Here is a 60948-nt window from a genome sequence, read left to right as displayed (position 1 = left end):
TATGGAAGCCCATCATGGTAGCCTTGCAGCTAAAGTCCTCACCTTGAACGTGCCAGGATCTCATATGGGCGTTGGTTCTAATCCCAGCAGCTCCACTTCCCATCCAGCTCCCTGCCTGTGGCCTGGGAAAGCAGTCGAGGATGGCCCAAAACCTTGAGACCCTGCATCCGTGTGGGAGACCTGGAGGAAGTTCCTGGCTCCTGGCTTTGAATTGACACGGCACCGGCCGTTGCGGTTACTTGAGGAGTAAATCATCGGACAGAAGATCTTCCTCTCTGTCTCTCCTCCTTTCTGTATATCTGACTTTGCAATAAAAATAAATAAATCTTAAAAAAAAAAAAAAGATTTATTTATGGGCCCAGTGCAACGGCTCAACTGGCTAATCCTACTCTGGCTCAACTGTCTAATTCCTGAAGTGGCGCTGGCTCCTGACTCCTGGCTTTGAATTGGCTTAGTTCTGGCTATTGTGGCCTCTTGGATAGTAAAACAGCAGATAGAAGATCTCTCTCCATCTCTCCCTCTCTATAAACCTGCCTTTCCAATAAAAATTAAAAAAAAAAGATTTATTCTTCCACAGGAGGCCTACACACCGCCACCTTCACCACCGCCATGTCTCTAGTGAGCCCTGAGAAGTTTCAGCACATCTTACAAGTTCTCAACACAAATATCGATGGGCGGCACCAAATAGCCTTTGCCCTCATGGCCATTAAGGGTGTGGGGCGAAGGTACGCCCACGTGGTGCTGAGAAAAGCAGACACTGAGCTCGCCAAAAGGGCAGGAGAACTCACTGAGGATGAGGTGGAGCGGGTGATCACCATCACGCAGAATCCCAGACAGTACAAGATCCCCGACTGGTTCCTGTACAGACAGCAGGATGTGAAGGATGGCAAACACAGTCAGGTTCTGGCCAACGGCCTGGATAACAAGCTCCGCGAGGACCTGGAGCGGCTGAAGAAGATCCGGGCACATAGAGGGCTGTGCCACTTCTGGGGCCTCCGTGTCCGAGGCCAGCACACCAAGACCACTGGCCGCCGGGGCCGCACTGTGGGTGTGTCCAGGAAGAAATGAGACGGCAGGCCTTTTCTGCTAATAAATAGTTTATATACTGTGGGGAAAAAAAAAAAAAACATTTATTTATTGAGGCTGGTGCCATGGCTCAACAGGCTAATCTTCCACTTTCAAGCGCCAGTATCCCATTTGTGTTCCAGCTATTCTACTTTCCATCCCACTCCCTGCTTATCACCTGGGAAAGCAGCAGAGAATGACCCAAAGCCTTTGGATCCTGTACCCACGTGGGAGACCCCGAGGAATCTCCTGGCTCCTGACTTCAGTTTGACTCAGCTTTCAAACTATTTGAAAGGCAGAGTTACAGAGAGGAAAAAACCAAGATCTTCCATTTGCTTCTTTACTTCCCCAAATGGGTGCGATGACCAGGGCTATGCCAAGGGAGCCAGGAGCCAGGAACCTCTGGGTCTCCCACTTGGGTTCAGGGGCTCAGACACTTGGCCATCTTTCACCACTTTTCCAGGCACATCAGCAGGAAACTGGATTGGAAATGGAGCAGCCAGGCCTCCAGCTGGTGCCCATATGGGATGTTGATATCACAGACTTGACCCATTACACCACATCACTGGCTTCCTAGCTCCTCTTCTGCTTCAGTGTTCCTGCTCATGTGTACCTTGGAAGGCAGAAGGTAACAGAATTGGTTACCAATCCAAGCAGTTGGATTCCTGGCTTGAGGAAGGTGGGAGACCTGGATTGAGTTCTGGGCTCCCTGCTTGGACTTGCCCGGTCCCAGCTGCTGAGCGTATTTGGGCAATATCTGGGTCTCTCTTGTACCATATCACTACTTTTCAAATGAATGCAAATAAATAAATGAACAAAACCTATTAAAGAAAGAGGACTTTCCTTGTTTATGCTGATGATAAACAGATGATAGTTTACTTCTTAGGGCAGGAAGAGAATTTGGAAGCAACACATTGGAAACTCTAGAAAGGGTGCAGGAACTTTCATTTCTGGCCTGGATGACAGTTAAGTAGATATTCACTTTATTCCAGCACATTCCATACACTGTTTATAGTATCTTTATATGTCCTGTACAGAAGAATGAATAAGACTACTACTTCTTAGGCCCGGTGCGGTAGCGTTGTGGTTAAAGTCCTCGTCTTGCATGCCGGGATCCCATATGGACACCGGTTCTAGTCCCTGGCAGCCCTGCTTCACATCCAGTTCTCTGCTTGTAGCCTGGGAAAGCAGTCGAGGACAGCCCAAAGCCTTGGGACCCTGCACCCGTGTGAGAGACCTAGAAGAAATTCCTGGCTCCTGGCTTCAGATTGGCGCAGCACCGGCCATTGCAGCCACTTGGGGAGTGAATCTTCAGATGGAAGATCTTCCTCTCTGTTTCTCCTCCTCTCTGTATATGTGACTTTCCAATAAAAAATATACATAAATCTTTAAAAAAAAAAAAAAGTATGGCTTCTTTCTCTGCTCCTGGCCACCTGTTCAGGTCCCCATGCTAATGTCAACAGCCCCACCTTTCCGAGCAGACCTCAGGGCCAGTGGCCTTCTCTTTAGTTCTGGCAACCCCGAGTTCCCCTGCACGTCACAGAGACTGCTCTGTTGCCGTCTTCTGAGTTGGCTCGAGCTGAACTGCCCAGGCTTCTCAGCCCATGGAGAGGCGGGCAGCTACAGGAAGGGAGGATATCTGTGCTCTGTGGAAGAAAAATTCAGAACCACCAAAACCTGGATTCCCATTTGAAACTCTACCGCTTCCTAGCTGTGTGACAATGGGCAAGTCCCTTCACCTTTCTGGTTCTCCACTACCCCCTCTGTAAAAGGGAGAATAGAATTGCTAGCTCTCTGGACTCCCCCTGGCTGTGGCTTCAGTGAGATAAGGTATATGCCTAGCATGACACCTGGTGCATAGTAGGTGCTCAATCTACAATGGCTTCCCAACAGCCCCCCTAGCCCTAGCTCCTTATTTCCATCGCCACCAAAGGAGTCTTCCAGAAGGGGCAGGCAGACATCAAAGACAGCCTCAAAGGGTCAGCCTTCTCGTTGGGGCCCCTTAGGGCTGAGGCAGGAGGTGTAGTTTGGCCAAGAGCTGGCAGACAGGAAGACCCAACTGCAACTAAACAGAACCTAGGCAGTTGTGAGAGTTGGCAGTGGAGGCAGGATACCCAGGTTCTGGGAGTTTCCATCTGGGGGAAGTCCCAGGTGTGGGCGTTGGGGCTGCCAGGCTGGCCCAACCCAATACCCCGGCCCCAGGGGGATGTGGGCACCAGGAGGAAAAGTGGGTCAGAGAAGGGCTGGAACGTAAACCCATTGGTCCCATGACCTCTTTTGCAGCTCCAGGGGAGGTGAGGCTGCAGAGGCCTGCTTCTTCTCCAAGGGAGCCTCAATTCCTTGTCTTCTTCAGAAAGGAAGCATCTTGGAACTTTGGTATCTGGGCAGGAGAAAGCTACCCCCTGGACAGGGAGAGACCTCCACCCATCTCCACCCCCTCCAAGCCAGATCCTGGAAGGAGGTTCATGCAAAACAGCCAGCTATGGCTCCACCCACTCATACCTTGGCTGACAGACACCTGGAGCACTCCCCAAGCCACACACTCCAGGCAAGTGCGGAGGTAGGCGTGCTCGCTCCAGGGAGTGGGACAGGTCAGGGCTGGATCCGGAGGGGAAGGGCAGCCACATGCACGCACACAGGGTAGAGAAGGCTCACAGTGGTGAGGCCCCGATTGGGCACATGCAGAAATCCCTCACCTCAGAGGATTTGTCGAGCCCGGCTTTGCTCTCTGTCAGTATGTTAATCACAGGCTGGAGCACCAGGACTCCCTCTTTCCTCCCTGGACCTCGCTGGGTTCCCTGTCTGGAGGAGGAAGTGAACACAATCATTCCAGGGCAATCACCAGGGGGTCCCATTAGGAAGTGCTCAGGCCCCTCCCTGTGGCACCCTAAAGTCCACCCTCAGGGGTGCAGGAATGGAAGGCTCCACTTCTTTCTGGAGGAGCAGGGCAGTTCAGAATCAGAACCTCGCCTACCCTCTCTTCCCCCGGCCTTTGCACATGCCCTCTTGGTGCCTTCTTTCTGCTCTCCCCTCAGTTTTTCCCGACCCACCAAACTGAGGGAAATTGCTATAGTGCCTCCCGCCTCTCTGCTTTTAATCCTTGTAATGTTGTGAGCTGTTGGGTGAACATCTGATCCCCTCTTTAGACAGTGAACCCCTGATGACACAGGTCATCCCTAGACAACGCCAGGGCTCAGCTGAATGCTGCTGGGCACATAGTGGGGTGCTTAATGAAAACACATGCCTATCCAAGGAACAGATTCCTTGAGCTAGCTGGGGCTAGTCCCACAATGCTGTGTGTCTCCAGACCAAGGCTTCCTCATGTGTGAGGACCTAGGCAGCCCCGGCACTGGCAAAGACCTTCCACACACAGGAGCTCACAACAGGAGCCAAGAGCCTGGCAAGCAGCAGAGGAGGAGGCCTGCTTCAAGAGGCAGAATTGAGCAAGCACCGGGGGCAGGGCTGGCACCAGCCTGGGCACAAGGCGAGTCGAGGGGGAGGAGGAGAGAGAAGGATGAGAAGAGGGGAAAGGAGATGACACACGTGCTGTACAAAACATGTTTTCATCAGTCTCTCCCTGGGTGCTCTGGTCTCCAAGCCCCGACAGCACTCCCATGCCCTAATGATGTCCTTGGGGGCTGTAAGGTAGCTTCCCCCACGCCCCAACAGACATCTGCCAGACAGCTCTGAGTGCGGCACCAACCTTGCAGTCCGACATCATGCATGGGGAAAAAATGATGATGAATTCTTTGGCCCATTGCCGCCAGTGGGGAGAGGGGCAACATGGCAGAATAAGGGCAGGTGGGCTGCTTGTCTGCAGCCTCTCCCTTGCCTCCCTCTCCTATTTGTTTGCCCTACTCTGTGAGGGGAGCGAAGGAAGCCAGCCTGGTAGGTCGTCTTAGGGCCCCCAAGATATCATTTCTCCAAGTTGCCAGGGTGACAGAGAGGAGCAGCCACAAACAGCAAAGCCTGTGAAACCAGGGGGACCCAAGGGAAAAAGAGGGCACCCTCCACCCAGTTTGCAGAGTTTGGAAGCCCTCTTCCCAAACACCTTCCTGGAATCCAGCCAGATAGCTGGCTGAACCACAAGAGGAGGCGTGGTCCTCCTCCCTGCCACCTCCCATCCTCTCCCTGTCCCATCTCCCATCTGCCATGAACAGAACTCACGGATTGATTGGGTCCTGAGGATGGGCAGTCTACAGTAGTTGGGGTGCAGGCAGAGGCATTCCTCTCCAAAAGTGGGATTTGTGTGGCCCCAATCTTCTTGGGCATTGGCCCCTGGCTGTGGTCCTTGGATGGAACTGAGGAAGCCCCCAGAAGGGAGGAGCTCCAATTGCCATGATGGATGGATGGATGGATAAATGCCCAGCAGAGACAGATGCAAACTGACCAGGACCGCCACGACAAAGCCAAGGGCAGGGACAGATGCAATTCTGCACACTTAGAGGCTGTTCCCAAGTGTCTTGTCCCCTAGCTTCCCAGCGCCCATCTGCATCTCCAGCTGCAGAGTTCTGGAGCCTCCAGCTCTCTCAGTCTCAGGGACCAGTCACTGAGCCCCTCTTGGGAGGAGAGGGAAGAATTGAGAGAGGTGAGTGTCACTGGGGTGGTGCCTGGGTCTGTGTCAGAACGCCCTGCCAAGGAGGGAGCCAGCTGTGCCCTCGCCTGGTTCACAAGGGAGGACAGGAGACTCATTCAGTGTAAACCAAGTACAGATGTGTCAGGAGGGGGGATGTGGGGGAGGGAAGAGGGATTAGGGCCACATACCCAAACCACAGCTGGGCCCACCCTCTTTCTACCAGCCGCCACCAGGGCTGGGCAAAAGGGGTTAACTTCACAGCCTTCTGGCCGGATCCCTTGCCACAATAACAGGGGACAGCCCACTCCAGCCTGGATGCCTGGGTCCAACTCCCTGACACGCACCCCTCCCACACCATTGACTGAGGACTGCTGAAGGCAGTGGGGAAGGGAATTGGGCAGTCAACAGTAGACAGGACACGTGCAGGCAGGGACCCACCTATGGGGTGAAGCAGGAGGTTTGTCTGCACCTCCTTTGCGCTCCCTCTCCTTCATCTCACTCTGGGTACTACCAAAAGTGCTGTTGCTTGTGAGGGAGGGAGGACACCTGTGCCCCCAGGGTGGCTGCAAGGACAGAGCAGAGTAATTTCAGTGTGGAAAATGTGACGCCACCCAGGAGCCCTTGCTCCTGGTGCTGGCCACCCTGGGAGTGTTGCTGGGGAAGGTCCTTGGGGTGTGTGTGGCTGTGTTCCCCCAGGGCTAGCAGCCTAGACTGGCCCCGTGATGTTCCACTCCTTTTCCTCCTCACGCCCAACCCTGAGGGTGTGGTTGGGGGCGGGTCCGTGCACAGAGCTGGCATTTCAAACCCTACTTTTTTTTTTGCTCTGGGAAGTGGGGGTTCACACTGTGGACTTGACAGTATCGACCGACAGGGATGTTGAAATCAGACGAAGTCCCCGGCAGAAAACAGACCCCAGCTTTGGGAGAATATATATATATATACACACATATATATGCATACATATATATACATATACATATATATACTCGTGCACGCGCGCGCACGCGCATACACACACACACTCTCTCTCTCATAGTGCATCTACCAGGCAGGCAGGCAGGCCAGTGCTGGCTAAGGCAGACACACACCCTCTGCCTGGGCTTTCTCCCTCACACTGGCAAGGCTCCTCCCACTCCCAGGCACAGTGCCTCGCAGCCCTTCTGCCCAGCCTCAGCCCCCTCCGCATCCAAGCTTCAAGGTGGGGACCGAAGCTGATCGCCAGGGACCCAGGTGTCCTGATTTAACTCTAGGCAGGGTGAAAGTGAGATAGTCTAGGAGCCCCAGGCCTCAGTACCCACCGCAAACCCCATGCTGGTCAACCAGGGTCTGAAGGGGAACTGTGTGGGGTTGATCAGGGGAAGGGCCATACTTCTCTGACCTCAGGATAAGGCTAGGCTGAGGGTTAGGACAGTGGTATCTACCCTGGCGCACCGCTGCCCCATCACCCCACCCAGGGGAGGACCCTATCCACCCGCATGGCCTGCCCTAGGAGTGGGCTGAGGGGAGGTACCAGACATTGGCCTGGCACAACCACAGGCAGGCCAGAGACAACTTCACCACCACTCCCCACTCTCAAATGGTAGGAAGGGAAAGTGCCAGAGAGAGAGAGGAGAGAGGGCTGGCATCACAAGCCCCGGGACACTCAACTCCTCTGCCAGTCGTGCCCTGCCTCCCCGGGGGATGGAGCCACGGAAGCCCAGCAAATGGGAGGGGCAAGACCCAGGCGTCCTGGGCCAGCCCCGCCCAGTCCACCCCCCTTCACCCATTCTCCCGCCCCCCAGCCCCAGGGCACCGAAGAGGGAGCCGGGCAGGGGCAGGCGGCAGGGGAGGGAGGAGCGAGGGCGGAGGGGGAGGAGGGAGCTGGGCAGGGAGGGAGGGGGGGTGGGGAGGGAGAAAAAGAAAGAAAATATTTTCCGTGTCCCCGCCTGCAGAGTCAGTGTGCGGTTTGGGAGAAAATGTGTCGGATATTTTGGGGCGGTCACGTGGGCGGGCGGGCTCCGAGAGGCCCCGGGACAGTCCCAGCCTAGAGCCGTGCTCCCCCCGTCCAAGCTCAGAGCACCCCCCCCCCCATTAACCGCAAACTCCTGACACTGCGAAGCGCCATCCCCGAGAGCGCCCGACCAGGACGACGCTGCCACCGACGCCGGGACCCCGGGGCTCCGCGGCCTCCCTTGCCCTCCCTCCCACTTCCAGGTGAGTCAGTCGGGGAAGCAGGCTCTCGCTGCCCGCGGACGCCTGGGTCCTCCGGAGGCGGCCGGGCGAGGTGCACTGGCCAGGGCGCGCGCGCGCGCGAAGGGGCGTCCCCTCTGCCCACCTCCGGAGGCCGGGCGGGCCGCTGGGGGTCAGCCGGGATGTGGGAAGGGAATGGGGAAGATTCTAGACGGGCTTGGCACAGGCTGGGTTGCCTGTGCTTGAAGCAGGGAGCAGTGGGGAGAGCCTTGTTGAGAGGGTTGGGGAGGGTGGGCACTGGTATTGCTTCTTTTGTGCTGGGAGGGAGGGACAAGTGGGTTCCCTCCTGCTAGGAGACAAGCCACCCCTTGTCCGCCAACCCCCACTGGGGGGGTCTCCGAAGAGGGGGTAGATTCACAGCTGGTCCCAGTTCCATCACTCAAGTGGAATGGGCAAGGCAGAAGGGCAAGGAAAGGGTTGCCAGGCTAGGGCCCCTGGCTATCTGGGTCCAGGATGGTGGTGCGACAAGGGGACAGTGCTCTGCCAGTTCAGGGTCCCCTCTGACATGTCCCCTGCCACCGTGAGAGGGGGCTTGGTCTTGGCTTCCTCTCAGCCCAGGTAAGGGGGCTCCTGTGGAGTGTGCTTGAGGGGAGCCCTAACTGAACAAAGGAAAAGCAGCAACAGCCCCAGTTGGCACCCCTGAAGTCTTGGTGCCAAGAGAGCCCCCTTGATTTTGCCTTTCTGTCTTAAGCAGTCACAGCCCAGTCCCCTCAACCTGACCCAGTATGTAGGAGGGCGTCAACGCAGGTGGCCAAAGGTAAGGCTGTGCATCTGGTTGGTGGTAGTTGGGGGAGGAGGGTGTTGGTGGTGGAGAGAAAGTAGGGGAAGCCCGAGGAGGGGGTCTGTCGGACAAGAAGCTGCAGTGGCTGCACCCTTTTAAGGCAGCTGGGAGTTCAAGTCTCCAAGTCTGAGGTGCCTGCCTGGCCCTGAAGCTCACTTCTGGGATGCTGCCTTGAGGTTGAGGACCACAGCCAGTGTCCTGAACTCTTGAGGCAAGTGGAGGGGAAGACGGGGGAGGGAGGGGAGCACAGGCAGGGTGCCCAGCACGGCGCTCCAGAATCCTAAACACAGAATCACACCACCACATACAGACACACACTGTGGCTGAACACCATGGAGGTAGCTCAGGGCACGCCCCCCCAACCCGGCACACCCCCACCCCTGGCTCAGAAAGCCACCTAACTGGCACCTCCAGTTCCCCCTCTGCCCCACCCTGCCCGTGCCCTCCGATGCCCACACACATTCCACTGGCATTGCCTGCCTGCCTCCTGGGCACTGCCCCTCCCTGGGGCCAGTGGGGTGGAGGGCGGGGCACCTGGTGATGAGAGGTCTGCAACCCCCCTCCCCAACACTCAGTGGGGTTGGGGGAAGGGAAGCATGAAGCCAGGGAGACCAGCCCACTGCTGGTTTTCTTGAGAGAGAAGCAGGCTGGGGGCCCAGGCTGGAGAGAGCAGGGGATGCCTGGGTTCCCTGCCCAGGCTGGAGATGGGGTCATGGAAAAAGGTGGTCGTGTTTATACAGAGGGGGGTAGGCAGTGAGCTGCAAGTGACCCAACAAGGGCAGCTTTGTTCCAGGCTGTGGAGCAGGCAGGGCAGCAGGGAGCGCCCCCACATCCCCCTCCATCCGGCAGCCCCCTTCCTCTCCATCCCCTCTCCTCAACTGTGAGAGGCAGCTTTGTCAGAACCCCTTCCCCTCCTCAGGGGTTCCCCCACTTTCCCTACAGGTTCAACATCCCAGGGGTCCCCAGAGAACTGAGGCATCTGCGACAAGGTGGGGATGGGGGTGGAGGTGGCGGAGAGGCATGTTCTAGTTTGGGGGATCTCCTTTTATTCTGCTCAGTCTTTAGTCCCTGGTCGTTTCCCCTAGCCTGGATTTGAAGACCTTCCCGTTCCAATCCCAGCCAGAGTCAAGGTCAAGAAACCCTCGCTCTTGGACCCTTCACTCAGGCCAGGGAGAGCCTGGCTATCCTACTCCCACCACAGCGTCACTCCTGGGTGAGGACCTGGAGTCTGGGCATCCCTGCCTGGGGCCGCCTCTCCCTGGAAGCCCTCCTCCTGCTGCTGTCAGGTCTCTGTCTCCCACCTGCAGGTGAGAAGCAGAGATCAGGAAGGTGGCAGCCAGAGGGCTGGTTCCCATCCTTGGGGGTCCTCTATTAGCTTCTCCCTTTTGGCATTGGATGGGTTAATCCACCTGGAATGTGGCCAAGCCTGTTGAGCTATGGCCCAGGGGCCTCAGGGGCCCAGGACTCCTGGCTCCACCTGGGTTTAGCCAGGCAGAGGACGTCATGGATGAGGGGAAGGAAAAGGAGAGGGACCCTGGAGACTTTCAGAGCTTGGGGAGACATTACTGGGAGCTTGGACAATGCCTGGTGAAAGGCAGCGGCTGCTTTGTGCATCAGACCTGAGGGAAGGGTGGCGGTGGTGTTGGGGGTCTCAGTTGCTATACCCTCCATGACCACAGTCCTTGATCATTGACCCTGGTGTGGGGGTAGGGCTTGTAGGCCAAGGGGGATGGAAGATAGAGGGGAACAGCCACCACCATAACAGGCCAAGGTACACAGACAAAACCATGAGATCCTGGGGTGAGAAGCAAATACTGATATGAAGGGAAATGCCCATGACCTCCTCCTGGGCCTGTCTGCCCACCCCGCCCTCAGGGCCTCTGTGGCCCTGTGCCCTTACTCACATCAGTCCCTTCTACTTCTGACTGGTGGAGATACCCTGGCCATTCACTCCCTGCACAGGCGGGTGTATGTGGGGCTGCAGGAGAGAAGCCACCTGCCTACCCTGGACCCCTCCAGGCCTTCCTCCCCTGGGTTGGGGCAAGCCTACACTTCTACCAGCTAGGAGGCCCAGCGGTAAAGAGAGAGCAAAGCAGGCCTATGCTGGGGGTCCTATCTGTGTCCTTGGATTTGAAGGACAGGGGCTGCAAGTGATGCTGGGGTATGTGGAGAATCACTGGAGATAGGAAGAGAGAAGGTTGAGGAAGACAGGGAAGGACATGCTAATTAGGAGAGCAGGTGCAGAGTAATAGAAGATCTGGACCTGTGTCCTGAACACTGCACAGTGAAATTATTTAGTCCTTACAGCAACCATATAAGGTGGGCAGGAGAGATTAGGAAATACACCCCCAAGGCCCATAACCAGCAGGTGGCCGTGGGGAGGAGGGCGATATCAATTCAGGTAATCTGGCTGTAGGTCTGTGTTCCTAATCATTGCACATACTCCTCCCAGGCAGCGGGGTGTATGGCCCCACAAATTTTGTTGCTTTCTCCAGAGGGGTGGAGAGTTTGAATCTTTGCTCCACATCACGTATGGCCATGTGACCTTAAGCTAGCTACTTCACCTTAGTCTTCTCATCTGTAAAATGGGATTATAAGTTCTTCATAGGACTGAGGAGGAGTCAAGCAAATGTGAAGGCTGGTTGTGGTGTTTCATGACTGCTTTTCAGTCTAAAACACCTCTGCTCTTGAAGGAGGGAAATGAGAGATTCTCAGAGCGTCATTTGCCACAAGAACTCAGTTTCTTCCTCCTAGCCAATCCGGAGGCTTTTGGAGCCTGTATAAGTGTCTTCCTTGCTCTGTTGTCTACACCGCCAGTGGCTCCATGTTTGTGCCTGGGGAATGTAAGCCCTTTCAGCACAGAGGGTCATGGGCTTGGGACCTCCAGAGTGGTCATTCACTCAAATTTCCTTTTTTTTTTTTTTTCTCCCTAGGATCCTTGGAGCCCCAGTGGGCAGGCCAGGCAGGGCGGGCACGGAGCCTCCCAGGCCGGGGCAGTGGGCATGGGCAGGGGCTGCAGCTGAAGACCTCCCCCGCCCACTGCAGACCCCAGGGGACGCCTGCACTGCAGCTGCCATGGCCACCAATAAGGAGCGACTCTTTGCAGCTGGTGCCCTGGGGCCTGGATCTGGCTACCCAGGGGCGGGCTTCCCCTTCGCCTTCCCAGGGGCACTCAGGGGGTCTCCGTCATTCGAGATGCTGAGCCCTACCTTCCGGGGCCTGGGCCAGCCTGACCTTCCCAAGGAGATGGCCTCTCTGTGTGAGTCTCAGGGACCTTGGGGGATGAGGGCAGTCTGGGACCAGGAGGGTGTTTGGTGATAGTGGTGGGGTTGGGTGGGAGTGAATGATTCCCAGGATTGGCTCTGCAGGTAGCCAGGCCAGCTGCAAACTGTGGTGGGGATGGAGAGGGGTGGCAATGATGGGGAGGGGATTTGGATGTAGACTCACTGCAAGTATTTGCAAAGGAGCATTCTGTCCCAGCCAGATGGAGAAGTAGGGGGCCTAAAACTGGAAGCCCTGCACCTGACCCCTGAGCCAGGCTACCAGCAGTGGGGACCAGCTTTGGGTGCAACGCTAGCCAAGGGAGGGGTCTGGTGCAGTCCAGGTTGCTGCCTGCCTGAAGGTGGGGGCTGTGTGTGTGTGGGGGGTGGTATTCAGGCTGCACAGGAGAGGTACATGGAGGACCAGTCAGCAGCTGTGTGAGCAAGAGGTGAGATTTGTTCTGAATCAGGGGGAGGTCATAAAAGGCCCAAGGAACCTGGTGCTGTCTGCCTAGAGACTCATGGTGTCAGGACATTGTCCTGCTTGGTTTCAGGGAGGGTGGAAAAAGCCACAAAGATGGTGGCTCTTGGACCATAAGCCATCGGAGTGGGGGTGGGGTGCTGTGGGTATATATGTGTGTTTCCAGAAGCATCTTCTCCTGCAGCCACGTGTACTCTGGCCTCCTCCCCTCCCTCCAGGCCTGGCATCTTGCCCACGTGTTTTGCGGATCCCTACTTGTCCCCCAGGCCTGCACCTCTTTGGGTTAAGCCTCAGAGTGCTGACAGCAGGCAAAGGCTCAGTCCGTTCTTCTTCCCCCTGGGACACCCCCCTTCCCCTGCTTCCACCCAACAGTTTGTCTCTCGTGGCCAGGCCATGACTGGTGGGGGTGCTGCTAGGACGGTGGGGAGGGGTGACTAGGGCACTGGGCTCTGTGGGGTGTTTGCTGGTGAAGACAAGAACTCAACTGGAGAGAAGGGAAATTTTGGTTGAAGAAGAGAGAGGGAGGAAAGAGAGCATTGGGAAAAGGGGGACACTGCCATCGGGAGAGGGCACTCGAGGCTTGTGGTTGTGAAAGGGGTGACTTGACTGGGCTGGCAGCAGCAGTGGAAAGAGTGGGCTCATGTGGAGAAAGGGTGGGTGTGTGTGTGTGTGCGCGCGCCACTCTGCTGGGCTCAGGGTTCCAGTGTGTGCAACAACAAAGAGTCAGTGTGAGGCAGGCGTGAGGAGCTCCTGAAGGGGCTGCCGAAGGTGTGTCTGGCGAGGGCCGCGGTGGCGGTGCGTCTAGACTCCGAGCAGAGCTCTTTGCGCGGTATGCAGGTGGAGCACAGCACAAAGCCCCCTTTCTGGAAACTCCAGCTGGGCTTCCCTCCTCCCCTACCTCGTTTTCATCCTGTGAATTTGTCCCCAGGGCCCTGGCGGGGGGGGGGACATGGGAAGGAGCCACCCCCTGCATGAATGTCCTTGCAGAGAATTGTGCTGTCCGCACCCCCCCCACACACACACACCCGCCGGCTTCTGGGAGGGGCCGCCAAAGGAGCTAGAGGAGGGAGAGAACAGTAGTACAGTAGTGGGGTAGTGGGGAGAAAAGTCGCCGCTGCTGGGAGCCAGGAGCCAGGCCTCAGAGAGGGGGGTGTTCTCCTTGTGCCCCTGTGTGTCCTGGATACGCAGAGATCAAGGTCAGGGTTCAGTGAGAGGTCAAGGTAGGGAAAGGGTCAGGCTGAGCTCCAAACCCCTAAAGGCTATCCTGGAGGAGGACTGGAAGGAGAAATCTTGGAGGGAGGAGCCAGAACCAGACCTGGGAGCTGGGCAGGGTGTGGCTCAGGCTCCACCGAGGGGGACAGGCCTGGGCAGGGAGGTGGCAGGCAGGATGAGGCGGAGAGGAAGCGTGGGTCCAGACTGCTTGCATGGGGGGGGGGGCGTGAGGCATCTGGTGGTCACTGATGGGGACCCTGGAGTGAGGGACAGAGGAGAGTGGTTTCCTGGCTCTCTGGCCTGCTGTCCCTCTTTGTAATAAGTGAGGATGAGAGGCTTGGCTGGGTCTACAGAACCATGCTCACCTTGACTCTGTCTCTCCATCCCCCTCCTTAGAGACAGAGAGTGGTCCATGCAGGACCCTGTGGCTTCTCCCTGCCTCTGGGTCTCCCCACACCATGGGACCATCCTTATGGAGCAGAGCTCCCAGTGGTTGAAGCAGGCACCTCGGAACTTGGTGGAGGTGGAGGAGGAAGGGGGAGGGGAGCCTTTGCTGCAGAGAGGCAAGCTCAGGCCTGCGTGCCTGGAAATCAGAGGGGTGTGTACTGGGGGGGTGTGCGCGCATGCACTGTGCATGCATGTGCATGAACCCTCTGGCATCTGCGTCCCAGCGCATCTTCAGCGCAAACACTGGTGTGTTTGCTTATCAAGACTGCAGGGAACAGAGTGTGATGGCAGGGAAGAGACACGTTACCCTCCTCCTCCTATGCAGAAGAGATTGACCTAGCCCTGATGCCCAGTTCAGTGTGTCCTCTGAACCTGGAGACAGCTGCCATGGTCCTATGTAAGGCCCTGTGTTTTCCCATCACCACCCCGCCCCGGAGGGCAAGGAGCTCAGCTTCCACCACACTAAGTCACTTAAAAGACACCAAGGGCAGGCTGGCTTGGGGAGAGAGAGTCCTACTTGAAAGAAACTCAACAAAGAGACGCCCAGCAACCTAAACCAGCTGAGGGGCAGCTAGACAGGCTGAAAGGTGCAGACTGAGACATTGGGAGAAGCAAAGGGAGAGCAGGCAGACGGGCAGGGTGGCGGCCAGAGTGAGCCCTTCTCCAGAAAAAAAAAAAAAATCCAGTCTACTGCCTCCTCTCCCCTCCCCTCCCTGGTCTCTCCTTCTCCGGCTCAGGCTCCAACTCCAAGCCGACACAAACGGGGCTTTGATTGCAACAGGAAACCTCTCTGGCGGGGGGAGCCGGGCAAGCCGCCGCCGCTGGGGCCCAGCCTGCACCCCCCTCCTGGCCCCCTCCCTGGACCCAGCCCCCATCCTGCCCAGGGTTCCTCACATCCCCTGCTTCTGGGCTCCAGCCCTTGTTCACACCTCCTAACTCCAACCTCCCCCCCAACCCCACTCCACCCCCAGCTCTTTGGTCCTTCCCTCCTGCACCTAAGACCCCTCCTCTCACCCTTCAGGTGGGACCCAGATACCCTTCTGGGCGGGACCTGCCTTGCTTTGAAATGCCCCCTCCTTTGGTTTTTGGGGAGGGAGGGTTTTGGAAGAAAAGGAGAATTTAGCATGAGGAATTCAGAGCCAGTTCTCCCCAACCCCATCCAAGAAGGTGGCAGGAGGGGAACGGGAGGAGGGATGCATCGGGAGTCAGCTGCCTCCCCCACCCCCTCAGTGCTAGCCAAAGTCACCCTTGCCTGGGTGGTAGGGCCTCCAAGGGGTGAGCCCTCCTTACGGGGGAGGGGGCGCACTCCTTGGCCTGGGAGACCGGGCTGGCTATAGTGGGGCTCCAGCTGAGAGGGGGTATGCCCTGGTGGGGGGGATCACAGGGAGCAGCGTCACCCCCCTTCTACCAGGCTGTTGGGGAACATCTGGTTCCCATGAAATGCTAGAGGCTAATGGGTCTAATTGCTACAACAAGGGCTGAGGAGGGGACTTGGGGGGAAAGAGGGGGCATGAGATCCCCCCAACCTCCTACTTTCTCCCCAAACGCTGCTAAGTCTGTCCTGGCTTGTGGTTTCTTGGATGTGAAGGGTGGGTCTGACCCTCTAGTACCCAGTCCTAAAGCCCTCGCCCCTCCCTGCGGTGCCTGGGAGGTAGACATGGAAGGGTGCCTGGAAGAGTGGGGTGCATCTGGTAAAGAGAAGGGGGGCTCTGGAGGACTCCTGGCTTCCTGGAGCCCTCCCCCAACTCCTCCGGTGCCCTCCTCCCCACCCCCTCTCCGTGGCCTGGCCACTTCTGGTTCTAATTACCAACCAGGCAGTCCTGACTTAATTGGGACCTTTCAGATTTCGGAGGGGGAGGGGGAGGCCTGACAGCCTGAAGTTGACTAATCAGAGCTCTTCCCCCTCGTTTTGGGGGGCACTCCCCATTTCACACTTAGCTGTACCCTCCTCCCGGATTTCTATTCAGAAACACCCCCTTTTTAAGTTTTGAGGGATGGCTGGATTCAGAAATGGGTTTGCAGTTCAAGGGGGTTGCTTCCACGGGGGAAGGACAGGATCGTTTCCCTCGCCACCCCCTGCTTCAAGTCCACCCCGCCCCTGCACCACCCCTAGTCAACCCTGCTACCCAGAAAGCCCCCCATCTGCAGTTCAGGCCTCTGCTTCCCCGTCCCTGGCAGCCACCGGGCCCCCTCCCCTGCGCCCGCCACCGCTACCCCCCTTCCTGCTCTTGACTCTCCGGTGGGGCGCTCCACTCCTGCGGCACCCCAGTGCGCCCCCCGCCCGCGACAGCCGATTCTTAGAAAAGCGCGCCCCACCCTGGCTCCGCCGCAGCCGCCAGGCGGGGGAAGGGGTCGGGCCGGGCGCCGCTCCCGCTCCCCCGGCGCTCCCCGTGTGAGCGGCGCTGACAGAGCCGGCTGGGCCGGCCCGCCGGGCGGCCGGGCGGGGCGCGGGGGAGGGGGCGGTTTCCGGGAGTCGCCGCCGCTGGCGCTGTCCCGGGGCCAGGGTCCCCGATTCGGCCCGGGCCCGCCGGCGCAGGCAAACTCCTGACGTGGCCAAGCCCCCGCCCCCATCACCCCCCTCCGCCGCCGCCGGGCGAGGGCGCCTGGGCCCGGAAAGGGCAACTCAGGGAACGAATCCCCCAGTGCGGCGGCCCTTTTGGAGAGCTGGGGTACACCAAAAGTGTGGCACTGCGGGGGACGGGTCTTGTCTCTGGACGGGGGCATTTCGTGGTCCTGAGACAAGCTGATGATCAGACACGCAGTTTGGAGAGGGGGCACTTGGCACGACCCAGAGTCGGGGGGAGGGGAGTTGGCCCTCGGAAGGGGCAGCTCCGTCTGGGGCGCGGTGTGGCACTCCACGGAGGCTTGGGGGGGGCGGGTATAGTTTGGTGTTTCCGTGCGCGCAGCTAGGCCCGAGGAGGGGGACTCTGGGGAAAAGACGGGCGAAGCAGTAGGAGTGTCAGTGGCGGGACGGGGCTTCGGGGACCTGAGGGAGTCGACCGGGACGCGGTGGAGGAAGGACAGCCCGGGCTTAGGAGGGGCAGCCTCGGCGTTCTCGCTGGAGCGGGCGGGGGTGGTGGGGGGGACTCCGCCGCGGCGCTGGCGACGGCCTGGGCGGGGTGGGGCGGGGCCGGGTCAGGAGGAGGTGAGCGCGCCCGGCCACCCGCCCCGAGGGGGGTTCCCGGAGAGTTCACGGCGGGAGCGCGCTCCGGCCCGCGGACCGGGGGTGGGGAGAACGGGAAGGAAGGAGGAGGCCGCGCGCGCCGAGCCGCAGGAATGTACGGTTCGGGCCCCAGGCGCGGGCGCGCGCGTGCGCGCACAGGGGGAAGGCGGAGCTAGGCCTGGGAATGAGGGGGTGGAGGTAGCGCAGGTTCCCCGGCCTCTGGCCGCGCGCCGCGGAGGACCTCGGCCTTCCCCTACTCCGCTGGCAGCCTCCGATGCCCACCCCTCCACCGCCGACTTAGGTGGAAAAGCAATAATTGAAGGGGGAGGGGAAAACGGAAAGGAAATACATATGCTGCTGGGTTCCTCCATTCCTTCCCCTCCGACCCCCCTGCCCCCAGCCCGGGCCTGGGGAAGCTCCTAAGTGCAAATGCGTGTCGAGCCTCTCCGGGGCTGTGGAGAGGCAGAATGATTGCTCTGGCGTTCTCTCAATTAACCAGGTGTGTTTGCACTGACGCGTGTGCGCCCGTGAATTTATGTGCGTGCCGACATGCGTGTGCACGCTGTTGCATATTTGCAGTGCGTGGCGCCTGCCAAGAGAAATGCATGCACGGATATGTGTCTAAGCAAGCGCGCGCGCCGGCGAGGCGAGAGAGCGGGTGTGTGTATGTGTGCGCGCGCTGTGTGTACGCTCCACTCCTAGCTCTGCTCATCTCGGTGCCCGGCCCCCTTTGCGCTCTAAGCCCCACCCCCCACCCTAGGCTTTGCTTTTACAAAAGGTCTCCCCAGTGCCTAGCTGCCCAGGCGCCCAGAGAGAGCCGGACCGAGGAGGCTGGAGCGGCAACCCCGGCTCCGTGCCCCGCCCAGTCCCTTTCCCCTGCTGGGGATCCCCCTCTTCCTCGCCCACCCCCTTGCCCCCCATGCAGCTCTGCGCCCTATGCTAGCCCTCCCCCTCCCCCCCTCCAGGAGCGGGGCGCCGCTGGGGGAGGAGGGGGAATCGGCTGCGGGTCCTTGGTGTTCTAGCACCCTGCTTCCCTCCAAGCCGGGTCGTGATGTACGACTGCATGGAGACGTTTGCCCCGGGTCCGCGACGGCTGTACGGGGCGGCCGGGCCCGGGGCTGGCTTGCTACGCAGAGCCACCGGCAGCTCCTGTTTCGCCGGACTTGAGCCTTTTGCTTGGTCGCAACCCACCAGTTTGCAATGTAGGTACCCGAACCCGGGGGTTGGGGGTGGGGATGGGGCTGTAAGTGGGTTTGGGGGTGCAGTCTTTCTCCGTGTATGGACGCTGGAACTGGAGGGTGCGCTCAGAGATTCCGGCCCCCTAGTATGTGGGGCTGCTGGCCCTTTAAACGTGGGGGCCTCCGTGCCTGCTTTGCGTGTATGCAGTAGTGTTTGGAGCGCGTGTGGTTTTTATGGTGGGTGTTTAGCTAGAACGTGCAGTTGAGATCTCTGGGGAGAGGGAGGGACCGAGGTGCGCCCTAAGGTCCCCAGCCTTGAAAGGATAAGACACCCAAGGATCCTGGGTAGTGTTTGTGAAGTCCATGTGGGAAGCTGTGCGTGTGAAAGGAAAAAAAAAAAAAAAAACCCAAAACACAAACACATAGTATTTGCAGAGCGCATTGCCTAGGTTGTGGGGGACGCGAGGGGTCCGGGGGTTCTTGCAGGCATTTTGCCTTCAGACAGCCTTGGCAGGTCCTCCTGTTTGTGGCGTGAGGCCGGGAGGGCGTGTGCCCCTGCGTGGCCGCGGGGGCGGCTGGCTTTGGAAAGTGCCTGTCCTACAGAGCATCCTGTGTGTTCTGCGCGGGGCAGGGAGGGTGGGGAGGGGGTGCCAGGGACTGTGCTCCTGGAAGGGAGGCGGCTGAGCTCCGGCTCCTTTTTTCTTCCCTTACCCTGTTTAGAAAGAATATTTAGGAACGTGAATAGGGTTGTAATGGAAAGAAGACTTTCTCTAAGGCTCCAATACACGCGCAAGTTGAGCAGGAAGCAAAAAAAAGTTTAAAAGCAGAGTCCGTGTGTGTGTGTGTGTGTGTGTGTGTGTGTGTGTTTATGTGTGTGTGTGTGGTATGGCCTGGGGATGACAAGGTAAGGACTAGTCAGGTTACTGGGGTTCCAGAATGTCCGTCTTCCCAGTCTGTGAAATGGGAGATGCCAGGCCTGGGGCCCGGGAACCCCGTTCCAAAGCGGTAATAAAAAACTGGGGACTGCAAGGCAGTAAAAATGAAGTCCAGATGAGAGGCGGCTTTGAAGCCTAGGCCCACAGTGCCTGGCGGGGGTGGGAGTCTTCAGCACCCCTGAAAAAACCTCCCTCGGGGTGGGGGGGTTGGGACTGCTTGCCGCCGGGTGCGGAGGGCTGGAGCCTGGGGGGTCTCGGAGGCGTGTGTGTGTGTGTGTGTGTGTGTGTGTGTGTATGAGGGGGTTCGCTGGGAAGAAGGGGCGGGCTGGGCGGCTGGCGCTGGGGGAGTGCGCGCCGCGGGTCACCGGGCCCCCGCCAACGCGCCTCTTTCCTTGGCACTCGGCAGCGCTGTTTACAAGTTAGGATTTTTTTTTTTTTTCTCTCGGTCTTTTGGTTCCAGGGCAGAGCTTTGCTCAGATTTAACAACTGGGAAACTGGAAGGGGGTGGTGGCAAAACCTAGGAGACCGCACTTTGGGGTGGGGTGAGGCCAGAATTAAAGTGTGCCATTTAAAAGTCCGAGCAAACTGGGAGGGATTACTTTGAACCAAATTCCTGTGAATTCTTAACCTTCCTCTTATTGCCCAAGAGGTTACGGGGAACTGGGGTATGTTGGGAGGGGTGTGTGCTGAGGTGGAATCTTCCATAAAGAGTTCTTTTTTTGGGAGAGGGGGGTGTTGCTGGGCAGGGACCCTGTCCTTTCTTAGGCCCTCTGAAAGCCCCTTTGGGTCCAAGTGTTAGGATGTTTTGGAATTGCGGTTTAGCTTTCCCCTCCTCGGGAGGGGGTCCTTACTGAGTTACTCGGAGACCCCAAACCAGCCCAGTCGCGCGCGCTCTCCCCGTGCGTTTGATGGGGAGGTGAGCCAGTTGTGCGTGCTCGCGCCGGGGGCGTTCCTGGGGTCCCCCCTCTGCGCAGCTGACTCGGGCTGCGGGTGAACCTGTGGGCCGGTGCTGAGTGGCGTGTGACGGCTCTGTGGCTTGTTTGTCACCTCCGTGGTGCGTCTCGGTGCTTGGCCTCCCGCGAGCTGCTGACTTGTGAGAGTGTGTGGGTCTCCCAGGAGGTGTGTGCGGGGTTGTGAGTCCGGGGCTGCTGCGCTCTGGGCCTCGCAGCTGGGAGCGTTTACAGCCGGTTATAAAGAGTTTGTTTGAAGCTCCGCTCAGCTTGGCCAGGAATTTCCTCAATTTCAGCAATTTGGGCTTTAAAAGGAGGGGGGAAAAAAAACAGAGCCCACCTCCTCCTCCCCAACAGGGGCCCCCCTGTCTGGGCTCGGGAGAGCATCTTGGTGGCACGGTGTAGGCACCGAAGCTGCGGAGGGCACCGGAGACCGCGCGGGTTAGCTTTGCGCGGCGCCCTCTGCCCACCTGCGCAACTTGAGGGGGCGCGGGAGGGGGATTGCATTTTGGGGTTCAGGGAAAGAAGGAATGCCCAAGGGACGTTGAGAGTGGGTGACATTAAAAGCTGCCTCTTCCCTAACCCCATCCCCCTGGGCCCCGGGCTCTCTGTAGCCCCTTAGTCTTATAATTGGGCTGGCACCGGCCCATGCCAGTCTGACCGCACCCAGGCGCTTGCGCAAGAGAGGAAATGAGGCAGCGCTCTGCGGGCAGGGAGGGCGTCAGCGCGGGAGTGAGCGCCACCCCACGCACAGGCCCGCGGGCAGAACGTGCGGAGCACGCCGGGGCGGGCCTGAAAACCATTCCAGCCCCCTTCTACCCGGACCCCCAGTCTTGAATAGGCAGCAAGGCATCCTCCCACCTCTCTCTGGCCTCCCTTCCTCCCTTTGCTTTTCTTCAGCGAAGAATCCCGTGGCAACTGGATTCTTATGTTAATTGAGTATGGGGGGCCATGGGGGGGCGGTTAGGGCTGGGGAGGGCTTCGCTCCTCCTGCGGGTGGGTGGAGCCAGCCTGGATCCCCTAGCTTCCCGGGCTTTCCTTCCAGCTCCCTTCGGGGCCGTGTGGGGGCAGACTTGTGGTCCCACAGGCTGCCAGAGGGTAGAAGGAAGAAAGGCTGGCCTTCCACCCAGGTGGGTTTGTGGGCATCGGCTTAGGGAGGAGGGTCCGGGGACTCCCTGGGGCTTACTTCTTGTTTGGGGGCCCACCACTTAGGTTCCCCAAAAGGCAGGTGGGGTACCTGAAAGGTTTTACTTACCTCTGAAGACCAGCCATGCAGACAACAACCACTGGAGAGTCAGGTAGCCATATCTGAGTGCAAAATAGGTATTTTAGGAGGGAAGCAGACACACGTGCACACACAAAGGCTCGCCTCCCCCATTAGCCCTGTTTACCCACCTGACTTTTCCAGGTGGTTACACCCCTTTAATGGCTTGCAAACCCCACCTGCCTCCCCTTCTCTCATTGGTGCTGTAGATGGAATCAGAAAGACCCCAGGGCTGTGTTCTGCTATCAGCTGGCATTGTGGGCGCCGGGCACCTTCTCATTCCTGTGCCCTCCTTTGCTCCACTCTCCTGGGGCTTTCTGGAAGAGAGGACTCTGGTCCTCACTGGGGTGAAGGGGGTGGCACGATTGCAAAAAAAAAAAAAGTGTATATATACACTATATATATATATCAAGGCCTGAAAATAATCTGCCCTATGCTACTGGCGAGAAAGTGAGGTCCACCCCTCCCTCTGGACTGTCCCAGCAGGTCATCGGCCAGGTGCCAGCTCCAGGTGGGTGACCTGTACTTGTATCCCCTGCCCACATCTGGGGGGTGGGGCTGTGTAGACAGCGTGACAAGGATCTAGCAAAGTGGCAGGGAGTGACCAGAGAGGCCAGAGCTGCAGGGCTGGGGGCCCTCCTGTCCCCAGACACACCCACTTGATAGCTAGGGAAAGCTGAGCCCAGAGAAGCTCATCTCCAGTATATAAGCTTGGCCTGAGATATGTAGACCTAAGCTGGTGTTAGTGTGGCCAGAGCCAGGGGCATGGGCTAGGAGCAGGACAAGCTGCTCTGAGGTGGCTGCCTGGGGGGAGGTGTTTGTGGGTAGGGGGTGAGGGGAGGTTGCACCTGCCATCAGGCTGTGGTGGGGCGGTAGCAGGTGGCCATCACCGTGAGTCAGAGGAAGATGTGGGCATGGTTGTGTGAGGTGAGGAGACCTGTAGGTCCATGGGGGTCCTTGTTCTCGCTCTCCCCCTGCTTCACTCACCCCTGCCTGTCCCCCTCAGCGGTGGAGACACAGAGCACTAGCTCAGAGGAGATGGTGCCCAGCTCGCCCTCGCCCCCTCCACCACCTCGGGTCTACAAGCCATGCTTCGTGTGCAGTGACAAGTCCTCTGGCTACCACTATGGGGTCAGCTCTTGTGAAGGCTGCAAGGTACTGGTGGTGGTGGGATGGACGGACTGGGAGGTCTGGAGCTACATCAGTGAGGTCATAGACCTGGCAGGCTGGTGTGTGTGTGTGTGTGTGTGTGTGTGTGCGCGCGCGCACGCACTGTGGGCTGGAGGGCGGGGAGCTTGGCACATAGGTGTTTGATAGGTTGAGTCAAGCCCTGGGGCTATGTGCCAGGTGGTGAGAGGCTGTTCTACTTCGATGACAGCCCCCCCCGCTCCCCCTCTCCCTCGTACCCCAGGGCTTCTTCCGCCGCAGCATCCAGAAGAACATGGTGTACACCTGTCACCGCGACAAAAACTGCATCATCAACAAGGTGACCCGGAACCGCTGCCAGTACTGCCGGCTGCAGAAGTGCTTCGAAGTGGGCATGTCCAAGGAAGGTAGGCTCAGGTCCCTGGCCTGGTCCTACCCCCCCCAACGCCCTCCACAGTGGTCACCATCCTCACACCTCTGGCTGCCTGCCCCGACTGACTGTCCTGACAGTGGGAGACCTGACCTGTGCCTGGTGTGCCGACTCCTTCCAGGCCCTGTTCCTCTTTGATTGGCTCCCTTCATTCAGGAGGCCCCACCCTTTCTCTGGAGACTGAGGGTTTCACATACCCCTGTTGTCTTGGGGATATGGAAGGGGCATTCTTCTCTCCCTCTCCTGTTGCCAGGACTGAGCCTGAGATGGCTCTAGGGTGGCCCCTCCCCTCCATCCCTCCCATTGTGCTGCCCAGGCTATAAGTGGATATCCTGCCTCCTGCATATCCTGCCCCCTCCTCCCCCAGCTCCTGAAGGGTGACAGGAAGGGCAGGATGGAGCCCAATGGCTCTGGCTGCAGGGGCCCTGGGTGGGACTGGGGAGAGCCAGCCTAGGGACAGAAGCTGCCAAGATGAGAGAGGGAAACTGAGGCACCCCTGAGGGGGAACAGGTGCTCACGGGAAGCACAGAATGGGGCACGCAAGGTCCTGAGCCCTCTATCCCCCAAAGCTGTGCGCAACGACCGGAACAAGAAGAAGAAAGAGGTGAAGGAAGAAGGGTCCCCCGACAGTTACGAGCTCAGCCCCCAACTAGAGGAGCTCATTGCCAAGGTCAGCAAAGCCCACCAGGAGACCTTCCCTTCGCTCTGCCAGCTGGGCAAGTACACCACGGTGAGAAGTGGGAGCAGGGGCAGGGAGAACCTGCGAGTGTGGGAGGTGGTGGCCTGGTACCGAGGGCAGGGAGGGGCTGCCAGAGGGCAGGCTTCAGTGTGCACCCTGACCTCCAACCCCCAACCCCCAGAATTCCAGCGCTGACCACCGGGTGCAACTGGACCTGGGGCTGTGGGACAAGTTCAGCGAGTTGGCCACCAAATGCATCATCAAGATTGTGGAGTTTGCCAAGCGGCTGCCCGGCTTTACAGGTCTCAGCATCGCTGACCAGATTACTTTGCTCAAGGCTGCCTGCCTGGACATCCTGGTAGGTTGGGCACCCTGGGTGGGAAGCTCCATGCCAGTAGCGCCCCTACCCTTGTGGGAGGTCTTTAACCATTCCCAGGGTCCATGAAAAGGTTTCCTTGTCCCCCTTCCAGGCCCTACCACCTCCGGGACTCCTCAGAACTCCTGTGCTCCACGCTCTTTGTCTTAGCTCTCTGCTCAAGGCCCGCTCTCACCCTCTCTCCCCACACCCTCATACACTTATAGATGCTGCGGATCTGCACAAGGTACACCCCAGAGCAGGACACCATGACCTTCTCAGATGGGCTCACCCTGAACCGGACCCAGATGCACAACGCCGGCTTCGGGCCCCTCACGGACCTCGTCTTTGCCTTCGCCGGGCAGCTCCTGCCGCTGGAAATGGACGACACGGAGACGGGGCTGCTCAGCGCCATCTGCCTCATCTGCGGAGGTGCGGACGCGCCCCCTGGCGGCCGCTCGAGCCGCTGCTTGCTTTCCCGCCCTAAGACCCCGCTGGGAGAGACCTCACTGCTCTCGGCCGGAATTGTCGCACCTGACCCGATCCACTCCACTGCGCTTGTCCCTGTAGATCGCATGGACCTGGAGGAGCCCGAGAAAGTGGACAAGCTGCAGGAGCCCCTGCTGGAAGCCCTGAGGCTGTACGCTCGGCGTCGGCGTCCCAGTCAGCCCTACATGTTCCCAAGGATGCTCATGAAGATCACCGACCTGCGAGGCATCAGCACCAAGGGTTAGTCCCAGAGTCCCTTCCTCTCCTCCCAGAGCCGCTGGCCGCCTGGGGTCAGACCTGCCGGCAGGCACGGGCAGGAGCATGGTGATTCAGAATCTGCTGGAATCCTAGTTGTGCCACATCAAACTGGGGAGACTTCCGGGGCAGGGAGAGGCTTGCTTGACTCTGTCTGGTTTTCCTGGTTAACCGTGCTCCTCTTCACCCTGTCTCATAAAGTTAGCCATGAGGACTAAAGGAGTTAATGTGCTTAGAACTTTCCTAAGTTTAGCATTCAGTTCTGTAGTTGCGTAGCCACATTGACCAAAACAAAACAAAAAGCTTATTTGAAAGGTATAATTACACACAGAGAGAAGGAGACACAGAGAGTCATCTTCTATACATTGCTTCACTCCCCCAATGACGACAGTGACTGGAGCTGAGCTGGTCTGAGGCCAGGAGCCAGGAGCTGCTTCTGGGGCTCCCATGCTTTGGTGACAGGCACATTGGCAGGGAGTTGGATCACAAGTGGGACGGTGACCCCTGTGGGATGCTGGAATCACAGGTGGAGGCTTAACTTGCTGTGTCACACAACTCTGGCCCCACATCTTCTGAATTCTGCTAGTTCACTCCACAGATGCCTCTGGGAGGCAGCGTGGGGGAGCCAGGAGCCAGGAACCCTTAGCCATGTCATCCTTACTGTGGCAGACACTTAGACACATGAGCTCATTTGCCTGTCGTTCAGATGCCCCAGCAGGAAGCTGGGTGGGCAGTGCGGGCATAAGTAGCTCCTGAATCGGGTGCTGAGTATAACAAGTGACGGCTTGACTTGCTGTGCTACAGCAAGCCACGTTTTCTTTTTCTTTTTTTAAGATTTTTTTAATTTGAAAGGCAGATTTGCAGAGAGAAGGAGAGATGAAAGAGAAAGAGCGGGGAGCCCAGTGCGATGGCCTAGTGGCTAAAGTCCTTGCATTGAACGTACCTCAATCCCATATGGGAGCCAGCTTTAATCCCCGCAGCTCCACTTCCCATCCAGCTCCCTGCCTGTGGCCTGGGAAAGCAGTGGAGGACGGCCCAAAGCCTTGGGACCCTGTACCGTGTGGGAGACCTAGAGGAAGTTCCTGGCTCCTGACTTCGGATCGGCACAGCACCAGCTGTTGTGGTCACTTGGGGAGTGAATCATTGGACAGAAGCTCAGTATATCTGATTTTGCAATAAAAATAAATAAATTGTAATAAGAGAGAGAAATCTTCTATCCACTGATTCACTCTCCAAATAGCTGCAATGCCCAGAACTGAGCTGACCAGAAGCCAAGAGGCAGGAGCTTCCTCTGGGTCTCCTACCTGGGTGCAGGGGTCCAAGAACTTGAGCTATCCTCCATTGCTTTCCTAGCCATAAACAGGGAGCTGGATCATGGAGTGGAGCAGCTGGGACTCGAACTGGCACCCATATAGTGTCAACAGGGTAGAGAGTTAGTGTGTTGAACCACTATGTCACTCAAGCCACATTTTCAAATGCTCAGTTGCCACATTTACCAGATGGTGGCTGTGTTGGATGGAGCAGATATTGTCACCTTATAGAAAGTTCTTTTGGGTGGTGCTGATTTAGGAGGCTCCCTTACCTCCCGGCATAGTAAGTGCGCTCTGCCTGTTAGCTGTTGTCAGAAACATTATTTAACATAGGCCCAGGGCCTGGCGCAGTAGCCTAGCAGCTAAAGTCCTTGCCTTACGTGCATCGGGATCCCATATGGGCGCTGGTTCTAATCCCAGCAGCTCTGCTTCCCATCCAGCTCCCTGCTTGTGGCCTGGGAAAGCAGTCAAGGTCGGCCCAAAGCCTTGGGATGCTGCACCCGCGTGGGAGACCCAAGGGAAGCTTCTGGCTGCTGGCTTTGGATTGGCTCAGCTCCAGCTGTTGTGACCATTTGGGGAGTGAATCAGCAGATGGAAGGTCTTTCCCTCTGTCTCTCCTCTCTGTAAATTTGACTTTCCAATTATTTTTTTTAAAAAAAAGTCCCAGAAGCATCTAGTGGAACAACTGTGTTGTGTACCTGAGAGTCCCCAGGGTGGGCAGGTGCCTGGGGGTGGGGGCTGGGCTGGAAGGGAGCAGACATGCAGGGTGGCATCTTAGAACAGCCCAGGTGGGTGAGCAGACTTGACAGAAGGCCAGACAGGGGTTCCTGACAGAGAAGGGGCATCTCAATAGGGGACAGAGAGGTGGCTGGACATTCCACAAGGGAGTCGGAGGACACGGCCGAGGAGGCGCTGGGGAGGTGGCAGCTTTGGGGACTTCCGGGATGGGGGAGGGGGTGCGTTGGCCCCCGCTGAGCCTCTTTGCTTGTCCCTTGTAGGAGCAGAGCGGGCCATCACCCTGAAGATGGAGATCCCAGGCCCCATGCCCCCCCTGATCCGAGAGATGCTGGAGAACCCCGAAATGTTTGAGGACGACTCCTCCTCGCAGCCCGCCTCCCGCCCCAAAGCCTCTGGCGAGGAGGAGGTTCCTGAGGGCCAAGGCAGACGGGGTCGGAGTCCCCGGGCCGACCAGGGACCCTGACCCTGCCCCCCATGGGGCTGGGCTCCAGGCAGTGGACTGACCATCTCCCAGACACCCCCAGTGCCTGGGGGAAGACCTGCTCTGCCCTCTCCCCGCCCCTTCCACAGAGCTCCTTGTGGTCTTGTTTTTTATTTTGCCAAAGTTTCCAGGGGTGCCTCCGTGTTCGTCCCCTTTCTGCTCGAACCGGCTCCCTCTTCAGGTTCTCCCCCGACCTCCGCTGGGGTGAGGGTCCTACCCGCCCCCTGCTCCCACCAGGAGAGAGGGCGGGGGGGGGCAGAAGGGGTGAGCCTGGGTGTTGTTGTGGACTCTGAAAAAAAAAAAAATCTCAACGCTGCCCCATCAGATGCCAGGGGCCCAGGCTGGCCAGACAGACACGAAAAAGATTCTGCCCTTTGACCCGTGACTTCTCCTGCCAGCTGGGTGCTCTCGGGCCCCTGGGGGACAAACAGGAACACTAGAGACCAAAAGGGAAAGGGCTGGGCCCACCCTCTCGCTCCTGCAGCCCACCCTCTTGCTCCTGATGCCTAATGCTGGGCGGTCAAGCCCGCCGCCCTCTTCGCCCTAGCCTTGTGTGCCAGGGCCTGGTGAGGGAGGGGGCGGGGCAGGTGGGGGCAGGCTGGACCAGGTTCACACGTACCCCTCTCTGCCTTGGGCGCCACCCAGCTCTCCTGGCCCCATCACGTGCCTTGGGCTCCTCTTGCCTCCCATCTCAGCCACCAGGACAGGGACCCTTCTACACTACAGAGGGGCCAGGGGAAATCCCCCTCGCCTAGTGCCTTTTACCCTTGACCTCTGCCTCCCCCCTTCCCCCAGAGCAGCTTGGCCCAGGGGGGAGGGTGGGGATGCTGCTTAGCTGGCCCCGCCCTCTCCCAGAGGAAGCCTCTATTTATTTATTAGCTTTTTGTTTACACCCTGGAATTGATCCCCTTCCTTCTCCTCCTGGGTGGGGGGTCTTGGGAGGGGGAGCCCAGGGCCTCTGTGACCCCCCCCTCCCTTCTTCCTCCAAGCCCCCAGTTCGTATTTAGCTGCCAAATAAGATTCCCATGGGCTCCCCTTTTTCTCTGGGGGGTCAGGGTGCTGTCCCCTCCCTTCTGTTTACATCCCTCCCTTTTGCTGTACTGCATATTGCTGAGTTTTCTATTTTTGCAAAATAAAGTGATGGAAACTCAGCACTGCATGTGGCTCCTTCTAGAAGGTGCAGCACAGGCCAGGACGGCCCACGGAGGGGCCCCTCCACTGTTGGACTCCGGAAGACCCAGTTTGAGTGAATGGCGCTTGGGGTGGGAGGGGGCCCTCCAGCAGCCACAGGGTGTGGGTGGGCTTTGAAGCTGGGTCCTGTGGCCCCCTGAGGAGGCTGTGCACAAAGAATGTGATCTCCGCCCAGCTCTGGGGGATTTGTAAATGTGCCTGTTGACCCCCCTCAGTGGCCCTTGGGCATGGGATTGGGGGAGGGGAGGGAAGATGTCCCTGACTCCGAAAGCCAGCCCAGCTGGAGTCTAAGCTACTGTGCATCTGGCTTGCCCCCTGTGCCCCATTCCCTACCCCCTACATGCCTTCTCTCCAGGTATCTTCCTCTGCTCTCCCCCCACTCCGCACCACCCCCACCTTCCCCCCACCAGCCATGTGTCTTGTCCCTCGTCCCTTCTGCAAGGCACATAGCCTTCTTGACCAAGGTGCCCCTGTGTCCTCTTTATCCCCGTTCCCCTCACAGCCTAGGACCTACCATGCTCGCCCATCTGACACCCTGGGATCAGGGCCCGGGTGACCTGGTCCTTCCGCGGCTCTAGACGCCCTGGTGACCTGTGTGTCTGCTAGGCAGAGGATGTGGGAGTAGGGCTGCAGAGAAGGGGGGGAAGCAGGAGGAGAAAGCGAAAGAAGATCTGGAGGAAACCACAGGGCCTGTGGGGAAGGAGGGGTCACTGTCACAGCAGCTGCTGGGGTGGGGGCAGGGCAGACCTGGCTAGACTCTCTGTCCCCTGGCCAGTCCCCTCACCCCCGCGCACCCCCAGGGAAGGAGCCCAGTGGTCGCTGGCCCCTGTGACCTGTGGTTTCTCAGCACCTACCCTGAGACAGGCACCCTGCTAAGGTCTGTGGCCGGAATGGGGTGCACTTCTGGTTGGACGTTGGCCCTGTAAACAGGTGCTTGTCCTGACCCCTCTGTAAACCTGGTCACTGTGGGCCTGCGACGACACAGTGGTGGCCTCACAGGCCATCTGCACGTCTCACTGTGCCTGGGGCCCTTCCCTCTGCCTGCACTCCATTACTCCCCGTGTATTGACGCTAAGCCCAGCTCCATGGGCCTTTCTGTTTTTATTTATTGATTGACCAAAGATTTCGTTTTATTTTTGTTGGAAAGGTGGATTTACAGAGGTGAAGGAGAGACAGAGTGAAAGATCTTCTCTCCACTGGTTCACTCCCCAAGTGATCTCAATGGCCAGAACTGAGCTGATCCAAAACCAGGAGTCGGGAGCTTCTTCCGGGTCTCCCACACGGGTGCAGTGGTTTCATGGTTTTGGGCAGTCCTCCACTGCTTTCCTAAGTCACACGCAGGGAGCTAGAAGGGACACAAACCAGTGCCCATATGGAATCCTGGCATATGAAAAGCAAGGACTTTAGCCACTAGGCTACTGTGCCAGGCCCCCTATTGGTTTTATATTTTATTTATACTTTTTTTTTTTTTTTTAATTGGAAAGGCCGAATTACACAGAGAGAAAGACAGAGATCTTCCATCAGCTGGTTCACTCCCTGAATGGTTACGATAGCCAGAGCTGAGCGGATCTGAAGCCAGGAGCCAGGAGTTTCTTTTGGGTCTGCCATATGGATGCAGGGGCCCAAGGACCTGAGCTATCTGCTGCTGCTTTCCCAAGTGCATTAGTGGGGAGCTGAGTTGAAAGTGAAGCACCTGGGACTGAAACTAAACATCCATATGGGATGTCAGTGCCATAGGGTGAAGATTAGCCTGATGTGCCACCATGCCAGCCCTCTACTGTTGTTTTACAAATTCATTCACTTATTAGAGAGAGGGCAGAGTGTTCCTAACTGCCTGCTCGATCTCAAGCCCCGAGACTGGGCCAGGCCAGGAATTTAAATCTCCTAGATGGAGGACAGAGACTTTTTTGCTTGAGCTGGCCCCACTGCCTTCCCCCACTCCATCTCACCGTGTCCGCTCTGGCAGAAGCTGGAGACAGGAGCCAGGGCCAGGGAATCAGATGTTAAACATGGACATTTTGATATGGGATGTGGGCTTCGTTCTCCTTCCTTTTTTAAATTTTATTTTGGATGATGTTTACACAGTTGATTAAGGTGAGAACTGTGGAGGACTAGGGGAAAGCGGATGAGACCACTATTTCCACACCTTCCCTTATCAACTTTCTATAATTGGAGAGGGGAGACAAGGGGAGAAGCCACACCCAGCCTCTCAACTGTCTTAGTAGCTAGGGATGGAGAACACCCACCCGATGTCATCCCAGGGTCCCTGACGTGGAGCATGCTCTGAGGGTTCTGCTCAAGTTTCCATAGTTCTGACATGCTGTCCATCTTGCAGCTCCAAGGATGAGGAAATCCTTCCAAGATCCATTGGCTAACACAGTCCACCCCAGTCTCCATTCGCATAGAAGCTTGCAGTTCTGTTGAGGGGAACCTCAAAGAAATCTTGTTGAAGGTGACCCAGACCTGACTCCTATGTAGACCTGCCAGTACTGGGTTTGGTTCATTCTGTTGCCCACATCAGCCTGTGCACACATTGGTAGTTACAATTACTAAGTCACATCTATCTACAGCCCGTCTCTTACACACAAACCAGTGGGTGCTACAGGTCAGCCCAACCCTGTCCGCCACACACACAGCCCCATTACACCATCGAGAGCAGCAGTCCAGTCAGAGTGACCCCTAGTAACCCCCTCTGGGCTGGCTCATCAGGCTAAGGAGCAAGTGGGACTCAAACTGGTGCCCATATGGATTGCTGGCAGTCTACTATGGCACAATGCCAATGCCAGTCATGGAGGTGTTGTTTTTTTTTTTTTAAGATTTCTTTTATTATTTTTATTGGAAAGGCGGATATACAGAGAGGAGAGACAGAGAGGAAGATCTTCCGTCCGATGATTCACTCCCCAAGTGAGCGCAACGGCCGATGCTATGCCAATCCGAAGCCAGGAGCCTCTTCCAGGTCTCCTACGCGGGTGCAGGGTCCCAAAGCTTTGGGCCGTCCTCCACTGCTTTCCCAGGCCACAAGCAGGGAGCTGGATGGGAAGAGGGGCCACCGGGATTAGAACCGGCGCCCATATGGGATCCCAGGTGTGCAAGGCGAGGACCTTAACCACTTGCGCCACCACGCCGGGCCCAAGGAGGTGTTTTTGTTTTTTAACGGATTTACTTTTATTGTTGAAAGATTTATTTATTTATTTTTGTTTGGAAAGCCAGATATCCAGAGGAAGAGAGAGAAGAAGATCCTCCGTCCATTGATTCACTCCACAAATGGCTGCAATGGCTGGAGCTAAGCTAATTCAAAGCCAGGAGCCAGGAGCTTCTTTGGGGTCTCCTATGCAGGTGCAGGGTCCCAAGGCTTTGGGCCGTCCTTGACTACTTTCCCTGGCTAGGCAGGGAGCTGGCTGGGAAGTGGAGCTGCCAGGATTAGAACCGATGCACATAGGGGATCCCGGGTGCATTCAAGGCAAGGACTTTAACCACTACGCTATCGTGCCGGGACTGGATTTACTTATTTTTGTTTGAAAGGCAGATTTGCAAAGAGAAGGAGAGACAGAGAAAATGATCTACCACCCACTGGTTCACAGTAGCTGAAGCTGAACTGATCCAAAGCCAGGAGCCAGGAGTTCTTCTGGGTCTCCCACACAGGTGCATGGCACCAAGGCCTTGGGCCATCCTCCAGTGCTTTCGCAGGCCACAAATAGGGAACTGGACGGGAAGTGGAGCAGCCAATTGAACCATTGCACTGGGTCCCTTTGTTTGTTTGTTTGTTTTTAAGATTGATTTATTTTTATTGGAAATTCAAATTTACAGAGAGAAGGAGAGACAAGAGAGAAAGATCTTTCATCCACTGGCTCGCTCCCCAACTGGCCACAGTGGTCAAAGATCCCAAACCTGGAGCCAGGAGCCTCTTCCAGGTCTCCCACGCAGGTGCAGGGTCCCAAGGCTTTGGGCCATCCTCGACTGCTTTCCCAGGCCACAAGCAGGGAGCTGGATGGGAAGTGGAACAGCCAGGACATGAACCAGCACCCATAAAGGACCCTGGCACATGCAAGGCGAATGTGCAACCACTAGGCTACTGTGCTGGGTCTATTGTTTTGTTGTTGTTGTTTGTAAGCATTGATTTTTTTGCAAAGCAAAGAGAGAATTTCTCATCAGCTGATTCACTCCCCAACTAGTCAGGTCCTTGGGACTCTAGCTGGGTCTCCCTTGTGGTGGCAGGGAGGTGGATAGGAAGCAGAGCAGCCAGGACTTCAAGTGGTGCTCCAATCTGGGATACGAGACACTGGAGTCTTAGGTGGAGGCTCAACGTGCTGCACTGTGACGTCAACTGTGAGAGACAGGACTTTAACTCCTGCCCCCTCCCTGGGTTCCAGAGCTCGTGCAGTTCAGCACACAGTGACATCTTGGGCCTCAGGTTTTCAGAATGAGCAATAGTCTCTGACTTCCCGCCTCACGGGCGTTGTGGCCACCACATTCCTGCTTCGCACGATGCTTCTTACGTGAGGAAGTTCAGCGAGTGGCTTTGGCGGACCAGCTGTGTGACCTGGAACCAAGTCCTTTAACTTCTCTAATCCTTCCCTCCCTGCACCTGTCAGGGTATTGTCACGGCTCTGGTGAAGTCCTGAGGATTCCTGGCTCACAGGAGCTGTCCTGTGGATTCAAAAGGTGCTTGGGAGGGTTCCCTTCTGGGCCCCTTCATCAGCCCCTCTCTAGGCACCTCGCCTCAATCTGCTCCACCTTCTACATCAGTCACCCCCACCCTACCCCCAAAACCTCCCCCCACCCCAGGGCGTGTCACTTCCTCCTCCGCAGCCTCCTAGATCAGTATACAGAGGCAGCTGCCAGAGGAAGGGCTGGTTCTACACGAATGTACACTTCACCCCTTGAAAAAGAGCGAGCACCTGTGAGTACCAGGGCACCAGCCCGCCTGCCTCCTCCTAGAGCCCACACCCACCTGGTCCTGCCCGCCTGCCTAGGAGAGGAAGGCTTGTTGGGCTCAGCTGCCCAGGGCCTTGCAAAAAGAACCCCAGCTCCTTTCTGCAATCCGTATCCCTGCTCCTGTGGCTTTGTCCTCTCACACTCCTGCCTGCTAATCTGTCTTGCTTTGGCTTCCCGGCGTGGAGGGGAGGAGGGAGGAAGATGGGAGGTGGAGAAGAACGAAGGCTGCCCAAGTGCCCAGGGCTCCAACCAGGTAAGATTCAGCCTCCACCATGCTCATGCCGTGTCCTGCCAGTCAGCACCCCCTCCTCAGGCTCAGGACATTGTGGCCCAGCACCTCCTGGGGGTCCATGCCCAGACTACGAGTTAGAGCAGGCAGGCCAGGTTCCTTTGGGAACTGGAGGAGAGGGGGCCTGTTTTCCAACTGTAAGAGGGAAAGAAGGGTGTGTCTTGGGGTCCCCAAAACATGAGACAGCCATTTGATCCTGGGCAGAGAAGACTGGAGCAATCCCTAAGGAAAAAGAAATGGGATTTGGTGAAGGCCATTGGGGCCAATGGGGAGCAGTCTTTTTTTTTTTTTTTTTAAATGTATTTACCTGAGAGGATGTTCTCACTTCCCAGTTGACTCTTTAAATGTCCACAACGGCCAAGGCTGGTCTGGGCCGAAGCTGGGAGCTGGGAAACTGCATCCCAGGTGTCCCCTGTGGATGGAGACACCGCTATTGCCTACCAGACAGGCCGGCATTCACAAAAAGCCAGGATAGGAGCTGGCACCTCAAGGTGGCACATAGTATCTTAACCAGGCATCTTGGCCACGGGGTTTGATGCCTGTCCCAAGGAGGAGACAACTTTGGTTCTTGATGGGTACCTGGGCTGCAGGAAGAAAAATCCGGGGGTTTATACGGGGTTTATCCGGGGAGTTTGCCAGCCTAGGGTTTTAGGTTGTTGTACAAAGAGGGTTGAAGTGAATGGTTCAGTCATTCTACGGTTAGGAAAAGGGAAGTAAAACAAAGCTGAAGAAGTGGAGACCAGAGAAGGAGCAGAGAGCTACACATGGGATTTTTGACTAGGAACGGGGTGAGGACAGAGGAAAGAAGCAGGTGGCGGCGCATATGTCCCCAAGGACTTGTATGGGAGGAGAGATGGGAAAGGACAGTCCAGGGAGCCCCAGGGTCCCATTTCTGGGAGGTTGATGGGGTAGGAGGGACCCCACCTATGAGAGATGAGTCAAAACCAGGCTTCATGCAGCAGAAAACCTATCCTTCCCTGGCCACAAGCTGCAGAGCGCGCATGGCTGTGGTTACAGCAATGCCGAGCCCTGAGCCAGCCCCTCACCCCAAGGGCGGAGGCTCCCTCCTGTGTGCTGTGCTTGAGGTCACAGGTGGTGGGGAGCAGGGTGGGGTGTGGGGAGTGATGTTTGGCAACTGGGCACCCCACCCTCTTCCGATGCAGACGGCGTCTGGTCCAAAGGTTTCCATCCACTGGTTCACTCCCCAAGTAGTCATAACAGCTGGAAATGAGCTGCTCCAAAGCCAGGAGCCAGGAGCTTCTTCTGGATCTCCCATGTGAGTGCAGGGTCCCAAGGATTTGGCCCATCCTCTGCTGCTTTCCCAAGCCACAAACAGGGAGCTGGATGGAAAGTGGAGCAGCTGGGATAAACTGGCTCCCGTATGGAATACGGGTGTTTGCAAGGCAAGGGTTAGCCAATTGAATCATTGCACCAACCACTACCACACCATTTTTTTTTTTTTAAAGATTTATTTATTTTATTGGAAAGTCAGATTTACACAGAGAAGGAGAGATGGATCTTTGGCCCACTGGTTCACTGCCCAAGTGGTCCCAATGGACAGAGCTGAGCTGATCCAAAGCCAGGAGCCAGGAGCTTCTTTGGGGTCTCCCATGCGGGTGGTGCAGGATCCCAAGGCTTTGGTCCATCCTTTACTGTTTTCCCAGGCTACAAACAGGAAGCAGGATGGGAAATGGAGCAGCTGGGATATGAACCAACAGCACCTATATGGGATCCCAGGGGATGCAAGACATGGATATCAGCCACTAGGCTGTGGTGCCAGGCCAACACACTAACTTTTTCAATAGAAGCTGTCCGTTGATCTGTTACTCCCTAGTTCCCTTTTGTCCACCTGCTCATGGCCGCTCATCTACATCATTTACAGATTTCCCTGCTCTGATCCCCTTACCAGCAGAAGCGTAGACCATCTTGTCCTGCATGAACAATTTTGTGTACTTGGCACATTTTTTTTAAAGATGTATTTATTTTTATTACAAAATCAGAATTGCTTTTGACGGTCCACACGAGATGCCATGGTGTGTCCTGACTACCTTTGCTTGACCCGCTCATCCGTGGGCAGCTGCTGTTTCCCACCTATTCGCTAATAGGAGCATTGCTGTCATGAACATCTGTAGACGGTTATTCTTCAACACTTGTCTCAAGTTTTCTGGAGTGTGCATCCAGGAGCGGATTGACCAGCGTCTGGCAGTCCCATGCTCAGTCGGTTGAAGAACCAATCTGTTTGCCACAGGGGCAGCATCCTTTTTCAGCAGCACCTGTCATGTGGGAAGTCTCCCAACTTTTCCACATCTTGCTCCACACTTATTGCTTTTCATTTCTGTGGGTGTGAAGTGGTGGCTCCTGTGGTTTTGTTTTGCATTTTCCGATGACTCATGATGTTGAGCGTCTTTTCTGCTTTTTGAAGAGTCATTTCTTTATCTGAATGGTAGAGTTACTGGTAGCCAGAGAGAGCCAGGGAGCGCTTTTTTTTTTTTTTTCTAAGATTTATTTCAGATTCTACGGAGGAGAGATAGGGAGGAAGAATTCCATCTGTTGATTCACTCCTGAAGCAGCTGCAATGGCTGGAGCTGCACCTATCTGAAGCCAGGAGCCAGGAGCACTTCCGGGTCTCCTACGCAGGTGCAGGATCCCAAGGCTTTAGGCTGTCCTCGACTGCTTTCCCAGGCCACAAGCAGGAAACTGGATGGGAAGCAGAGCTGCTGGGATTAGAACTGGCACTCCTATGGGATCCTGGCAAGTGCAAGGTGAAGACTTTAACCCTAGGCCACCGTGCTAGGCCCTGAGCCAGGGAGCCTTTGCATCCACTGGTTTATTCCCTTCACATGAGCTGGGCGAGGCCAGTCCAAAGGCTGCAGCCAAGAAGTCCATGTATACCTCCTGTGTGAGCGGCAGGGTTCCAAGCACTTGCTCCACTCTCTGCTGCTTTCCCAGGTGCATGGTGCTGGGGCGGGGGGATGCATCAGAAGCAGAGCGGCTGGAACTCAGCACAGTGTCCATGTGGGACAGAACTTGACCCATTGCACCACAACACACCTTTCTCTCTCTTCTTTTTAAAAGATTTATTTATTTATTATTGCAAAATCATTTATATAAAGAGGGAGAGAGAGAAAGATCTTCTGCCCGATGGATAACTCACTCCCCAAGTGACCGCAATGGCCAGTGCTGTGCCTATCTGAAGCCAGGAGCCAGGAGCTTCTTCCAGATCTCCAATGTGGTGCAGGATCCCAAGGCTTTGGGCTGTCTCGACAGCTTTCCCAGGCTACAGCAGGGAGTTGGATGGGAAGCAGAGCCACTAGGATTAGAACCAGTGCCCTTTTATGGAATCCTGGTGCATTCAAGGCGAGGACTTTAGCCACTAGGCCAACCTCACCGGGCCCTTTTTTCTTTTTCTTCCTTGCTTCTTTCTTTGTTTTTTAAGGTTTATATAGGGTCTGGCACCATGACTCAACAGGCTAATCCTCCATCCTGTAGTGCTAGGGTGCTGGTTTATGTCCCAGCTGCTCCACTTCCTATCCAGCTCCCTGCTTATGGCCTGAGAAAGCAGTAGAGGATGGCTCAAGTTGCTGAACCCCTGCCCATTTGGGAGATCCAGAAGAGCTCCTGGTTCCTGGCTACGGATTGGCTCTGCTCTGGCCCTTGTGGTCATTTGGAGAGTGAACCACGGAGTGGAACATCTGTGTGTGTCTCCTCTCTCTAGATCTGGTTCATGTCCCATATGCTCCACTTCCCATCCAGCTCCCTGCTTGTGGCCTGGAAAAGCAGTAGAGGATGGCCCTACTTACTGGGACCCTGCACTCATGTGGGAGATCCGGAAGAAGCTCCTGGCTTTGGGACAGCTCTGCTCTGGCCATTGTGGCCATTTGGGGAGTGAACCAGCAGATGAAAATCTCTCTCTCTCCTTTTCAGTCAATCGATCAATCAATCTTTAATATGAAGATTTAACTTTTTAAAAAAAGATTTATTTATTTTTATTGGAAAGGCAGATATACAGAGAGGAGGAGAGACAGAGAGAAAGATCTGTCTGATGGTTTACTCCCCAAGTGACTGCAGCGGCCGGTGCCGGGCCAATCCGAAGCCAGGAGCAAGGAGCTTTTCTGAGTCTCCCACACGGGTTCAGGGTCCCAAGGCTTTCGGCCATCCTCGGCTGCTTTCCCAGGCCATAAGCAGGGAACTGGATGGGAAGCAGGGCTGCTGGGACCAGAACCGGTGACCACATGGGATCCTGGTGTGTTCAAGGCAAGGACTTTAACCACTACGCTATTGTGCCGGGCCCAAGATTTAACTTTTGAGTGGTGGGCATTTAGCCTAGCAATTAGGTTGCCCCCATCTTAGAGCCTGTATTCTACTGCTAGTTTTGATTCCTGACCCCAACTTCTTACTGATGCACACCTGGGGAAATAACAGTAATGATTCATGTAACTGAGAGACCTGACGAGCGTTCCCCGTTCTTGGCTTCTGCCCCATCTTGGCCCTCTTCAGCTTTTGTAGGTATTTTGAGAATGAGACAGCAGATGAGAAATTCTCTCTTTATTTGTCTTTCTGCTACTCAAATAAATAAGCACCTTAAAAGCAAGTACTTGGGGTTGTGTGGTAGCCCATCAGGCTACTCTTCAACCTACTAGCACTGGCATCCCATTTGGGTGCCAGTTTATGCCCTGGCTGCTGCTGCTCCTCTCCTCTCCTCTCCTCTCCTCTCCTCTCCTCTCCTCTCCTCTCCTCTCCTCTCCTCTCTTCCCCTCCCCTCCCCTCCTCTCCCCTCTCCTCTTTTCTCTCTTTCCCTCCCTCCTTCCCTCCCTCCCTTCCTTCCTTCTTTCATTTTTAGATTTATTTATTTTTATTGGAAAGGCGGATATACAGAGAGGAAGAGAGACACAGAGAAAGATCTTCCATCTACTGGCTCACTCCCCAAATGACTGCAGCGGCTGGAGCTGCGCCAATCTGAAGCCCGGAACCAAAAACCTCTTCCAGGTCTCCCACATGGGTGCAGGGTCCCAAAGCTTTGGGCTGTCCTCGACTGCCTTGCCAGGCCATAAGCAGGAAGCTGGATGGGAAGTGGAGCAGCCAGGATTAGAACCAGCGCCCATATGGGATTCTGGCGCATTCATGGCGACGACCTTAGCCTCTAGGCCACCCCACCATGTCCGCCAGGTTATTTTTTCAACCCCTTCGCTTCACAGATGTGTGAGCTGAGGCCCAGCGGTACAGTCTGACTTGCTACACTGTCAATGAGGGACCAAGGTATAAGACTAGAAGACTAGAACCCTGAACTTGGCTTTCTTCTTGGCTTTTGCTTCCACTAGGGCCTGGAGTCCCTGGACTCTCTGAAGTCCAAGACCTGGGAGCAGCAGCCTTTGGGGCTGCCAGGACAAGGTTCCAGACCTCTTCCCAGCCAGTCCATTCCTCTGCGGGGTGGGGTGTGTGTTCAGATTTTCACGGAAGCCTCTCCCCTCCATCTGCTGAGATGTCCCTGCCCCCAACTTTGGAGAAACTGCTGAATACACAGGGTGGAAGTGAAAGTACAGAGAAAGGACAATGCAGAGTCAGGCTAGAGTCTTCAGGGCAGCTACCACAAGTTTAGCAGTGTGAGAGTTTGGAGTCGTCCTTGAGGTCCCACGCCTGTCCCCCACTTTCCTGTCTCCTCACAGGCCATGATGGCTGTGTCGGTGGTCCTTATCTCCCTGCTGGCCTTGAGCATGGGTGAGAGAGACTTGGACGCCGAGATCCCCGCTGCAGGGGACATCTCAGAATGGGGACAGGATCCCGCCTCTTCCTTGCATGGATCCTGCCGGCCAGCTCCCTCCTGCGAGAAATGCATTCGCTCTCACCCTAGCTGCGCGTGGTGCAAATATCTGGTAAAGAGGCGCTTGTGGCCTTGGGACCCTGTGTGTGTGTGTGTGTGTGTGTGTGTGTGTGTGTGTGTGTGTGTGTGTGTGATGCAGCCTGGAAGCAGGTGGACTGTGTACATGCAGCTGAGTGTGTTCACACAGGACTCCACTGTGTGGTGTGGGCATGTGTGTGCAGACATATATGTTTCATATGTGTGTGTGACTGTGTCTATTCTGTGTGCGTGCACAGAGATGCGTAGTTGTGAATGTGCAGGAAGTCTGGTCTCGTAGATAGAGAGGGGACCCGGTAGGCACAATGGACATGGGTGAGACACTGTGTCAGCTACACCCACCAGGTCGCCACTCCAGAACACCCTAGATGGGGTGGCTTAGCAGCAGGAATGGACTTCTCTGGGGAGGGGGTCTCCTCCCAGGGTGGTAGTGCCGGAGGCCATTGTCCCCCTGACACCAATGACACCAAACCCATCATGAGGGCCTGGTTATGTAAAAGACTCAACTCCAGATACCATCATGCTGAAGGGGAAAAGACTTTAATGCAGGAATTAAACCGGCGTGTTGAGGTACCGGGTGCTGGGGTCAGGAGAGACAGAGCTCAGGCCAGAGCAGAAATGGAGGGGCTGAATTTCGGGGTCTGTGTTGGAAGGTGCAGGTCCTTAGGTTCCTGGGCCCATGGGGGTGGGACTGCAGGCAAGCTTGGTGGGCGAAGACAGGCTGTTAAAGGGACAGGGCTTCTGGAGAGGCAGCGAAACCAGCGACACAAGGCCTGGGGGAGGGGGGGAGGGTTTAAAACCGGTTGTCTCCTAGCAAGATGGAGAGTTAGATTATTTCAGATGCCCAGAGAAGTCCTGAGGGCAGGAACCCCAGGAGTAGAGTACTGGAATTGAATGATCCGGACAAGGGCCCCTAGTGAAGCTGGGAAGAGAAGGACTCTAATTTGGCGCCATGCAGGAAGCACACACGGGGTGCAGAGTCCTGCTTGGACAGTCTCATTCTGTGTGTGCCTCCTCCCTGCGGACCACAGGCTCGCGCCGTGGCCCCCCTCCCAGCTGAGAAGCCTCTCTAACCATTTCCTTCCCCTGTGGCCTCCTAGTCTGTCCCTAGGTTACCAGACAGTGTGTGTGTGTGTGTGTGTGTGTGTGTGTGTGTGTGTGTGTGTGTGTGTGTGTGTGGTGTGTTTGGGGGAGGAGATGTCTCCTCTTTGGTGGTCCCCAACCCACCTTTCTGTTTCCTTTGAGGGTGTGTAGGAGAGGCTCCCCACTTTTCTCACCCCCAGATTAAAAAAAAAAAAAAAGACTTACTGGAAAGGTCTATGGAGATAAGGAGACAGACGTTCTGTCCACCTGTTCACTCCCCAAGCAGCCACAAAACCGGACCCCAGCTGATCCCAAGCTGGGAACCAAGAGCTTCTTCTGGGTTTCCCAAATGGGTGGCAGGGGTCCAAGGATTTGAGTCTTTATTGCTGTTTTCCCAAGCACATTAGCAGGGAGCTGGATGGGGAAGTGGAGCAGCCCGGATTGGAACTGGCGCCCAGGAAGGCAACTTTATATGCTCTGCCCTAGTTCTGGGCTCAAGGCTCCCCACTTTTAAGCGGAAACGAAGGTCCCCCAGCTCTCCCCAGGAAGTCTGTGGCCCCAGAAAGTGGGGAAGGGCAGCAAAGGGGGCGCTGCTATAGGAAGTGGGATTCTGATAAGAAAGAAGGGACCTGAGTTCAAGGGAGCTGTGGAAAGGGGAAGCCAGCAGAAATTCCGGGGTGGCGGGGTTTAACTGCTGGTCGCACACACCTTACCTTGCGCTCCAGAACTTTACGGCCTCGGGAGAAGCGGAGACGCGGCGCTGCGCACCGCGCGAGGAGCTGCTGGCGCGGGGCTGCCCGCCGCACGAGCTGGAGGAGCCGCACGGCCGGCAGGAGGTGCTGCAGGACTGGCCGCTCAGCCACGGCATGCACGGCGAGGGGACCACCCAGCTGGCGCCGCAACGCGTGCGGCTCACGCTGCGGCCGGGTGAGTGAGCGGGGAGGCCCAGGCGGGGTGCGGGGTCGGGAGGCTCCAATGCTTTCCGCTGACCCGCGTGTACCTCCCTGGGTCCCAGGGGAGCCCCAGAAGTTTCAGGTGCGCTTCCAGCGTGTCCAGGGCTACCCAGTGGACTTGTACTACCTGATGGACTTAAGCTACTCCATGAAGGATGACCTGGAGCGCGTGCGCCAGCTTGGTCACTCCCTGTTGATTCAGCTACAAAAAGTCACCCAGTCCGTGCGCATTGGTAAGCCGGGTGCCACCCCTACGCCGCTGCCAGCCCTTGCCTTGGCCAAGGTCCCTGGGCTCACCAGCGCTGCAGCTGACCCTCTCCCACGGCATTTGTTGTTGTTGTGTTGTTTTTGAGAGGAGGGAGGGAGAGAAAGACAAGTGGAAAAGAGAGACCGACCTACCTGCTGGTTCACTTCTCAAATGCCCACAACAGCTGAGACTGGGCCAGGTTGAAGCCAGGAGCTCCATCCAGAGACTCGCTCACGGGTGGCTGGGACTCCCAGGGTTTGAACCATCACCTGCTGCCTCCCAGGCTATGCATCAGCAGGGAGTTGGATGGGAAGTAAGGCAGCAGTGAGCCCGTACCAGGCATTCAGGTAAAGGCAGCAGTGCCCACAAACATCTGGGCAGCCCCAAGCAGCCGGCTTCAACTCACTGTGTGCTATAATGCCTGCTCCCCTGCTCATCATCAGGAGCTAGGTTATTTATTTTTTAAATTTATTTTTGTTGGAAAACCTAGCCAGTTCACAAATTCCTGGCATCTCTCCCCAGGAACCCCTTATGCTTCAGGAGCCACTAAGTACAGGGATACGGCGGGCAGACAGCTGCCCAGGGTCGCCAGCCTGCACACTACCCTGATGCTGCTTGGCTCTCAGAGACCGTCAAGTTACCACTGTCCCGGGCTCCTCTCTCCAGGCCCCGCTCGTCCTTTCCTCACGCTGTTACCGCATCCACACCCTAGCCGCCTTCCCTAGCTAGCTAGGGAGCAGCCTTTCTACCCGCATGACATTCCTTTGCAGTCTGCAGTCTCCTCCGCCCACTACTTGTCTGAGCCAGTAGCGTCTCAGGGTGCTGGGTCCTCGTCCTCCGAGGATTCAGCCCTCTGTGTCTGCCCTCCCAGGTTTTGGCTCGTTCGTGGACAAGACGGTGCTGCCCTTCGTGAGCACGGTGCCTGCCAAGCTGCGCCACCCTTGCCCCAGCCGCCTGGAGCGCTGCCAGCCGCCCTTCAGCTTTCATCACGTGCTGCCCCTCACCGACGACGCCGAGGCCTTCGAGCGCGAGGTCGGACGCCAGAGCGTGTCCGGCAACCTGGACTCGCCCGAAGGCGGCTTCGATGCCATTCTGCAGGCTGCGCTCTGCCAGGTGAGGAGGTGGGCCGGGGCCGGGCGGCCGGCCGCTAGGGGGCGGGAGCGCGTGCACTGCGCTGCAGACGGAATGGGGAGGGAGGGTGGCCCAGGTGCCACTCCTCCCAGTCCCTGTGCTGCGCCTGTGTAAGGATCGCCTGGCGGATGCTCAGCCTCACGACTCTCCCCTGACTCCCCACTTGGCCCGCTCCAGGAGCAGATAGGCTGGAGGAACGTGTCCCGGCTGCTCGTGTTCACTTCCGACGACACGTTCCACACTGCGGGGGACGGCAAGCTGGGCGGCATCTTTGCGCCCAGCGATGGTCACTGCCACTTGGACAGCAACGGCCTGTACAGTCGCAGCCCCGAGTTTGTGAGTCGCTGCTCTCAGTCCTGTCCCGCCCCTGCCAGAGCCCCACTTTCTGTTCTCCCCCACCACTCAGCTCCTCCTCCTCACTGGTGACCCTCACCAGTGGTCTTTCCTAGTAGTCCCTTCCCGTGCATATATGTACCCCTGCTGGCCTGTGTGTCTCCCGGTGCCATACCTGCTTCCTCCTCTTTGCCAAGCTGCTGGGGCACCTCTGGCAGGTGAAACTGTCCTGCCCCACTCCCAGATGTAGGACTCCTTGGGCTGAAGGCACCTTCTCACCTCATGCCTGCTTCCTGCCCCAGGACTATCCCTCCGTGGGGCAGGTGGCCCAGGCCCTCTCTGCAGCCAACATCCAGCCCATCTTTGCCGTCACCAGCGCCACACTGCCAGTCTACCAGGTGAGAGTTGGCTGGAGGTTGCCCACCCCATCCGGAGACTCTCAACTCCCCCAAAGGCTCTTTCTGTACCTACTCTGTGCCCTCCGCCCAGACCCCTGTTTCCCTCTAGCCATGATCCTCCCCCTCAATCTCCACCATTTCCTTTACCTCCCCACAACCCAGGAGCTAAGCAAGCTGATCCCCAAGTCAGCAGTGGGAGTGCTGAGTGAGGATTCCAGCAACGTGGTGCAGCTCATCATGGATGCCTACAATGTGAGGGGCCGAGCAGAGAGGGTGCTGAGGGTGGGCTCAGGGCACAGGGATGCACTGGTGTGTGTGTGGGGGGCGCTAAGAGGGGCTAGCAGCTTTGGGTCTAACAAAGCCACAACACCCACCAAAGGTTCACACATGGCTGCCACTGATGGTTCACACCTCCCCTCTCCCCTTTGGGCATCTTGAGGGTGACTCGTGTAGAACATGATGCCCTGCTCCAGGCAAGGAAGGATGTGAGCTTCACTGGGCTAGGAGTCCCTGCTAACCCCTGTCCTGGGCACACGCACCGCGAGCTGCCTCACTGAAGCCCTTCCTGTCATCAACTCTATTTATAGACAAGGAATTGGGCTCATGCAGGCTAAGTCGCTTGTCCAATTCACATAGACAATAAATACAAGGGCTGGCCGGTGCCTAGTCTGTGCTTAAAACAAACAACCAGTTGTGAGGTCGAAAGCCTGTTGTCACTACACTTTGTTTTGAAGATTTATTTATTTAACTTGAAAGTCAGAGTTACAGAGAGAGGGATAGACAAAAAGATCTTCTATCTGGTTCACTCCGCAAGTGGCCGCAACAGCCAGAGCAGAGCTGATCCAAAGCCAGGAGCCAGGAGCTTCTTCCGGTTCTCCCACACAGATGCATTCTCTACTTTATTTCTCAGGCCATAACCAGGGAGCAAAATAGGGAAGTGGAACAGCCAGGACTTGATCCAGCGACCATATGAGCTGCTGGCATGGCAGAGGATGGATTAGCTTGCTACGCCTCTGTGCTCGCCCCTGTCACTAAGTTTATAATTTGGGTAGAACCCTACAGGTAGAAGGAACTATAGATAGCCTTAAGTTCTTCCTGAGTTTAAGACCTAACTAGATTGTAAGCTGCTTTTTTTTTTTTAAGATTTATTTCTTTTTATTGCAAAGTCAGAAATACAGAGAGGAGGAGAGACAGAGAGAAAGAGCTTCCATCTGTTCACTCCCCCAGTGACTGCAATGTCCGGAGCTGAGCCAATCCAAAGCCAGGAGCCAGGAGTTTACTCCGGGTCTCCCACGTGGGTGCAGGGTCCCAAGGCTTTGGGTCACCCTCAGCTGCTTTCCCAGGCCACAAGCAGGGAGCGGGATGGGAAGTGGAGCTGCTGGGATTAGAACCGGTGCCCATATCCCGGTGTGTTCAAGGCGAGGACTTTAGCCGCTAGGCTATCATGCTGGGCTTTATTATTATAATATTATTATTATTACTATTTTAAGATTTATTTATTGAAAGGTAGAATGACATGAAGGAAACCAATCTGCTGGTTTATGTCTCAAATGGCTGCAGCCAGCCTGGGCTGGTCCAGACCAAAGCCAGGAATGAGGCTGGCAGGGGCTGAAGGACTTGCGCTCTCTTCAGCTATCTTCTGCTCCAAGGCATGTATGTTAGCATGGAGCTAGATGGAAACGGAAAGGCCAGGGCTGTGGCTGAACTGAGCCTGGCTGGAGACAGTGGAAGCTGTGACTGGGGTCCTTCCTTCATGTGAGGGTGCCCTCTCTTCTGGCAGAGCCTGTCGTCCACCGTGACCCTGGAACACTCGTCCCTCCCTCCTGGGATCCACATCTCTTATGAATCCCATTGTGGGGATCCTAAGGCAGACGGTGAGGCTGGCCCCCGGGGACAGTGCAGCCATGTGCGAGTCAACCAGATGGTGAGAGGCGGCCCACCAGGCTCAAGGGTGGCAGTGGAGTTGGGTTGGGGAGCTGGGGCAGGGGGAGTGGTTTCAAAGAGTGGGACATCGACACCTGCCACAGGAACAGGTGGGAGAGCCCTGAGAATAGGATGGCTCCCTCTACTGTTCGTGCAGGTGTAAAGTTCTGGACCCTGAGTGGGCGCAGTGTAGCCTGATTTTTTGCCCCACTGTCCCTGCCTTCAGGTCAATTTCTGGGTCACCCTGCAAGCCTCCCGCTGCCTCTCAGAGCCTCACTTCCTGAAGCTCCGAGCCCTTGGCTTCTCAGAGGAGCTGACTGTGGAACTGCACACCCTGTGTGACTGCAACTGCAGCGACACCCAGCCCAGGGCTCCGCACTGCAGTGAGGGCCAGGGGGACCTGCAATGCGGAGTGTGCCGGTGAGGGCCTCCTTTCCCCTCCAACCACCTGTGGTATTCACTGCTGAGTTGCCTATCTCTCTCCTGCTCTCCCGACTACTTGGGCTGAGGGTCTGTGGAGGAGTCAGGTCAGGGATGCTTAGGTCCCCCTCCTCCACCTTCTCCTGTTCTCTCCCAGGTGCGCCCCTGGCCGCCTTGGACGGCTCTGTGAGTGCTCTGAGGCTGAGCTCTCCTCTCTGGACCTGGAATCTGGCTGCCGGGCCCCCAATGGGACAGGACCCCTGTGCAGTGGGAAGGGGCGATGCCAGTGTGGACGCTGCACGTGCACTGGCCAGAGCTCTGGGCGTCTTTGCGAGTGTGATGATGCTAGCTGCGAGCGGCATGAGGGCGTCCTCTGTGGAGGTACCTGGGGGTTTGGAGGTGGGCAGGGGCAAGCAGGGTCTTCCTAAGGGTACCAGACTCTCTGGGCACCGAGGCCAGTGCTACTATAGTGCTGGGCTTGGAGGTTTTGCCTGGCAAACCTGTGGTGCCCAACTCAATTGTGTGTGTGATCTTGTGTGTGCCTCTGCTGCAGGTTTTGGCCGCTGCCAGTGTGGGGTGTGTCACTGTCATGCCAACCGCACAGGCAGAGCATGCGAGTGCAGTGGGGACACAGATAACTGTGTCGGCCCTGAGGGCCAACTGTGCAGTGGCCACGGAAGCTGCAAATGCAACCGCTGCCAGTGCTTGGATGGCTATTATGGCACCCTGTGTGACCAGTGTCCAGGCTGCAAGACCCCGTGTGAGAGACACAGGTGAGGCTGCAGGGCTTGCCTAGCCAGCTGAGACCCTCTTGTCTCCCCACGGAGGGTCCCCGTTCAGCTGCTGACTCACTGGCACCCATGGACAGGGACTGCGCCGAGTGCAGCGTCTTTGGGACCGGCCCCCTGGCGTCTAACTGCAGCACAGCTTGTGCCCATGCCAATGTGACGCTAGCTGAGACACCCAACTTGGATGATGGCTGGTGCAAAGAGAAGACCCTTGACAACCAGCTGTTCTTCTTCCTGGTGGAGAATGAGGCTGGGGGTAGTGTCACTCTGCGAGTGAGACCCCAACAGAGTAAGTGGGCTAGGCAGCCACAGCCAGACATGCCAGGCGGTGCCTCATTCCTGGCACGGTGGAGGCGTGTGTACCAAAGGCAGGGTGGGTGAAGCAGCTGGTGAAGGCCTTAGGCCTTGGACAGTGAGGACAACCTTGGACCTTGCTGGTCTCTCTGCATTTAGTGCCTGAGGGGCTTGGGGAGCCTGTTGATCTTGCTCTGTGCCCCAGAAGTCTGTTCTGTTTCCCTCCCAGAGAGCACAGACCACACGCAGGCCATTGTGTTCAGCTGCGTGGGGGGCATCGTGGTGGTGGGACTGGTGTTGGTGTTGGCCTATCGGGTCTCGGTTGAAATCTATGACCGCCGTGAGTTTAGTCGCTTTGAGAAAGAGCGACAGCAACTCAACTGGAACAAGGTGAGGGGGATGCCTCTCACCCACCTGGGAGGGCTTGTCTTGGGTGGGTCCCCCCACAACTCCCAATCCCTTCCACGAACACCTAGGACTCTGCTCAAGTTCTAGGTTGGCCTTTTATGGGGTGGGTGGGGGCAGGCAGGGGCAGGCTGGCCTCCGCCTCATTGTTTGGGTTCTTTCCACCCACTCCCAGGACAACAATCCTCTCTACCAAAGCGCCATTACCACAACCGTGAACCCGTTCTACCAGGAGGCCGAGAAGACCCCTTTGCGCAGGTAGCCAGGGCCAGACCCACAGCAGCCTGCCCACTTCTCGGAGTGGCTTCCGACATGACTGTTGCTTCTGGTGCCTCACAATCTGCAATAAAGAGCCTTACCTCACCCCACAGCTGTCATTCTGCAGAACGTGGCCAAGGCCAAAGTGGCTCATTTAGTTTGGGTTGCCTCTTGCCACCTGAGGGTGGGGAGGGTCTCCACCTAGACTGTGGGCAACACCTAGCTATGCTGGCACAGGTCCCCCTTGCTTGGCAGAGCCAGCCTCATCTCGTTCTGTCCAGCTGTGTATGCCATCTGGCCTACTTCCCCTTCTACTCAGTTCTCCGTGGGAGCAGGGAGGCTGTCACAGAGCAGACGGTTAAGTGGTAGCTTGTGCTGTCAGCGTCCTGTATAGGAGTGCTAGTGTAAGTCCTGGCTGCTCCGCTTCTGAACCAGTTCCCTGCTCAAGTGCCAGGCACAAAGAGGAGCACACGCCCCAAGTACTTAGGCCCCCGCCGCTCAGGAGGCAGACCAGCAAGGAATTCCAGGTTCCTTCCTGGCTTGGGCCTGCTTGTTGTAGCCACGCAGCGAGTGAAGATTCCATTCTGTGTTTCCCCTTTAAACACACACACACACACACACACACACACACACACACACACACACACACACACACACACACAATGATAGGATATTGCAGTGTGGTTGCTCTCGGGGGTGGGAGGGGAAGGGAAGAAGAACCACACAAACCACACTGCCTCCCCGTCAGCAAAGACAACTGCCCAAGGAGAGAGCTATGTAGAAAAGCCCCCACTTGTTTATTTAAATATCCTAAATATATCACGAAGGAACATACACTGCACTTTAATGGTAAAAAGATACAAGTTTATAACATCTTATAAAAACTACCATTTAAAAGTGATCTTGTTCATTTGATATTCCCCTCCCAAATAGCAAAATAAGTATATTAAAAAAAAAAAAAAACAACAAAAACCCAGAGGGTGGGGCACTGAAGGGTGACACCCTAGGGCTACAGTGGGGGGCCCGTCCAGGGAGGCTCCACTCACGGAACCCTCCAGTGCCATGCCATGGGGCACAGTAGCTACGTGATGACAAGAGGCTGCTGGGGGCTGGAGGCGAGGGGTGCTGGGGAGGGCAGGGCATGGGGCAGTAGTCCATCCAAGAGCTGGCACTACTTTTTCCCAGGAGCTCTCCCTTCCGCCCAATTTCACCTCTTGGTCTGACAGCTGCCCTGTCTCCATCCCCTCACTCCCAATATACCTGAGGTGTTTTTCCAGTGCTAAGTCCCACCCTTGGCCAAGAAAGGGTGGGCATGGGACCCTGGAGCCTTCTCCTGGTTCCCTGGGATGTGAGTGGGGCTCCTGGGCCTTCTGGGGGCCCATCACTCCTTTGTTTCTCCCTCCTATGCGCTCAGTGCCCCTAAAACATCTGCACTGAAGCGGCCGCTCAGTGAGTCCCGCCCCAGCGCTGGCAGAGGAGCTCTGGAGCAGTTGCGTGCAGACTTGAGCAGAGGCCCTCCAACACCAGGCAGGGAGCCCACGCCTGCAGGGAGCTGGGCCACACTCTCAGGATGCTCTCCACAACCCCCCTCCCCAACAGCGGGGCTCCCAGTTAGCAGGGAGTGAGATCTTCCATCTGCAAAGCACTGTTGGGAGGCCAGTCCCTGGACCTGCCTGGAGGTGATGGAAACAGCCCGGGCTTGCATGCAGAAAGACGGCCTGAGTGCAGGGAGCACAGCACACAGACCTGTGGGTGGAGTGCCAGCATGTGGCAGCAGATCCTGTCCAGCGCCTCCTCAGGACCTGTCTAAAGCACCACCTGCCCTGGGCCCAGGAGCCAGCAGGTGGTTGCGGGGCAGTGCCAGCTCACTTGTGGAGGTGGTTGCACACTCCCCACTCAACCCTGGGGCCAGATTCTGCGTTGCCATGACAACTGTTGCCCACACAGGTCAGGGCTGAGCATGGGGAAGGTCAACCAAACCCCAGAACCTCTGTAAGGATCCTTCTTTAACAGGGACGAAGTGGGCTTTTAATTTCATCTTAAAAACGTCACAATCACATCCCCTGGCTTAGGTGAGAAATACCCTTACTGTTACCTGTGTGTTAATTCAATCTTGACAAAGCCCTAGGGTCCCTTAAAGAGAGTCCCCCAGCTCCTGCCAGGACATCAAGCACCCTTCAGATGTGGGGAGGAGGAGGGGTGCTCATGCGCCCCTAAGCTGAGGGCCAGAGAAGGGTCTGGCTCAGTAACAGGCCCTCTCCTCCAAGCATACAAACATGAGCATTCACAAACTACATACAGACACACACCTGATCGCTTTTTTGGGGGTGCACAGGGTGGTGATGGTGGAGCACAGGGGAGCAAAGCATGGCTGAAAATGAAGCTTCCCAAGGCTCTGCCCTCAGTCCCTTCTCTGTGGGTAGGGAAGGGCCGGGCATCAAGGGGGGGAGCCACGGTCATGCTCTTTGGAGCTGAAGGCCATACCCCTGTGACTTCTACCTGAATACAGTGATAGGACTCGGGCAAGGGGACAGCTCCTGCCACTCAACAGCCATGTTGGGGGACCCGGGTTCCTCCGCTTCTTGGACAGCTGCAAGCCTACTTGGGCCTAGGCTCAGGTTTCTCCCAGGCAGGCACAGAGAGACGGAACCCACTCGACGGCCACGACCTCCAGCTCAGCGTCTGGCTGGCTTAGGTCATTGATGGCAGCGAGGAAGCCTCACATTTTCTCCCAGGACCACTCGCCCAGCGAGACGGAAAGGGTGTCACAGGTCCCGCTCTCATCCAAGTTCCCTCCAGAAGGCACTTGAGCTGACCCCACAGTAGAAGCAGGGTGGCACAGCCAGCAAGCAGCCCCGGGGCACAGTGCTGGCTCCTCCCTCTTCCTGGATCCAGCCCACCTGCTCTGCCCCCTGCCTTCCCTCGGGTCTCTACAGTGTATGCATGAGAAGGCCAGTAAGCTCAGCTGCCATCCCTGATCCTAATCTTCCTCCATGAGGAACTGAGGTGCAGGGCTGTGAAATATTGAGGATTTACTGCAACTAAAAACTCCACTGTGGGGAAACCTGGGCCAGCCCGGGGCCCTGCTCCGGCCAGGGCTGTAGGCCTCCACGTTGCCTGCATCCACAGTTGAACCTGCTGAAATTGCTTTTGGATAAACAAAAAGAACAGAACGAACAAATCCCCATTCCCGAGTCTTTTCTGGTTCAGCTGCCAGCTGGAGTCCGAGGTGGTGAGAGCCACACTTCCTGCTTGGTCCTGTACCTTGAGTCCCCATCTCCAGCCTCCGCCAGGGGGGCAGGGACTAGCTCCGCCACCCAGGAATGCTGCAAGGAACTTCCCCGAGATACTCATAGTCTCAGACTATTTACAGAGCTCAGGCTCTGGGGCCACTGTCCCCTGATCCACGCTTCTGCTCTCCTGGGTCCGCTCCTTCAGGAGGGGGACTGGTTCAGATCGGGTGGTGGTGGGACCATCAGACCAGAGGGGGATACACTCATCAGTAGATGCTTCTGGCCACTCCCACCACCCAGGGCCCCTTGCGCCTAGAGAGAAAACTGCCCGTCGGAGGTCTTGGACTGGCACCCTTGGCACATCCGTTTGTGTCTGAGTAATCGATCTGTCCGAGAAAAACACTGAGAAGAAAGGCAGGGTAAGTGCCTAGGAGAGAGATTGAGCCCCCTCTTAGCTAGTGCCTTTCCCACACAGAAGGGAAGGGCCATGGTAGATGTCCCCTCAGCACATGCGCAAGCAGCAGGAACAGCGGCCAAGGGTGCAGGCTTTGAGCCCTGGCTCTACCCCTTGGCAGCTGTGTAGGCTTTGGCAGGCGACCTGCCAGTCCTGAATCTCATTATCTGGAACCTGGGGCTGCAAGCCCTCCTCAGAACAGCTGCTCCATTTGTAGGGACTTACTGGTCTCCAGCCCCAGGTAGCGATGGGGCTGAGGGTGGAGGGCAGAATCCCAGGAGCAGGCCCTGGCCCTCCAGGAGTTCTCATTGCAGGGTGTGCTGAGGCAATGCATGAGTGCGGAGCAATGGCTGGGAGCCAGCAGATTACCTGGGAAGTGCCTGCCTTTATCAGCTCCCATCTCTTGTTCCAGTCTTGTTTTGGCTGGGGCATTTACACTCTCAGCAGACCAGACCTCCAGGGCAAAGATTTTATCTTTTCCTAGCTAAGTCCACCAACTCTGAAGTTGGACTGGCTCCTGGACTTGGCCCTGTCCTTAGGGAATAAGGAGGACACAGCTTCCTTTAGGAACCGCTCTCACCGTGCTCAAGGAAGCAGTGATTATTTTGCTAATCCTCCGCTGTGATCAGCTGCCTGGGGCCAGGGACCTGGGCTACAGTGAGCGCTGCCTGGCGGCTGGAAGGAGCAGTTGAGATGCGAGCCTTACCTGGTGACACCGTTCACACTGGTAAGGCTTCTCGCCACTGTGCACGCGCTTGTGACGTTCCAGATGGTACTTCTGGATGAAGCGCATGTTGCATACGTCACACTCAAATGGCTTTTCACCTGGTGCGGGGGACAGAGCTGCATGTCAGGAATTGCAGAGGGTAGACTAGCACTCTAGTCACTGACACTTTTTCGACAGTGGGTAGACCCCCAAGTTGCTACAGATGGGCAGGTGTCTGCAAAGCTTCTGGTCTTAGTGACAGCCAACCCCCTAACTGTGCAATTCTCTTCCTTATTCACTCACTACCTTTCTTCACTTCTAATACTTCCCCTTAAAAAAAAAAAAAAAAAAAAGCCCAGGGGCCAACGCAGTGCTATCGCAGGCTAATCCTCTCTGTGGCCCAAAATCCCATAGCCCAGTTCTTGTCCTGCCTGGTCCACCCCGCCATCCAGTTCCCTACTGGTAGCCTAGGAAAGCAGTGGAGGATGGCACCACATGGGAGACCTGGAAGAAGCTCCTGGCTACTGGCTTTGGCTTGGCCCAGCTCTGGCCACTATGGCCTTCTGGGGAGTGAACCAGCAGATGATAGATCTGTCTATTACAAGTAAAATAATAAATCTTAAAAAAAAAACAAAAAGCCTTCTCCTGAGATCTACCTTCTGTCTAATGATCACATGGGTTTTATTTTTATTAGAAAGTCAGATATACAGAGAGGAGGAGAAACAGACAAGAAGATCTTCCATCCACTTATTCACTCCTAAAGTAGCTGCAACAGCCAGAGCTGAGCCCATCCAAAGCCAGGAACCCGGAGCTTCTTCCGGGTCTCCCATGCGGGTGCAGGGTCCCAAAGCTTTGGGCCATCCTCAACTGCTTTCCCAGGCCACAAGCAGGGAGCTGGATGGGAAGTGGAGCTGCCGGGATTAGAACCGGTGCCCATATAGAATCCTGGTGCGTGCAAGGTGAGTACTTTAGCCATTACGCTACTGCACTGGGCCCAATCACATGGATTTTCACCTTGGTAATATATGAAACCTTATGCTATCTCAAACATACTTGAGGGACAAGAGACAATTCAATAAAGGAAACAGAAGCCCACCGGAGCCACACAGAGAATGTCAGCTCTTCACGCCTTTCTACTCCAGCGACAACAGAAAACTTACCAGTGTGAATCAGGATGTGCCTCTTGAGGTGGTAACTGCTCCTAAAGGCTCCGAAGCAGTGTTCACAAGTAAAATTTTTGGGAATCTTGACTTGAAACGAACCATTTTGTTCCACTACCACCACCTGGGGCAACAAAACGCAAGTGTAAGGCTCTCCTCTTCCCGGAGGGGCCGCATGCCTCCAGCCCACCCTTGGCTGGTGAACAGAGATCCTCTCAGATGCCTACAGCACGAGGAGTTCAGAGACCCTTTGGGGAAGGAAGTGGAACGGGTAACCTCTGCTGTGGGGAGGGCACGGTGGTGTGTGCAGCTGGTTAAGCCGCCACTTGGGGTAACTGCATCACACCCTGAGATGCTAGGGATTGAGTCTCCAGTCGACTTCCAATCCCGCTGTCTCCTGTTACACACTCCGGGTGGCAGCAGGGCAAATTCTTGGGTCTCTGCTGCCACTCACATAGAGAATCCAGACGGAGGCCGAGGCTTCTGGCTTCGACCTGGCCTAGTTCTGGATCTCGTGAGCACTGGAGGAGTGAACCAGTGAATGGAGATCTGATCTGTCTCCAATTCTCTCTAATAAATACACCAGTGGGGTGGGGTGCTGGTGATGAGAGGAAGCTGTCTCTGTTTTCAAATCCAACCCTCGACCACGAACTTGACCTGACCTGAACTTGACCTGCCTTGGCCACAGGATCTCATGCTCTCTCACCGGGCCCAAGGATGCTTCCGTGAAGGTAGAGGTCAATTCCCAAAGCCGCCTTGTGATGGAACTGGGGGGACCCTGGCTCTGAGGGCACAAAGCACCTAGGTGGGGTTCTAGGCTTAGCCATGGTGGGTAGGAAGAGGGTTGTACCAGTTTGGGGGACCACCCCATTACCTGCCTTTTTAACAGTCTTTTTCGAATGAGAGGCCTCGGCCAGGCTATCATCATCTTTGCGGTTCCGGGACTTCTCACTGTCTTTCCGATGGCCCTTTGAAAACAAATCAAACTTCAACTCACAGTCCATCTTGAAACACCAGACGAGGAGACCAGAGCTGCTTTCTGAGGGCTCCTGAGGGTAAACCACGTGCCCCAGAGGCTTGGGAAAAAGCACCGACTACTTCCTCGCCCTGTACTTGGGTCAGGAGGGGTCACAGGTACACACACCTCTTCCCTGGCTCTCTGACATATCCACACTCATTCATCCCCCTGGCCCCATGGCCCTGATTTAGGGAGCACTGAGGAAGCAGAGCTTAGCGCCTCCTGGCAGAGGGCTCGGGCCACCCATCCCCCAGGCGCCACGATGGACTCCAGCGCTGTACCTGACTCGAGCACCTCAGCACATCGGGGCTACCTGCCCGCTCGCCAGTCCCGGCCTGCTTGCTGGCAATCTGGCTCAGCATCATCTTCTTGCTGGCTGCGGTAGGGACCAAACTCACACCTGCTAGGCCTTCACAAGCCAGGAGACTTGCCTAAGTTGAAAGGAGATGAGGTGTCAGGTCACCTGGCAGAGCAGGGCAGAAATAGGCCGCCCTCCTCGACAGAGCTGCCTTTCCACCTGCTACACGGCGCCACGTGCTTCTCCCTCGCTGCCCGACCTCGCTTCCTAGTGGAGTCCGCCCTCACCTGTCTCACCCGGAACCGCCTGCTCATTCTGTCATCCCTCAGCATCTGAACACGCAGCGCGGCAATGATCACGCACTCTGGGCATGTCTGTCGTCAGCACGGGGCCAGGCACGGCGTGCGTGGCGGGGTCTCACTCGGCGGGTCTTTTCTAAGTTCTCAGCTGTGAGGGGGTAGGAGGGTCTGTCCGGCTGACACATTCAAAGCAGAGAGCTCAGGGCAGCTCTGCTGTCCGCACTCAATGCCCCTCTGCTGCTGAGCCCACTCCTGAGGGGCAGATCTCACTGTGACCAATCATACATTCTATCAGCATTTTTCAGATTAAAAAAAAAAAATTGTTCCCCGAGTGCTGTCAATTATAGCAGACATACAAAGTAAATCACCTAGAAACACGTAGGGATCTAACACAGTTTCCCTTGACCCCTCCCCTGGGCCATTCACGGGTGTGCACATATGTCCACCTGTCTTCAAATTCCCTACACCATTTAAACAGTTTCTTTTCACTGTTACATTTTCCAAACTGCTTAGCCCCCATTACAGAATATGCTTTTCTTACTGAAAAAAAAAATGTGTAACAAACAGTTGGTCAAGTAAACTCCCAAATTCATACAGCTGCCTTTCGGATGAGCAGCATACTGTGGCACCCCTTCTTCCATGTGCAAGGACACTGGGGAGACCCAGGTTCAGAGTCAAACACCTCCGCTCCGGCATGAGTGCCGTGTGACATTGGGCAGAGCCCCTGCCTTTCACAGCCTCCATTTCCTTATATGAAAAACACCTCTCCTGGCAGCGTCAGTTACACATGAACCGCCTGGTGATGCCCACCATGCCTGGGGCTGGGGAAGAGTGCATGTGGCACTGAGATCTGGGTTACAAGAGGAGGACACAGAACAGAAGGCGCATGGGAACGAGGAGGCTGTGTGCTCCCACGGGGCTGCAGGAAAGCCAGCTATGGCTGGAGTCAGGCTGCCCGCCTGGACAGGCCGCCAGGCAGGATCCCTGGGAGGAAGTGGGATGCGCTCTGGCGGGGGGTACAAGCAGCTTCTCTTCCCATCTGCTGTCTGGCCACTCCCTCTCCAGTGGAGCCCCCACAACGCCTCTGTGGCTCGGAGTGGTCTTGGAGGCGTCCCCATTCCCTGGAGAGTCAAGTCTAACTGCTTCCTGAGGCATAACAACTTCCTCCAGTCACCCTCTGTTAACTTCTCCAGGAAACAACTTCCTCCCACCCCTCATTCCATCTCCTCAACTGGTCCCATTTAAGCCCTTTCCTCCTGGCCACCCACCCTCTCCCTGGTCTCCCATGCCTCTTAAGTCCTGCCCATGATTTCCCCTAACCAGATGCCCTTCTCTGCTTGCCTGGCTAGCCAAACACTGGCCACCTTTTGAGCTTCGACATTCCCTTGCAGGTGGGAGCATCGGCCTCGCCTCTTGCCATGTGCGCACACATCTATTATGGCACTTTCCTGCACATTTACAACCTCAGCCCCAGCGTGAGGTGCTGCGAATGTAAAACCCCCGAGCGGACTGTCTCTGCAACCCCTTCCCCCTGGAAGCTTTCTGGGGACAAGGATCATTTTTCATCTTTGTCTTCCTAACACCACGCCTTGCATGTAATACGGGCTCAACAAATTCCTGTTGGAAAACAAGAACAACTCTCCCCACCCACCCCAACAAACACAGCATTCACCAGACCACTCACTCCCTTATGTTCCTCAGGCACCTGATATACCAGAGGTAGACTGAGTCAGTGCAGGTTCCAGAATGTTCCAGCAGCACCCGTGACCAGAAGCTCCCTGCAGGCAGGAGCTTGTGGCCTCTCTCTCTTCCTTGCTTTAGAACTGCCCCTGGTGCCTAACATACAGCTGGGCTTCCTGGGTTCAGACAGTGTGTGGACTAGGGTGGCCTTCCACTGGAGGAAGACTCCAGAGCATTTTTTTTTCTTTCTTTCTTTTTTTTTACCTGAGCCATGCTGGATATTCAACGCAACCCCAAGTTCAGGCGTTCCCCGATCCAGCTTTCCCGAAGACACTTCACCCAAGCACTGCGACAGCTCCCTGTTGGCCCTTCGGTCCTGCTGCCATACTGAATTGCCTTTGTCTTCACACAGAAGCACACGTCCTCCAAGAGGGTAGATGGGTGTCCCCAGAACCCCTGGGGCCTCTCTCTGGGTCCTGCCTTTTGTCTGGAGGAGAAGAGGGTCTGCCAGTCCCGGTTTTCCAGTTGAATTGTCTCGATCAAGTTTTCCAACTGCTTCTTGGAAACCTGAAACCAGACCGGGCGGGTGAGCGCATATCAGGAAGGACCAACGTGCGCCTGGGCGCATTCTGCCAAGCTAGCCAGGGGGCAGGGGCTGGCTTTCCAGGTCAGAAGAGAATCCGGTCTCTTTGGCAAGGAGGGGTGGCCACGGGAGGAAAAGTTAACTGGGGCCTGCTTGGGAAGGAACTCTGCCAGCCAGGGCAACGGCTCGGGTCTGCCCACTTGGAAGGGTTGGGAAGCAAGGGGGCGGAGAGCCTTTGGGTTTTTTTTTTTTCCTTTCTTTTGGGCCAAGTGGGCGCGCCCGCACATCCTTGTACTTTAAAGAGGCGGCCAGATTGGGGTGGACGAAAGATCAGGAGCCACCTCCGGGGACGCTGGACGGGCAGAAACCCACCGCAGTGCCAGACACGGCCGTGCTCCTCAAGGTACGGGAAAGTGGCTAAGGAGGTGGAGGGCACCCAGGTCCGGCGTGGCGTGGGGCTGCACGCTCCCCCTCCGATCCTTCCTCCCTCCAAACCGGCCCGGCTGCAGGCAGCCTTTGCTGCAGAAATCGGGTGGAGGGCGGGCGAGCGCGGCCGGAGCGCCCGGTGCGTGCTCGTGCCCGCAGTGCGCCCCTCTGCCCCGGGCCAGGGGCGCGCACAAGGGAAGACTAGGGGTGCCGTGCGCCGTAACGAGCTCGAGGAGTGCCCCTGCGCTGCACCCCGAAACCGGAGCGTTCCCCTCCCTCCGCCACGCGCCCCTCCCCTCCCCCTCCGCGCGCGGCGCCCCACGGGCCTGCGAGCTCCCAGGCGCTGCCGGGTGCCCTGCGCCACGCCGCGCGCTCCTACCTGCCGGGCGCGGCCTCCCCACGGCGCGCGGCGCCTCCGCCAGGCCCCTGCACACCCTGCCAAGCCCCGCGGCCGCCGCCGCCGCCGCCGCCGCCCCCGCCGGGACCTAGGCAAGTTTACAAACACCAACCCGGGGCGCGTTTCCCCGGAAGCACTTCCTCCTCTCCACCCCCGGCCTCGCCACCGAGCAGCCACATCTACTTCCGGGCACGGAAGGCTCTGGGACCAGGCCGGGCCGGGGGGGGGGGGAGGAGGGGACGCCCCGAAAGGCGGGGCGAGGGGGTGAAGCTGACAAGGCTGGTGAGGCTGGCGAGGTGACAAAGCTGGCGAGGAGGCAGGGCCGGCAGGACCGACGCGCTAGAGGATGGAAGGGGAGCAGGCCCTGGCCGGGGCGCGCGCGTGCGCCCTGGCGCGGGGAGAGGAAGCCGTCACCGCCATCTTGATTGAGGGCAAGGAACCAGGGTTCTCTGTATGAAATTCCAATTTGGGGGAGCTTGTTGAGTTGGCATAGACTCTGAAGAAATGCTCGCGGACGTTCTCCCAGACAGAAGCCGAAAATGGTTCCAACACGCGGGCCGAGGCTGTGTGGGCCCCGGCTGCCCGTCGCGGGCTTGTCAGTCGTGGCCTGGAGTTGACCTTTTGGGCGTCCTTGTGTCCTGTACACGATCTATAGCCTCGAAGTGGGTGCCTTTCTCGGGCATTTCTTAACACCTCGAGACCCTGGAAAGGCCGGAGGCGCAGCTCTCCTTTCACCGCCTCACCGACTCCCTGCCTAGTGAAGGCTCCAGGATGCCCCCTCAGGGAGGGAGACTCAATCACTCCCAAGGGCCTTCAAATTCTAGTCCTGGCTCTGGCTAGGGGTGGCACTGTCCTTGGAAAGGAAGTCCTCCCATTCCCTGGAGCCCCCATTGCTGCCTTCGGGGCTTTCAGCTTGTGAACTGAAGGAGTGACAGCGAAAGAACAAGATCTTAATGATGCAAAAGGTTATTGAAGGCAACTTCCTTGTGAGCTTAGATTCAGGGAAAAATTGAGAGAAAATGAAGAAGGAGAAATAGCATCATAACGAAATCTCTACTTATTTGTTTATTTAGAGTTACAGAGTGGGAGAGGGATCTTTGGCTGATTCTTCCCCAGATGGCAGCCACAGCTAGGGCTGGGCCAGGCGGAAGCCAGGAGTTTCATCCAGGTCTCCTGCGTGGCCGCAGCGCCCCAGAACACTTGGGCCACATTGCACTGTTTTCCCCAGGCCATTAGGTGGCCTATTGTGAAGCAATGGGGTCACAAACCATTGCCTGTATGGAATGCCACCTCCACTGCTGGTGGCTTAACCTGATGTGCTACAATGCTAGCCTCAACTTTGAAGTTCTTAAAACATAGTAAATTTGTACTTATGTTTACAAATCACACAATACAAAAATTTAAAAGGCAGAAAATGGTCTCTTTCTCTGTCGTTGTCCTATGGTCCTTCACAGACCGCATTCTTACAAATTTGGCATAACAGTTATCCCCAGAATTGCCTGTGTTTATACACACGATTTTTTTTCTTTCAGTACATATTGTATTGAACGCCTGCAACATGCTTTCTGGTGTATTTTAGACATGTAAGCCAATTCATGTTTTTAGAATCATTATATACTGTTTTACTTATCCCACCTTATTTATTTGGCTGATATTTCTGTACCAGTTTTTGCCTTTTTTTTTTTTAAGATTTATTTTCTTTTTAACAGAAAGGCATATTTTCAGAGAAAAGGAGAAGGGAAAGATCTTCTGTCTGCTGGTTCACTTCCAGAATAGCTGCAGCAGCCAGAGTTGAGCCGATCCCAAGCCAGGAGATGGTTCTTCAGATGGTTCTTCATTATTCAGATGGTTCTATTCAGATGGTTCTTCATTATCTGCTGCTTTCTCAGGCCACAAGCAGGGATCTGGAAGGGAAATAGAGTAGCTGGGACATGAACCGGCATCCATGCAAGATTCCTGCACGCTAAGGTGGACGATTAGCCAGTTGAGCTGTTGTACTGGGCCCTCATAATAAACATTCTCATATATCCTTTTTGCATTTGTAGGTAACATATGTGGTGGGCTCAGCATGGCAACCTAGAGGCTCAAAGTCCTTGCCTTTCGTACACCAGGATCCCAGATGGGTGCCAGCTTGTAACCCAGCTGGTCCATTTCCTATGCAACATCCCTATTTGTGGCCTGGGAAAGCAGTTGAAGATGGCCCAAAGCCTTGGGACCCTGCACCCATGTGGGAGATCTGGAAGAAGCTCCTGGCTTCGGATCGGCTCAGTTCTGGCCATTGTGGTCACTTGGGGAGTGAATCATCGGATGGGAGTTCTTCCCCTCTGTCTGTCCTTCTCTCTGTATATCTGACTTTCCAATAAAAATGAATAGTTAAAAATTTTATTTCAACTTCTTAAAATGAATAAATTTAAAGAAAAAGATTTTTGAGGCAGAAAATCATTCTTTGTGGGAAAAAATTTAAAACATTCCCATCAAAGATACAAATAAGACAGGAATGCTGATCATTAAGACTAATGGTCTGTTATGTGTCAATTAGAAATAGTATAATGCTGATAGAAATGCTAGAAGGCTTGGACCCGGGACGATGACCTAGCGGCTAAAGTTCTCGCTTTGAACGTGCTAGTGTCCTTTATGGGTGCCGGTTCTAATCCTGGAAGTTCCACTTCCCATCCAGCTCCTGCTTTTTGCCTGGGAAAGCAGTAGAGGACGGCACCCGCATGGGATACCTGGAGGAAGTTCCTGGCTCCTGGTTTCAGATCGGTGCA

General features: G+C 56.5%; 4 protein-coding genes and 1 long non-coding RNA gene across 11 annotated transcripts; 3 read left to right on the top strand and 2 right to left on the bottom strand.

Moving 5' to 3' along the window:
- The first annotated feature begins 609 nt into the window (after nt 1-609).
- LOC121162227 (40S ribosomal protein S18-like) lies at nt 610-1089 on the top strand. The gene has a single exon (XM_040989141.1). The coding sequence runs from the start codon at nt 610-612 to the stop codon at nt 1066-1068; it is 459 nt and encodes a 152-aa protein (XP_040845075.1). The 3' UTR covers nt 1069-1089.
- Nucleotides 1090-11589: 10500 nt separating this feature from the next.
- RARG (retinoic acid receptor gamma) lies at nt 11590-28575 on the top strand. 2 transcript variants are annotated; one of them, XM_040979497.1, is made up of 8 exons: nt 11590-11910; nt 22548-22696; nt 22953-23094; nt 23687-23847; nt 23978-24154; nt 24379-24583; nt 24722-24880; nt 27204-28575. In XM_040979497.1, exons 1-8 carry the CDS (start codon nt 11727-11729, stop codon nt 27404-27406), a joined length of 1380 nt encoding a protein of 459 aa, XP_040835431.1. In that variant the 5' UTR covers nt 11590-11726; the 3' UTR covers nt 27407-28575. The 2 variants fall into 2 exon arrangements, with proteins under 2 accessions (XP_040835431.1, XP_040835439.1); XM_040979505.1 differs by lacking the exon at nt 11590-11910 and adding an exon at nt 17971-18416.
- On the bottom strand, nt 24652-29220 carry LOC121156019. Its single transcript, XR_005883793.1, has 3 exons — nt 29130-29220; nt 24938-25083; nt 24652-24858 (listed from the first exon to the last, which is right to left on the bottom strand). It is a non-coding gene; the product is annotated as an uncharacterized LOC121156019 (long non-coding RNA).
- A 4212-nt stretch (nt 29221-33432) lies between these two features.
- On the top strand, nt 33433-48031 carry ITGB7 (integrin subunit beta 7). Of its 4 annotated transcripts, none has more exons than XM_040979454.1 (15): nt 33433-33515; nt 39503-39709; nt 41502-41703; nt 41792-41962; nt 42848-43089; nt 43285-43443; nt 43743-43838; nt 44001-44090; nt 45619-45762; nt 45988-46181; nt 46339-46562; nt 46735-46954; nt 47050-47258; nt 47493-47653; nt 47844-48031. In XM_040979454.1, exons 1-15 carry the CDS (start codon nt 33480-33482, stop codon nt 47928-47930), a joined length of 2442 nt encoding a protein of 813 aa, XP_040835388.1. In that variant the 5' UTR covers nt 33433-33479; the 3' UTR covers nt 47931-48031. The 4 variants fall into 4 exon arrangements, with proteins under 4 accessions (XP_040835388.1, XP_040835400.1, XP_040835394.1 ...); XM_040979466.1 differs by lacking the exon at nt 33433-33515 and adding an exon at nt 35097-35115; XM_040979460.1 differs by lacking the exon at nt 33433-33515 and adding an exon at nt 38927-39095.
- Nucleotides 48032-51398: 3367 nt separating this feature from the next.
- Nucleotides 51399-58240, bottom strand: ZNF740 (zinc finger protein 740). 3 transcript variants are annotated; one of them, XM_040979482.1, is made up of 8 exons: nt 58163-58240; nt 57039-57341; nt 55083-55242; nt 54779-54928; nt 54358-54447; nt 53480-53603; nt 52320-52438; nt 51399-51561 (listed from the first exon to the last, which is right to left on the bottom strand). In XM_040979482.1, the coding sequence occupies exons 3-8, from the start codon at nt 55125-55127 to the stop codon at nt 51472-51474; spliced, it is 618 nt and encodes a 205-aa protein (XP_040835416.1). In that variant the 5' UTR covers nt 55128-55242; nt 57039-57341; nt 58163-58240; the 3' UTR covers nt 51399-51471. The 3 variants fall into 3 exon arrangements, with proteins under 3 accessions (XP_040835416.1, XP_040835417.1, XP_040835422.1); XM_040979483.1 differs by lacking the exon at nt 55083-55242 and having other exon boundaries at nt 54358-54483; XM_040979488.1 differs by lacking the exon at nt 55083-55242.
- Between the last annotated feature and the right edge of the window lie 2708 nt (nt 58241-60948).

This window comes from Ochotona curzoniae, unplaced genomic scaffold (assembly GCF_017591425.1).
Source record: "Ochotona curzoniae isolate NIBS_2020 unplaced genomic scaffold, NIBS_Ocur_1.0 contig_1014, whole genome shotgun sequence".
Taxonomy (NCBI): domain Eukaryota; kingdom Metazoa; phylum Chordata; class Mammalia; order Lagomorpha; family Ochotonidae; genus Ochotona; species Ochotona curzoniae.
The sequence above is the reverse complement of the archived record's forward strand: the minus strand, read 5'-3'. Positions and strand labels throughout refer to the sequence as shown.

What these genes read in the sequence shown, in the direction of transcription:
- LOC121162227 (XM_040989141.1), top strand. Translation starts at nt 610, where the DNA reads ATGTCTCTAGTGAGCCCTGAGAAGTTTCAGCACATCTTACAAGTTCTC.
- RARG (XM_040979497.1), top strand. Translation starts at nt 11,727, where the DNA reads ATGGCCACCAATAAGGAGCGACTCTTTGCAGCTGGTGCCCTGGGGCCT. An exon ending in CATCTGCCTCATCTGCGGAG is followed by an intron (nt 24,584 to 24,721) that starts GTGCGGACGCGC and finishes TTGTCCCTGTAG; the next exon opens with ATCGCATGGACCTGGAGGAG. An exon ending in GCGAGGCATCAGCACCAAGG is followed by an intron (nt 24,881 to 27,203) that starts GTTAGTCCCAGA and finishes TGTCCCTTGTAG; the next exon opens with GAGCAGAGCGGGCCATCACC.
- ITGB7 (XM_040979454.1), top strand. Translation starts at nt 33,480, where the DNA reads ATGTACACTTCACCCCTTGAAAAAGAGCGAGCACCT. An exon ending in CACCCAGTCCGTGCGCATTG is followed by an intron (nt 41,963 to 42,847) that starts GTAAGCCGGGTG and finishes CTGCCCTCCCAG; the next exon opens with GTTTTGGCTCGTTCGTGGAC. An exon ending in TGCAGGCTGCGCTCTGCCAG is followed by an intron (nt 43,090 to 43,284) that starts GTGAGGAGGTGG and finishes GGCCCGCTCCAG; the next exon opens with GAGCAGATAGGCTGGAGGAA.
- ZNF740 (XM_040979482.1), bottom strand. Translation starts at nt 55,127, where the DNA reads ATGCTGAGGGATGACAGAATGAGCAGGCGGTTCCGGGTGAGACAG. An exon ending in TGCTGAGGTGCTCGAGTCAG is followed by an intron (nt 54,448 to 54,778) that starts GTACAGCGCTGG and finishes TTGTTTTCAAAG; the next exon opens with GGCCATCGGAAAGACAGTGA. An exon ending in AGTGTGAACGGTGTCACCAG is followed by an intron (nt 51,562 to 52,319) that starts GTAAGGCTCGCA and finishes CTTTCTTCTCAG; the next exon opens with TGTTTTTCTCGGACAGATCG.